This window comes from Heloderma suspectum, chromosome 4 (assembly GCF_057233095.1).
Source record: "Heloderma suspectum isolate Gila_16-S chromosome 4, 16-S_ref, whole genome shotgun sequence".
In the NCBI taxonomy this organism is placed as follows: Eukaryota; Metazoa; Chordata; class Lepidosauria; order Squamata; family Helodermatidae; genus Heloderma; species Heloderma suspectum.
In genome coordinates, this window is record NC_139461.1 from 92,013,607 (window position 1) to 92,085,695 (window position 72,089).

Consider the following 72,089-nt stretch of genomic DNA (forward strand, 5'->3'; position numbering starts at 1 on the left):
AACTAAAAAACCTGGGAAACAAACAGGTCTTTGCCTGGCACCAAAAACACCACAATGTGGGCACCACAACAGCCTTTCTGGGGTGAGCATTCCACAATTGGGGTGCCACCACTGAAAAGGCCCTCCTTATAGAACCAGCCCATTGACCCCAATGACTGGTTCTGCTTCCTCGACTTGGCCCTGCTGGCCTGTGGAAAGGTGTACAATGTGGCAGTGCTGGGTGACTGGACACACCTGAAGGGGAGGGGAGAAAGAAAGACATAAGGGCAGGGAAAGGGTGACATGAGCCTGTGTCAAAAATGCCCCTTAGAATCTGAGAATGTACAGAGTGACTTCCTTCCTTGCACCACTTTTGGAACTTGTGCACAGCATGGGTAGCATCATGCAAGCATGTACCCAAGCATGTGCAGAGTGCCCTTTTTGTGCCATTGAACTCCAGACAGTCTCCACCAACGGTGCAGATGTGATTTTAGAAAAGGCATGGAAATTGTTTTCCGGCTGAAGTGTAGGCAGATGAAATGGGATGTCTGGCTCTAAGTATGTGGAATGCAGATTTAAGGGGGGGGGGGTTGAGCCCTGGAACCCTTCCAGTGTTGTTGAGCAATGTGAAACGTGTCATCTGCTAGTACTGGATTGGGTAGGTGTGTGCAGAAATCTGAATGCACCATAGAAGACTTTCAATAATGAGTTTCTCTGAACGTAGAGGCCATTTTCCTGTGTCTCCATGTGGGATTAGGATAAGGGCAGTGGCGTGGGGGTATGCCAAAATTGTACTTCATCTGGGGCATCAAAATACCTTCAGATGGCCCTGGTTTAGGGTCTGGGCAGGTAAACTAGGGAGGACATCATCCTTCAGGCCCCAAGTCATTTAGGATTTTAAAGGTTAATATCAACACTTTGAATTGGAAGCCAGTGCAGATGACACCACACTAGCATAAAATGGTTGTATCTGCCAGGCCCAATTAACATCCTTGCTGCCTTATTTTAGACCAGCTGGTTTACAGAACATTTTCAAAAGCAGCTCCATGCACTTTGCAATAGTCCAACCGGGAGGTTAACAGAACATGCCTAAATGTAGCAAGGCTTCTAGCCATTGCAGAAACGTCTTCAGTTGCATGTAGAACAATCAGATGTCCTTAAGTACTCCTTACTCCTTAGCAATCAATGAAGTTAAACAAAAGATGATCACTTCTTCACCTGACATGATACAATACTGGCATCCTTTTAGGAATGACTTCCTGTCAAACATCATTTAGATTGGATTAAATTAACACCTTTTTAATAATAGAATTCCACATCACACAAGTGTAGCCTAGATGAGATAACTTAAAGGACAAACATTCAGTTTTGTCACAAGGGTCATGAATTCAAATATGGATTTTCAATCATGCTTGTATCTGCTGACCTTAACAAGATTTCTTGAATACACTTTACATATTCAGAACTTTAGTTGCTGCATAATTTTCTTCTTTGCCATAGAATTCTATCCTAGTAGTCATGCTAGGCATCTAGTATGACTGTCCAAACTATCCACATCTTCATAATGGATGACTTCAGTTGTAGCTTAACAGCATGATGCTACTAATATTTACTCAGATGTCCTATTTAGTGTGGTTTATTCCCTGCTAAGTGTGCTGAAGATTACAGCCAAGACATTTGTACAGCCTCACAGCCTGATGTTTTCAGTTGTCATTGTATTTGGGTCCCCATGAAGTACTCATATTACTTCCTATTCTATTTTTAAAATAATACTAATACTTTCCTGGGAGGGCTAAATACATTCTTAAGCATTTATTTGAACAAAATTTTCATTCTAAACAGAACTGGTTTCATCTGGGACCCACACTGTTGTAATAAAAAAATGAAGCCATGTTGTTGTTCTTTAATAAATTCACACTTAACCCAGTAATAAGAGGAAAAAACAATATGAACTTCTCCTTTCCTTTTGCTTATTATACACTAGTATTTTGCAATGATCTTTGGATTGAGCAATAAACACAACTTACTTATACACTAGTCTGAACAGTTTTCCTAGTGTGAAAGCAAGTGTGAATTACTTCTCCCTGGAGTGGTCTATTTGCACCTGCTGTCTTTGCTAGCTATGTTATGCACCAGTGTTTCTTCTGCTGTGAAAAGTGAGGAAATCGTGAAAGCTGGAATGAGACTAGGGAAAACCCTTTAAATTATTTGTTGTTGTTCAGACGTTCAGTCAAGTCCGACTCTTCATGACCCCATGGACCATAGCACGCCAGGCCTTCTTGTCCTGCGCTCTCTCCCAGAGTGTGCTCAAGTTCATATTCATTGCATCTGTGATGCTATCTAGTCATCTCATCCTCTGCCATCCCCTTCTCCTTTTGCCTTCAATCTTTCCCAGCATCAGAGTCTTTTCCAGTGATAGGGATGTACGAAAGTCCCTTACCTGATCCCGAAGCTTGATTTGTGGTGAGGGGGAGGCACCCCATCCTTCCCTCCGAAATTCTGGCCGGGGGGGAGGCGCCCCGTCCCTCCGGCCACGAATCCTCCTGTCCTGCCGGGACGCAAATGGCGGCAGCCGTAGCCGCCGCCGTTTGCGTCCCTGCAGCCAGCCATGATAGGCTATGTGAATGTTTACGTAGCCTATCACGGCTGAGTGAAAAAACAACAACAACAACCGTGCGTATGCAAATGGTGGCGCCCATGGGCGCCGCCATTTGCGTTCCTTATTTTGGCAAGTGTAGTCTACATAAACATTTAGTCAACAAAAATGTTATTTAACATTTAGTCAACAAAGTCAACAAAAGAGTGGGAAAAGCAGTACTGGGGTACAATCTTAAAAATGATAGAATGATCTCAGTACGAATCCAAGGCAAACCATTCAACATCACAGTAATTCAAGTCTATGCCCCAACCACTGATGCCGAAGAAGCTGAGGTTGATGGGTTCTATGAAGACCTACAACAACTTCTAGAACTGACACCAAAAAAAGATGTCCTCTTCATCATAGGGGATTGGAATGCTAAAGTAGGAAGTCACAAAATCATCGGGATAACAGGCAGGCATGGCCTTGGTGTACAAAATGAAGCAGGACAAAAGCTAATCGAGTTTTGCCAAGAGAACACACTGATCATAGCAAACACTCTTTTCCAACAGCACAAGAGACAACTCTACACATGGACATCACCAGATGGTCAATATCGAAATCAGATTGATTATGTCCTTTGCAGCCAAAGATGAAGAAGCTCTATACAATCAGTAAAAACAAGACCTGGAGCTGACTGTGGCTCAGATCATGAGCTTCTTGTTGCAAAATTTCGGCTTAAAATGAAGAACGTAGGGAAAACCACTAAGCCATTCAGGTATGACCTAAATCATATCCCTTATGAATATACAGTGGAGGTGAGGAATAGATTTCAGGGATTAGACCTGATAGACAGAGTGCCTGAGGAACTATGGACAGAGGTCCGTAACATTGTTCAGGAGGCAGCAACTCAATCCATCCCAAAGAAAAAGAAATGCAAGGAAGCCAAGTGGCTGTCTGCGGAGGCTTTACAAGTCGGGGTGGACGAAAGTCCCTTACCTGTCCTCGAAGGATGTTTGCGGTGGGGGGGAGGCGCTTTGTTGCTCCCCCCGCGAAGTTCAGGCCGGGGGGGAGGCTTCCCACCTCGCCCCAGCTGAAATTCAGGCCAGGGGAGAGGCTTCCTGCCTCGCCCCGGCCAAAATTCAGGCCGGGGAGGAGGCTTCCCGCCTTGCCCGGCCGCGAACGCGAAAGTTGCCCTTATTTTCGCCGAAAGTTGCTATTTGCGTTGCCCTTATTTTTGCCGTAGTCTACGTAAAGATTTACGTAGACTACAGCGACCAAATAAGGAACGCGAATGGCGGCTCCCTATGGGGGCCGCCATTAGCGTACATGCTTTTTTTTTTTTTAAGTCACCCGTGATAGGCTACGTGACGATTGACGTAGCCTATCACAGCTGACTTTGCAGATCTAGCCGTGATAGGCTACGTTAATCGTCACGTAGCCTATCAGGGGGCAATTTTTTTTTCTTTTATTGCAATGGCGGTGGCGGCGGCAGCCGGTCGAAAGACCGGCTGCCGCTCCCGCCCCACTCGAACACCCGCCGAACCGCCGGCCGGACCCGCCGCCGGGAGGGACATTCGGCGAAGGTAAGTCCCGTCCCGGGGGGGGTGTGGGGGGTGGGGGGGTTCGGAGGATTTCTCCCCGAAACTTGTTCGGGGGGCCGAACACGTTGGCGCTCGGCCCCTGAAGTTTCGGGGAGAAATTCTCCGCCATCCCTATTTACAAGTAGCTGAGGAAAGAAGGGAAGCGAAAAGCAAGGGAGAAAGGGGAAGATATATCCAACTGAATGCAGAGTTCCAGAGAATAGCAAGGAGAGACAAGAAGGCCTTCTTAAATGAACAATGTAAAGAAATCGAGGAAAACAACAGAATGGGAAAGACTAGAGATCTCTTCAAGAAAATTGGAGATCTCAAGGGAACGTTTTGTGCAAAGACGGGCATGATAAAGGACAAAGAAGGCAGGGACCTAACAGAAGCAGATGAGATTAAGAAGAGGTGGCAAGAATACACAGAAGAACTATACAGGAAAGATCTGAATGTCCCTGATAGCCATGATAGTATGGTCACTGAACTTGAGCCGGACATCCTCGAGAGTGAAGTCAAGTGGGCCTTAGGAAGCATTAGTAACAACAAAGCTAGCGGAGATGACAGTATTCCAGCTGAACTATTTAAAATCCTAAAAGATGATGCTGTTAAAGTGCTGCATTCAATATGTCAACAAATTTGGAACACTCAACAATGGCCGCAAGACTGGAAAAGGTCAGTTTACATTCCAATTCCAAAGAAGGGCAACGCCAAAGAGTGCTCAAACTAGCACACAATTGCGCTCATTTCACATGCCAGCAAGGTGATGCTCAAAATCCTACAAGCTAGGCTTCAGCAGTATGCAAACCGAGAACTACCGGAAGTACAAGCTGGGTTTCGAAGAGGCAGAGGAACTAGAGATCAAATCGCCAACATTCGCTGCATCATGGAGAAAGCTAGAGAATTCCAGAAAAACATCTATTTCTGCTTCATTAACTACGCTAAAGCATTTGATAGTGTGGATCACAACAAACTGTGGCAAATTCTTAAAGTGATGGGAGTACCAGACCACCTGACCTGTCTCCTGAGAAACCTGTACGAGGGTCAAGAAGCAACAGTAAGAACCAGACATGGAACAACTGAGTGGTTCAAAATTGGGAAAGGAGTACGACAAGGCTGCATATTGTCACCCTGCTTATTTAACTTATATGCAGAGTACATCATGAGAAACGCTGCTGGGTTGGATGAATCACAGGTCGGAATTAAGATTGCTGGAGAATTATCAACAACCTCCGATATGCAGACGATACCACCCTAATGGCAGAAAGCGAAGAGCCTCTTGTTGAGGGTGAAAGAGGAGAGTGCAAAAGCTGGTTTGAAACTCAACATTCAAAAAACGAAGATCATGGCATCTGGCCCCATCACTTCCTGGCATATAGAAGGGGAAGAAATGGAAGCAGTGACAGATTTTACTTTCTTGGGCTCCAAGATCACCGCAGACAGTGACTGTAGCCATGAAATTAAAAGACGCTTGCTCCTTGGGAGGAAAGCTATGGCAAACCTAGACAGCATAGTAAGAAGCAGAGACTAGGAGTGCACGAAAGCCACTTACCTGGTCTTGCAGCTTTTTGCGGTGGGGGGGAGGCGCTTCGCTGCTCTCCCCCCGAAATTCAGGCCGGCGGGGAGGCTTCCTGCCTCACCCGGCCGAAATTCAGGCCGGGGAGGAGGCGCCTCGCCTCGCCCGGCCGCGAAATAAAAAGTTAAAAAAAAAAAAACGCCCCCGTGATAGGCTACGTGACAATTAATGTAGCCTATCACAGCTAGATCTGCAAAGTCGGCCATGATAGGCTACGTTAATCATCACGTAGCCTATCATGGGGGCGTTGTTGTTTTTTTTACTTTTATTGGAATGGCGGTGGCGGCAGCCGGTCGAAAGACCGGCTGCCGCCCCCGCCTCTGACAAAGACCCGACGAACCGCCGCCGGGACCCACCGCCGGGAGGGACATTCGGGAAAGGTAAGTCCCGATCCGGGGGGGGTTCGGGGTGCGGGGGGTGCGGAGAATTTCTCCCCGAAACTTCTTCGGGGGGCCGAACACGTTGGCGCTCGGTCCCCCAAAGTTTCGGGGAGAAATTCTCCGCCATCCCTAGCAGAGACATCACCTTGCCGACAAAGGTCCGTCTAATCAAAGCTATTGTTTTCCCAGTAGTAATGTATGGCTGTGAGAGCTGGACTATAAGGAAGGCTGAGAGCCGAAGAATTGATGCTTTCGAACTGTGGTGCTGGAGAAGACTCTTACAAGTCCCCTGGACTGCAAGGAGGTCAAATCAGTTCATCCTAAAGGAAATCAACCCTGACTGCTCATTGGAAGGACAGACACTGAAGCTGAAGCTCAAATATTTTGGCCACCTAATGCGAAGAGAAAACTCTCTGAAAAAGACCCTGATGCTGGGAAAGACTGAAGGCAAAAGGAGAAGGGGACGGCAGAGGATGAGATGGCTAGATAGCATCACCGATGCAATGAATATGAACTTGAGCACGCTCCGGGAGAGAGCGCAGGACAGGAGGGCCTGGCGTGCTGTGGTCCATGGGGTCACGAAGAGTTGGACACAACTGAACGACTGAACAACAACAAATGGCGAAAATAAGGGGAACGCAAATAGCGTTCCCCTTACTTTCGCCATAGTCTACGTAAATGTTTACGTAGACTACACTTGCCAAAATAAGGAACGCAAATGGCGGCGCCCATGGGCGCCGCCATTTGCGTACGTGCGGGGGGGTTTTGTTTTTTTTCACTCAGCTGTGATAGGCTACGTAAACATTTACGTAGCCTATCACAGTGTTTTTTTAAAATCTAGCCGTGATAGGCTACGTAAATCTTTACGTAGCCTATCACGTTTGTTGTTGTTGTTGTTTTTTACCTTGGATATGGCAGCAGCTGCAGCCGGTTGGAAGACCGGCCGCCACAGCCGCTGCCGCCGAACCGTCACTGCCAGGGACACTGCCAGGGAATGGGCTGGCATTCGGCCTCCCCAATATTTGTGGAGAAATTCTCTGACATCCCTACCAGTGACTTTTCTCTTCGCATTAGGTGGCCAAAATATTTGAGCTTCAGCTTCAGTATCTGTCCTTCCAATGAGCAGTCAGGGTTGATTTCCTTTAGGATTGACAGATTTGACCTCCTTGCAGTCCAGGGGACTCGTAAGTAGGGATGTCAGAGAATTTCTCCACGAATCTCAGGGAGGCCGAATGCCAGCGCATTTGGCCCCCTGAAATTGGTGGAGAAATGGTCTGCCCCCCCCACCCAACCCGGGATGGGACTTACCTTGTGCGAATGTCCCTGGCGGCGGCGGCTCTGGCGGTGGTTCAGCGGCGGCAGCTGCGGTGGCCGGTCTTCCGACTGGCTGCCGCCGCCGCCATTTCCAAGGTAAAAAAACAAACGAACAATAAATGTGATAGGCTACGTAAAGATTTACGTAGCCTATCACGCCTAGATTTAAAAAAAAACACCGTGATAGGCTACGTAAATGTTTACATAGCCTATCACGGCTGAGTGAAAAAACAACAACAACTGAGCGTACGCAAATGGCGGCACCCATGGGCGCCACCATTTGCATTCCTTATTTTGGCACGTGTAGTCTACGTAAACATTCACGTAGACTATGGCGAAAATAAGGGGAACGCAAATAGCGTTCCCCTTATTTTTGCCGTTGTCTACGTAAATGTTCACGTAGACTACACTTGCCAAAATAAGGAACGCAAATGGCGGCGCCCATGGGCGCCGCCATTTGCGTACACATGTTTTTTTTTCCCCACTCAGCTGTGATAGGCTACGTAAACATTTACGTAGCCTATCACGGCTGACTGCAGGGATGCAAATGGCAGTGGCTATGGCTGCCGCCATTTGCGTACCGGCAGGACAGAAGGATTCGCGGCCGGAGGGATGGGGCGCCTCCCCCCCGGCCAGAATTTCGGGGGGGGGACGGGGCGCCTCCCCCCCCCACCGCGAATCAAGCTTCGGGATCAGGTAAGGGATTTTCGTACATCCCTACAGTCGTAAGAGTCTTGTCCAGGACCACAGTTCGAAAGCATCGATTCTTCGGCGCTCAACCTTCCTTATAGTCCAGCTGTCACAGACATACGTTGCTACTGGGAAAACCATAGCTTTGATTAGACGGACCTTTGTCGGCAAGGTGATGTCTCTGCTTCTTACTATGCTGTCTAGGTTGGCCATAGCTTTCCTCCCAAGGAGCAAGCGTCTTTTAATTTCATGGCTACAGTCACCGTCTGCAGTGATCTTGGAGCCCAAGAAAATAAAATCTGTCACTGCTTCCATTTCTTCCCCTTCTATATGCCAGGAAGTGATGGGGCCAAATGCCATGATGATTTTAGTTTTTTGAATGTTGAGTTTCAAACCAGCTTTTGCACTCTCCACTTTCACCCTCAACAAGAGGCTCTTTAGATCCTCTTCGCTTTCTGCCATTAGGGTGGTATCGTCTGTGCATCTGAGGTTGTTGATAATTCTCCCGGCAATCTTAACTCCGACCTGTGATTCATCCAACCTGGCGTTTCTCATGATGTACTCTGCATGTAAGTTAAATAAGCAGGATGACAATATGCAGCCTTGTCGTACTCCTTTCCCAATTTTGAACCAATTGCTTTTTCCATGTCCGGTTCTTACTGTTGCTTCTTGACCGTCGTACAGGTTTCTCAGGAGACAGGTAAGGTGGTCTGGTACTCCCATCTCTTTAAGAATTTGCCACAGTTTGTTGTGATCCACACAATCAAAGGCTTTAGTGTAGTCAATGAAGCAGAAATAGACGTTTTTCTGGAATTCTCTTGCTTTCTCCATGATCCAGCGAATGTTGGGCACCCCAAATATTGAAGTACTGTACACACGGTAGTCTGAACTACCTTCCAAGGTGAGGGGTGTGAGGCTGGGGACAGGGCCTTAACAGTGGCCCCCTGCTCATGGCACTCTCTCACAAAGCACACCAGACATTTGGGGGGTTGGTGCTAGGAAAAGACCTTTTGATTTACCCATGCCTTTTAATTTCTCACATGCTTTTAGCTGTTCCCAGTTTCTCCTTCTTGGTCTGCTGTGGGTTTTTTTTTTAGAAGTTTTGTACTGTAATTTGATTTTAAAAAATATTTTATGTTAGAAATGCAAGTTATGCTGAGAGTTCTAACTGACCGTGAATGGTGGGATACTACATTTTATAAAATAAAAATATTGGCATCTTTTTTACAGGAGATAGCAGAGAAACAGCAACTCTTATGTTCTCGGTGGAAAGAAAAAGGCCTCAATGTCCTCAGTCTTTTCTGCTCAGGGTTCATCCATTGTGACACAGCTGGTTGGCTACTGTGCGAACAGAAAACTGAACTAGATGGATCCTTGGTCTGATCTGGCATGGATCTTCTTATGTTCTTATTTGGAATTTGCACAGTGGTAGCAACTTTTAAGTTGCTACCACTGCATTAATATGAATGTCTAGTACCAGAAACAACTTGTTATGACTATTGGCCTATAACAGAACAGTGTAAGGTTAAGCCTGAGGTTAAGGTGAAGGGTGTAGACGTATATATATCACAGCATTCTCTTTTACTCACAGGCACAGACCTGACCTATGCGTTGTTGCCAGTGTTTACAACAGAAAAGCCATGTATTCTCCTATCTCTACTAGTACAAAATGTCTTCTGAAAAGTGGGTATTAGAAATCAAACTAGAGGAACCTGATGAAAGGGAGCTGGGTGCTCAGTACGAACCAGTCCAGTTGGATCAGTACATGTAAGGAAGTATTCTTACAACCTCTCCATCATGTGACAGATGGAAAATGCTGCATGGAAGCATACAGACACCTCCCCGCTCAACCTTTCTAGTTATTAACACTGTCACCCAATCTTTCTTGAAATAATATCTCTAGAACTGTAAAGTATGCTATTTTATTGGACAAATAAAAAGCTTTCCTTATAGAAGGCTGGAACACCTTTGATCTTATAATTGGATGGGGCAGGGTTAAAATTACTTTCAAGTTTACTTCTTTTTTAACGTTGGGGGATTGGATTTTTATTGGGGGGGGTCTGCACATGGGGAGGTGGGACTCTCTCCTCAGCCATGATTCCCAAATAATCTCCTCCCCAACACTCCCCTGCTCCACAGTGTTGCTGCAAGACTAAGGGGGGAAAGCCCCCCTGGAAACCAGTGGAGCCTTTTTTTCAAGCCCTGTCTGTAGCCACACAGCGGAAGTTATATCAGTAAAATCATAACTGGGGAGGGAAGGATTAAGCCTCCCCACACGGGATAGTGTCCCAATAAAAATTTAACCTCCACCACAAACAGCAAAAGAAAAAAGAACAGACATTGCTGCTAGCTATCTCTTTAAAGTAATGTGTGTCTGACCCTCAGATTAACATTAACTTGCAGGACCCCACAGGAATAGCACCTGGACCACAGGAAAACATACATTTTCAACTAGCAGTACAAGTTGGGTCAAATCAATTATATTCTGGCTGGCGCCTGGGGATCTCTATAGACACAATTAAGTTAGACTAGGGGGAATATAGCTTACTTTCTTGTTTACAAGAATAGAAGTCTCAGATTAACCACCAAAGGTCTTACACTTCAATGTGGCCACATATCAAAATATCTGACAATTGTTGTGTCAGTAGGCTTGCTTTTTTCTAGCTGGGGGTGACAGATGCTTTATGACCTATTGAAGGGGAGTACCATGATTTCTGCTTTGTACTGCAGGGGAAACTAATACAAAACACATTCCTACTTATACACAAACAAAACACTAGCAGTAGCACTGACAGCTTCGCTCTTGATGATCCTTAACAAAACATGCACCACTGCAAGAAATACACACTGGCCCACAGCATAGTAGCAGACATGATTACTGCATGTTACTCCCCCCCCCCCATTACATTTATTTATAAAACATAGAAATAGTTCTAATGATCAATCAACATATCTTTGCATATGGAAGGCTTATCAAGCTCACAGAAAATGTATTTGAATCACTGAATGAGACCTCTGCAGGTAGACCTAATGGGTTATCATGACCTCTTTTACAGCTGCTATACGTATTATTGTTGACTATATCCCTCATTGCTCAGTTCATAAAGTTACATTTTTCCATGTGCACTTGGATATAGGAATGGCAGTTTTCCATGAATCAACTCTTGGTCATATTATGTATGAAGTAGGCAGCTTTCCTTCATACAATTAGTGGGTGTGTATTTTCAGGTGGAGAACTTTAAATAGTGGATCCCATACCCAGGAGGGGAAAGATCATATACGGAGTGGGGGCGGGGCCATATCCAAGTCATCCCTTCAGTCTATCCACACGTATTTATTTATAATACCTATGTAATGCTGCTTAATAAAATGTTGAAGTAGTTTACATGAAAATACATACATAATACAATATGGAAACAATATAAAATCATAAATCAAACTTACCGCAGAAACAGTAAACAGTTGAAAAAGAGCACAGTCCATTACAAAGCAGGGAAAGTCTGCGCAAACAATTAAGTTTTCAAAAATTATTTGAAGCTTGCCATGAGTTCTCTTTCTTGAACTGCTGATGGATGCTGCACCACTAGAAACATTACCTCTCTATATATCTAGCATTTTACAAAATAGGTATTTGAGCTGGAACATACATGGAATGCCATGGCAAACATACTTGGCACCTCTGTGAACCATGCATTCATATAGGTATTTCTTTTTCATGTGTGTCAGTGTGAGAAAACCTTTCCACCATATTGCACAGACATGGACCACTTCTTTGGGGAATGGAAAATGTCTCTGTACATACAAAGTGCTACCCTGGCTAACTTTTTATTGCAGTTTGAATCTATGCACATACAAAAACCTGGCTGGTGTTTCATGACATTTTTAGACATATAGACAAGGAATCACTAAAATGGAAAATGTGATAAAACGAAGAGTTCCATTTCATGGCGGCAGGCTGCTTTGGATGGAGTACAGAACTAATGTTGGAATGATACTTCAAAAATAGTATTGTCCAAATGAAATGAAATTGCACTTCCTGCTGTCAATTTCATAGCACCGCATGCTCATGGCTCAGGCAAGAGCTGTCTGGAAACTTTCAAAACGAGAGAAACATCTGTCAGGAGCAGTAAGGAAGCTACATTTCCTGGTGTCCTTGGCACCATGTGGGCATGTGAGTCCATGCTGCTATTGCTTGGGCAGCAAGACAAACTGGCAGCTGGGAAGGGGGCTGGAGAGCGAGGTGGGGCAGCAACATGCTAACTCATTCTGAAGTCAGATTAAAACACAAAGCAGAGAACTGGAGTGGGGAAGCAAGCATTACAAGTCTGAGGTTTGTAATCCAGGTCAAGGAATGTGTGTTTGAGGTGATCTCTTTACTTTCCACACCACTGTACAATCTTCCTAAACATCAGTTCCAAGGATTTACAAAAACATATTTATTTTTTCCCCAGTTTCTCTCAAGTAAACCAGGTTGCTCCTCTTTTTTAATGATTCAAGTTGGAGGCCATCAGTGTCTCATTGGTTCTTGCCACAAGAGAATCTAATGGAGAAAGGCAGAGCACCCCTTCAAATTCACTGCTCTCGCAGGGGTCCATGTTACATCCCACTTCCAGATCTATTTTAAGATTTGCTTTGGCTTTAGCAACAGCCTCCTTGTGTAAGGATATTGTAAAAACCTGTACAGTTTATTATTTTATTGATGACATTTCAACAAATAAATGGTCCTGCTTAGAAGCCCAGCATCAAAGTCCATTAGACTGGCGCGCACAAGACATGGTCTTTTCAGTAGTGGCCCTATCTTTGTGGAACTCCCACATGATGTAAGCTTGGTTCTCTCTTTAGCTCTTCTTAAACAGACTTTAAAGAGCGTTTTCTTCCAAATGCACTTTTAATTAATGATGTGAGCCTGGATTTTTAACCTGCCACTATTTATTATTTTATATTATGTTTTTTGTGGATTGCTGATGTGGGTTTGAGTTGTTTCACACTACTGTTTTAATTTTAATGTTCTTTTTGTTTTATATATGTTATTGTTATATTTATGAGCTGCTTTGAGGGGGTATTTCTCTGAAAGCTGGGATAAAAATATTGGGGGGGGGACTAACACAGAGAGGTAAAACAGGCAGGCACTTGGACAAGAAAAAAAAGAGAACCTGAGAAAACGTCCATCTTCCACAACTATAACCAAACCACTGAAGGAACTGGCCCTGATAAACACCTTCATCATCATCATTTTACCATAAAAAGGATTTTAAAAATACAGTAATCAAGGAATGATTAATGCTAGATTAATAAACAAAATTGATCTTCCAAGATTACTAGTTGTCCAAGTGTTGTACAACATCCCATATTTAATGTCCTTGTTCCATAGCACAAATTGTTCAGTTGTTCCAGCTGATCAGCAATCTTTCCCTAATGAAAGGTTACCATATCTTAACACAGTGGCTGTAGAAACTCTTTGATATCACATTTTGATCTCATTTACAGATCAATCTTAGGGCAAGCAGAGAGGAGAATACAGGGCATATCTAATGCAGTTTCCAGTCCTCTGTAAGCTCACTATGGCCACCAGTGCATGAGCTGGGGTGGGGTGTGTGTGTGCCTTTTTTGCTTTTTCATTGCTACTGTTTGTTTCATTTTCCTTCCCATTGAAACCTATGGTGCAATGGTTGTGGTGGGAAATTAACTATGCCAGCTCCAGGGCTGATGTAGTTTCTGGGCTGCTTTAGGGGCATGTTGGAGGCAAAGGAGGCTTAAGACCCTGTGTACCCTCAGCCTCACCTGACACGCTCCATTCCAGAACTCACAATTGCACAGCCACATGCCAGTGGTGCAGTAACTGTGGAGAATCTTTCTGCAGCTGTCATACGGAAACCTCCAGTGGCAGACTGCCTTCTCCATCTGTCCACAGAGGCAAAGGCCCACAAAATCCTATGGCCTCTGGGACTTCCTCCCTAGGATTACATCCTTAAAATGTTAGTATCTTTATTTCTGTAATCAGTTCCCTGTGTTCTATATTTTCCACAGATTTCTAGTTCCATTGCCCCTAAGGCTATGGACCAGCAAGGTGAAATATAAACACAGAAGGGAATGGCTGTTGCCACTAACACCACTCATTGCACTGAAGAAAGCCACATTTCAAGATTAAAAGAGAGAAGACACACCAGGGTAATAGCTTTAGGTGGTTGTGGATTCTCAAAAAGTCATAACCTTTTACTAAAAAATATTTTAAAGACATCACAGAATATGAACATTGTGTTCAAAACACACCTGAATCTTTCTTTCCTTTTCAAAACTAAGCACATTATTCAAGGCACCTACAGGTTAGTTGTATATTTTGTATTATAGAAAAGATACCCAATCAAAGCTTTTATTCTGATCCCAAGTTGGGAGTTCCCCTTTGTCGCCATTAGCTGGACTTAAAAGCTGGACTACTTTAGGCATTGCATCGCCACTGTTGTTCCCCAGCTGCAGAGATTCAGAGGCACGATGCCTCTGAGCATGAAGTAGTGTATAGCCATTATGACGGCAGCCACTGATGGCTCTCTCGCTCACCTTTTTGAGTTCTTTGAGAGTGTATGTGGATAGGAGTGATGTAGCAGGCATTGTATACTTGAACATTCTAAAAGCTTATGGAAGTAAGAACAGTGATGCTGGATCTGTCTAAAGTAGGGATGTCAGAGAATTCCGTGATGGATCTCGGTGAGGCCGAATGCCAGTGCATTCGGCCCCCCGAAATCTGTCGCAGAACGAAGCCCCCACCCCCCCAACCCATGAAAGGCGTGCGGGACGAAGTCCCCACTGCCCCCACCCCACAAAAGGCGTGCGAAACAGAGCACTTACCTGCTCCTGTCCACGCTGCTTTGCGAATAGGGATGTCAGAGAATTTCTCCACGAATCTCGGGGGGGCCGAATGCCAGCGCATTCAGCCCCCCGAAATTGGTGGAGAAACGGTCTGACCCCCCTGCCCCCCCGGACGTGACTTACCTTGTTCGAATGTCCCTGGCGGCGTCAGCTCCGGCGGCGGTTCGGCAGCGGTTTGGTGGCAGCGGCGGCCAGTCCTCCGACCGGCTGCCGCTGCCGCCATTTCCAAGTAACAAAACAAAACAAAACAAACAAACATGATAGGCTACGTAAAGATTTACGTACCCTATCACGGCTAGTTTTTTAAAAAACACCATGATAGGCTACATAAATGTTTACATAGCCTATCGTGGCTGACTTAAAAAAAAAAAAAGCACGTACGCAAATGGCGGCGCCCATGGGCGCCACCATTTGCATTCCTTATTTTGGCACGTGCAGTCTACGTAAATATTTATGTAGACTACGGCAAAAATAAGGGGAACGCAAATAGCATTCCCCTTATTTTCGCCATAGTCTACGTAAATGTTTACGTAGACTACATGTGCCAAAATAAGGAACGCAAATGGCGGTGCCCATGGGCGCCGCCATTTGCGTACGCGCTTTTTTTTTTTAAGTCAGCCGTGATAGGCTACGTAAACATTTACGTAGCCTATCACGGCTGACTGCAGGGACGCAAACGGCAGCGGCTACAGCCGCTGCCATTTGCGTCCTGGCAGGAGAGGAGGTTTCGCGGCCGGAGGGACGAGGCGCTTCCCCCCCAGCCAGAATTTTGGGGGGGAGGGACGAGGCGCCTCCCCCCGGCCAGAATTTCGGGGGGACGGAGTTCCTCCCCCCCACCGCGAAGCAAGCTTCGGGATCAGGTAAGGGACTTCTGTCCATCCCTATTTGCGAATGGCAGCCGTCCTGCAGCCGCCATTCGCTTCCTCCTCTCAATAGCCATGATAGGCTACGTAAATATTTACGTAGCCTATCATGGCAGGGGGGGGGGAACCCCAGCGTATGCAAATGGTGGCGGCTACTGCCATTTGCGTACACTGGGTTTTTTTCCCCCCTGCCGTGATTGGCTACGTAAGTATTTACGTAGCCGATCACGGCAGGAGGAATTTTTTTTCTTTTTAAATACTTATGTAGCCTATCACGGCTCAATACAGGGACGCAAATGGCAGCGGCTACGACAGCCGCCATTTCCGTGCCTGCAGGGGTGCCCAGCAGCCGCATGTCTGGCTGCGGGCGGCCAGGCAGGATTCCGTGGGGAGAGACGGAGTGCCTCCCCCCCCGTTGAGGATTCCGTGGGGAGGGACAGAGCGCCTCCCCCCCACCGCGGATGCCCCTGCGCGGAGCCAGGTAAGGGATTCGTACATCCCTAGCCTAAAGGCCCGTCTAGTCCAGCATTCTGTTTCCAAGAGAATGGCCAACCAGATGCATATGTGAAGCCCACAAGCAGCACATGAGTGCGGTAGCACCCTCCCTCTTGACAAGGTGCCTCATCACAGGCTCCCAAATAAACTGAACATTCTTGGGTTAAGAGAACAAACCTTCTTATAGATCAGTAACTGGTTAAAGAATAGAACAAGAAAGCAGAGAGTAGGAATAAATGGACAGTTCTTGCAATGATAAAATGTAAGAACAGGTCCCTTGTGATATGTACTGAGACTAGTACTTTAACTTTTTAAATTATTATTGCATTTATATCCCACCTTTTTTTCTCTTGCAAGGAATCCAAGGTGGCTTACATTATCCTCCTCTTCCTCTCCATTTTATCCTCACAACAACAACCCTGTGAGGTAGGTTGGGCTGAGAGTCTGTGACTGGCCCAAAGTCACCCCGTGAGCTTCCATGGCTGAGTGGGGACTAGAATCCAGATCTCCTGACTCCCAGTCCAACACTCTAGCCACCACCCCACATTGGCACACTTGTTCATAAATGAATTAGGGATGAGCAGTGACGTGAGCAGATTTCCTAATGACACCAAATTATTCAAGATGGAAAAAATGGATTGTGAAAAGTTCAAAAAGGATCTCTCCAAACAGGATGAATAGGCCATAAAATAGTAAATGTATTTCAATGTAAATGTAAAATGACGCACACTGGGGCAAAATGAACCCTAGTTTCACATATACACTCACAGAGTCTGAGTGGCAGTGAGTGATCAGGGAAGGAATCTTGGTGGACAGCTCAATGAAAATGTTGAGCCAGAGTGTGACTACTGTGAAAGACGCAAATGCCATGCTAGGGATCAAAAATAAAACTGCCAATAGTGTAAGGCCCATAAATATTCCATGGTGCGACCACACTTTGAATACTGTGTACAGTTCTGGTCACTGCATCTCAAAAAGGATACCACAGAGTTGGAAAAAGTGGAGAAGTGGACAATAAAAATCAATTCTGGAGGGGAGGAATGGATTGCCTCCCCCCCCACAGATTCCCCACTGGAACAGACGGTGGAGAATCCGTACACCCCTACTCAGAATGAATCACCAAATTGGACGAGGTGCTTCATATACAAGCTGCTTCACTTCGGGGCACCTCGTTGCTATTCTACTCTGCCTTGTATCATGTGGAGGCACCTTCAAAGCAACTTGCTTCGACTCATTATTTGAGCTTCAGACCAAAGTGGTGCACAGCCCTAGAAAAGTTAGTGTTTGGGGAGTTTCGTTTTAAAAAAGCTAAATGGTGGGAGATTGAGGACAAATGAAAGGAAGTACTTCACAATTAAACTATGGCATTCATTCTCACAAGACCAACTTAGATGGCTTTAAAAAGTGGATTAGACTTGGGGTACGGCTACCCTTGAAAGACCAGGTCCGCAGCCTGGGGGTCATTTTAGACTCCCCATGGAAGCTCAGGTATCAGCCGTGAGCCGGACAGCATTGTACCAACTCCATCTGATACGGTGGCTGCACCCCTACCTTCCCGACCATCTGCTCCCATTGGTAGTACATGCCCTGGTCTCCTCTCGTCTAGACTATTGTAATGCGCTCTACGTGGGGTTACCCTTGAAGACGGTTCGGAAGCTTCAACTGGTGCAGAACGTGGCAGCTCACCTGATTAAAGGCAGCCGCCGGCGTGATCATATCACTCCGGTGCTGAAGGAGTTGCACTGGCTACCAGTTGTTTCCCAGGCCAAATTCAAGGTGTTGTTTTTGACCTTTAAAACCCGATACGGTTCCAGCCCAGCCTATCTCAAGGAGAGCCTCCAGCAACACCAGACAGGCCGCTCAACAAGAACAGCTTTGGATACCCTTCTCTCTGTCCCATCAGCCAGGACAGCTAGGCTGGTGAGAACGAGGGAGAGGGCCTTCTCTGTGGTGGCCCTCACTCTGTGGAACTAACTCCCTAGGGAACTCCGCCATGCCCCCTCTTTAATGAGCTTCTGCCACGCACTGAAAACATGGTTATTCAGGCAGGCATTTGGGGTGGGTTAGGGTATTTTTAAATGTTTAATGTGTAATTTTACTGTTTTAAATTGTACTGCTGTATGTTACCCAGAGTGGCCAGCCAGATGGGTGATTAAGAAATTTAATAAATAAATAAATATTAATGGAGGACAAAGGTATCAACGGCTACTAGTCATGAGGTATATGCATCCTCCAGGATGAGAGGGAACATATCAGTTGCTGTAGAAGAGCGGCAGGAGTGGGCTATTGCCCACATGTCCTGCTTCTGGGCTTCCCGTAGGCATCTGGTTGACCACTGTGATAAACAGGATGCTGCACTAGATGGGTACCTTGTTTGATCCAACGGGGCTATTCTTATGCCGTTAAATCTCCAAATTAGAAAGATTTGTGTCAAACCTCATGCAAAATGCAGCACCAAGGAGTGAAAAACCGTATTTTTAATGTTTTATTATTGTAGAAAAAAACACATTTACAGTTGATAAATCCAACAGGGTAAAATAAAGTTTAAGTTATTACAGCACTTCCAATTCAAGTTAAAATAGATATCACTCTGTGTGAAGCTCTTTACATGATCAAAAATAGTCATTTTGTTTTATGCCACAAACTCTTCATTCGGATTTAACTGCACTGTTATGAAGCTGGAATGAAACATTTCAGTTTGGTAAACATCAGGGAGTTTGACATTTCATAAGCAGAACGGTAAATACATACCTATTTTCAGTGTCACCATCTGAACTATTCAAAATCTGCTTAACATTATATAATGGGAATAGATGCTATCAGGATCCGTTCTTTTGGAAAGCAAACTCTCAGACCCAGCACTAGGAAAACTGCAGCATATTGTTATTATTTGTAGCTGAAGGAAAAAAGATAATTAAGAAGGCATGTGAAATGCACTGAACTCCAATTTCTTTAATTGACGTTCTTTAAAGCTACTTTTGTAAATGATATAGAATACCAACAAAAATGACCTGCTATTCCAGTACAGTCTGAGGGATCCTGCCTTCTTGTCCCAATAATTCAGGTTTGAGGCAAAACATGCTGAATGACTGATTTTATGCTTTGGAGTTTTCAGCAAGAGTTTTGCAGCTACTGGAAAAGACTTCCATTCTGTGAAAAACCAAGTATGTGTGACAAGACTGTTCAAGTCTACTGTCTCACTCTGGAAACAAAATACAGTTTATAATATAACCTCTCAATATGCATAACCTGCCTTAAATTTGAACAAAAAACAAAATCAAACTTTCTTCAAACTCCTGTAATGCAAGTATAGTGCACACAAATATTCTAAAATATACATGAAATACAGTCGTTTATTCTTTGGGTAGAGCAATTGCCAGTAAAAACACTAGACACTTCAGATTTCTCATAGTTTCCTATTTTGAAAAGCAGTATTCACTTTTATCAAGGAGATTCCTATTTTTAAAAATCTATGTGCATTTTCAAAACCACCATGTTAGTGCCAGCATAATTTCCTTCCAATTAACAAAATGTTGTAAGACAAAGAAGTAGTTCTCTTGGACTGTGTCAGAAAGTTGCTTTGCTTTACAGAGTTAAATTTCTCTCTACAGAGAACAAAATATTTGTATATAGTAGGAATAGTAGAAGTCAACCTTAGTTTTGATTCCTTAACCTTTTTTTCTTATTGAAGCTTAAAATTTCTTTGAATATTTTAAATATACATATACATATGTAGGTATATCTATTATACTTAACTATTGTACCATGATCACAGGCTTAGAATCTTTATTTTTCAGTTTTCAAACTGAATGTGACACAGCCTTAGTCCTGAAAATGAGCAGCATAGGCTTGGTTGCTATGGTAATCACCATGGTATCAATACTCCAAACATCATCTTATGGCTTATCCCTTGAGATCTCAACTCTGGAGAGAGCATAGTCACTTTCACTGTCATGGGGCGGTATTAGAGATGACTTATATGATTAAACAGCTAATGAAAATGGATTACACCAGCATATATCCCCCTTTTCTATAAATGCCCACAGTGCTACAGATAATTAACTTGCCCTCCCCAATCAACATGTAGTCAACAGAAACATTAAACGCAGGTGTCAATGTTTAACAAGCCAATAAAATATTTGTTCAAATAAGAATTTTCCACTTCTAGAAACCAAAGCTGTAGCAATAGTATTTAACCAGCTTAAATATTTTGGCATATTAAAGAAAGGCTTGTCATTAAGTGTGAAGTACACACATACACATAGCATTCTACTAATCTTGCCGTGAACAAATGGAGCCCTAAGATTTGTCAAGTACTTAAGATTTGAGGAAGTATCCCCTAAAAGGAAGGTATTTTTCTTGTACATTAAATAGAGAAGTGAATCTTTAATAGTGCAGATATTAGGCCAATATAATGCAGTATCAAATGAACCTAAAAAGCATATTACAGGTAAACAAATATTACTTTTAAAAGTACTTAACTTGTATTAAAAAAGTAATTCTGGGGGGAATGCAATACTTGTCTTTAGTGATGCCATGAGACTCCCATAACAGATAATTTAGACTTTACCTTTTTCCTTCAAAAAACCCACATTTAAAAAAGTATTGCTTTCCAGAAACTATAGCAACTAAAATAAAAATACATTTATTTAACATCCCAAAGGCGTGTTTCCTGTGAAGTGTTTCTAAAGCTCAGTAATATTTACAGATTTCACTCTAGGCTGAGAACATCCCTGCTTTCCATATTTAATTTTTTTTTAAGAGAAGAGTCTTATTTATTTTGGCCATGCTGTTAAAAACAATTTTAACCACAGGTTATCAGTAGACAGGAGAGAAAGAAACATTTTTTTTCACCCAACTGCAGTGTGCATCCATATAAAATAACCCATTGATTTGATTTCTTTTCAGCAGGAAAAAGGTTGCATGAGACTTCAAAATCCAGATTCCCACCCATTCCTCTTCACAGCCAAGCAATTTGAATGCATGCATGCAAATCAAACAAAAAGGTCCCCATCTCTGAAGTTCACAGGTAAATAACTGAATTCAATAAATAAGTCTCTATTTGGAAATTCTACAGAAAAACTTTTTAATAAGCAATTTAGTCTTTTTTCTTTTCCAATATAGTTTTCTGTTCTTGCTCTCCATCTGGAAGTTCTACAGGGCTTTCATTGTTTTCCTCCTCTTGTTCTTCTTCAGTGGCTTCATCAGTCAGATCCTTGCCTGTAATATCCTTCTTAGATGCCTCATCCGACCCTCCCTCAGTGTCAGCAGTGCAAATCCCATAACACATGATGCTGATGACACCCAGTGGTAGACCAAACAGAAAGCAGCCCAGAAGGGGGGAACTCTTGAAAACAGACTGTTGAGAAATAATTAACCATCAGTGATATTTTCACAACATTTAGGAGTATCTTGAGGAAGGTGCTTTCCCACACAATACATTTAGCTTATACAAATCCATGTTTAGCATTTCATATTTCAATTATATTACAAAACTCTGATCATTTAAGGTCTATACTGGTAAATTCCATTTAGCAGTTAACATATTTTTGAACCGAGTCAAACTGCTTCTCTAGAAAAGTTTAAAATCTCACATGTGGAAGTCAGAGAAAGATATTGAGAACAGAGTGTCATATAAAAGTTTTTATGGCACACATAGAAAACCACAAAAGCTGGGAAAGTCTCTCTCTCCTTTGTGATATCCTTACATTTTAATTCCTTCTGCTGCCCTACCTCTCCCCTGTCCCACATTTTCAAAATAAAGATATATTATGGCCAACTAATTTAAAAGACAGATCCCACACTAGAATCATGCGATCAAATGAAATCTCAATGGGTTCACTTGGATGCTTAGCACTTATTTTAAAATTGATGTAAATTTACTTACGCCTACTGTAGACTTGGCATCATAAATTATTCTCTTGATTCGTTGAAGAATTCCATCTCCACCCTGTGCCTGAAATTTTAAAGGTAAAAGCCGACATCAGCCGTATTCACTTACATTTCTGCTTTCGTTCACCTTTTGTCACCACATAGCCTTACCAGTAACTGCTTACCTAACTACCTTTTTTTTCACTGGAGAAATTACCCTCTGAAGATAGGGAGATCTGTACTTCATTTATATTTTGAATATTGTCAGAAGCATGTGTGTTCATTGCTTCCCAAGGAACACATCCCCATCCCATTTGCAAAATTATTTTGCCTAGATGTGATGCACTGCTACACCTCTTTTTGTGGTGTTTGTTTTTTCAGGGACTGTCGTTTTGAAAAATACATTCGTGGATGTAACTATGATGTAACTATCATATGCACAACAGGCTGCCATTTGCCAACATATCATTCTTGGCACAGAGCTTCTCCTGTTCATCTTCTTCACTCCTTCCAACTCTCCCATCATCTCAGTACAGTTCCTCTCTAACGCTATTAAAATCTCCCTATGGCTCAATGTATTATAGTTAACTACACTATAAATACACACCAAATGCCGAGTTGTTAGTAATGCTCTCCAGACTCTTTTAGTTTTCAAGAAGGTGAAGACACCTTCCAGCAAGACAATGCAAATGTAATAAGATAGCTAATGAATATGTTTAACCACCTTTGGACAATTCAAAAAGCTGTTAAGAGATTTTGAATATAGAGAGACTTACTTCTGCAATGCCTTCCAAGATCTCATTAATGAATTGGACCATATCTTCAATGCTCTCAACAGGTTTATGAGGTAGGAAATACTGTTGATTGGATGTGTTCAGTACAACAATAGTGGGAATTTTCACATCACTGAAATAGTAAAAAAAAAAAACAATTCAGGGATTTTTAAAGGTCTTATCAGCATTTAGTTCATTAATGAAGAGCACAGGAATTATATATTTATTTCTGTGCATTTCCAAGAAGGGTTAGGAGGAATTGCAACAGCATGATCATGTTTGTGCCTAGCAGACCCTGAATTCAGGATGACCATATTCATGGGATTGATGAAATGGTTCATTTCTTGTAAAAAGATCAAATAAGGTGGTGATGGGTATCTGCTCATAACAGTCCAAGAACTCTGAAGACTCCTACAGGTTTCTGCCTAATATTCCACCCTATTCAACATGCATAGTAGCCTGCTAGGTGAAATTATGTATTTTGTGCACTGATTCCCAGCTTTACTATCTTGCATCTGACACAGGTCTTGCAGTCTTGATACTTACCTAGTGGTTGACTAAGATGAGGAACTAGAGATACTACAACTGAATCCAGATGAGAGAACTAGTGGTCAGCAAGTCATGTGATTCAGGCTAGGCTGAAGGCAACAACAACAGATGGCAATAAAGCTCCATGGACTACTTTAGGCACATCTACAAGGCAACTACTAAACTAGTAGTTTAGGCACATCTACAGTGTGCCTAAAAGCATAGTTTGCTGCACTTGTCAGAAGTGTCTTCCCTTAACTATCCAGTAAACATGTCACACAAGCCACATGCCTGGAAGCATGTGGTCAGCTTTCTTTATATAATTGCAGTTTCTCAGGTAGAACAAGGCATGGAGAGCTAAGCTTGCCTTGCTATCGCCTATGGGAACAGCAGGGACCAGAACTGGATACAACAGCTCATTTCTAAGAGGCATATTGGTGACAGTTGAAAAGTCCCTTCATTAGAGCCTCCGGTAAAGGTGTGGGAGAAAGGGGATTCTACTGAAGGAACTCAAAACACAACACTACAGGTGTAGTTCTGGTTCCTCTCCAAGATATATTTGACAACTTCGTATCCCTTTCCTACTCCACAAATGTATGTATGACAGTGATTACAGCAGAAGAATTAAAGTTCCATCAAGCATGTAAAACAAAACAAAACAAAACCTTAACATACCAATATGATTATACAATTCTTATATTTTACAGTACAAATGAGTGTCAGCTTCATTTTCAGTTCCTATGTATAGCTCCCTGCGCCACATTGGCTATCCAGTACTGACATCTAGTGGGAAAGTGATATAGAAACTTTAAGTATTTTTTTCTAGTTGTTTAACTATAGTGTTCATGTTTCATTCTATATTGAACAGCCTTATACAAAATATTCAGAAACAAAGGAACCAACAAAACACACAAACCATAAATCTGTGAAAAGGGCGTATCTTTCGCACAGTCAATTCACATGACCCCGTTTCCAGGTACAAGATGACTTTACGGTTGTCTTGGGGAAACACGTGTGGAAGCCATTCTTATGAACACAATCACCATGCAGAACACTTCAACATACACTGTGCAAGACCAACTTGAGTCTTGATCATGTTTTATTTACCAGAGTTATACACTATCTTTCTATATCTGCTTGCAAACCTTTTTACAGCAGATAAGAGTAACAGGAATTATACTACACACACACACGTCATTAACTAGTAGCATGAAATCTCCTCAAAATGTTGTACTTACTCCATTAGTAAACTATTAATATACTCATTTCCATCCATATGGCCAAACTGGAAATTCCTGTTGACAGGGAATACATAAAATTGTCAATTAAACTTAAAATAAATAATGACAATTTGGTTGCATCCAAGGTTGTCCTTCCGCAAATGGAAGGAATCTCCTCCCCTTCCATTAGCGGAGCCTCCGCTAGATTAAGTAGATCAAGAAGACGTTTTAATGTAGAGAAGCCTCAAATAATGGAAAGGGAGGAGTCAATTTTCTCCAATTTCCTCCTCCCAGAGGGCCCCCCAGTCCTCTGGAGCAGATTTTCAGGGGCACAGGGAGTTGCCGGAAGGGCTAAAATCACCTCTCCCTTGCTTCCATTACTGTAGACCTCTGCTAAAGGACATTGCTGAATGCAAAGCATTATACGTCCTAACTAGAATATTTATGCTGAGTTCAGAACACACATTTCACAACACCCCTATGTCTAATTAAAGGCTGCAGAGGTTAACAAACTGAAGTATTCTGATACTTAGATAAGATGTAGGACCTGCAAGAAATTGTTGCATTTTCATCACACCTAACATGTGCTCCTTTTCAGAGTTCCAGTCAACGAGCCTCTCCTCCTGGATACTATGAGGGCCATTTCCACATGTTCCCATTTTCCAGCCAACACTCAACATTCATATTGCGCATACTTAGCCTTCATTGGGCACTTGGAGCAGGTGGCGGTGGAAGGATATGATCTATTAGATTTTTTAAATGTATTTCTGCAATCCTTGGGATTCCCCTGAGCATGCCAGCACTTCTTTCTTGTTTCTCTGTGGCCCCATAAATAACTGACCCTACCCAACAACTAACTGAAAATAGCAAGCATTTAAAGCCTCTAAAAGGCAAGGATCCCTACACTACCGCTTTGTGGCTTATCTTCTCATTCACTTATCCTACTAGACCATGCTTAGCCACCCAATTTTCTATCTGCTCAGCAAGTCTATTTTCACAATATTTTCATGGCAAAATGGAAAATTTGGACAAAAATTAAAAGTTCAACAGAAAAATATGGATTTTATTCATTTTAGTGACTTTATAAGCCACCCAACAGCACAAGTTTCCCACAACAGCACACAAGAGGGCATATGCTATTCTTCTATAGATAAATATTGTTCGAAACTGATTTTTGACATCTACTTAAAAACTCAGTTCAGGCTCAGACAAGTTTTATGGGCGCACTTGCATTTGGAGGAGGGCTTGCTAATATATAACTAGGAGAAAGCCAGAGATATGTACAGAAAGATACAGATTGTTGTACTGGGTGCAGAGTTAAGCATCATCCTCCCCTCCTCCACGTTTCTAGCATATATGGGGGTATGACGGTATGTTTGAAAGCATGTGGGTGATAGCTGCAGAAACCCCATTGAAAGCAACACTTAATGACAGCGGCAAGTTCATCGTTTAAAGTTAAATCACAAGTGGGGAGATGGTGGGCGGTCAAATCTTTAAACTCAAAAGTGAGGACGAGGGGACCTGAACTGGCCCTGTGCCTGCCATATACTTTTCAGGCAAGCCCTGCCCCGCACTCCCCAAGTGTTTTTCTCCTGGTCACTATTGGTATCAGAGCTCAGGTGAAGAGAAAACCACCTATGGGCTGTGAAAAAGTAAGCTGCTGGTAGGACATCGTTAGCACATGACCTGAATGACTAGAACTGAAAACTGAAAATAAAGTATACAAAACAGGATAATTGTGCAAATTTGGCTTTCTGTAGTATAGAATTTATATTGAGCAGGCAGAAAACTTTGGTGCTGAGGACACAGTACCTTAGATAGGAGGAAGTAGAATATGTTTAAGCTGTTTCTGTACTCCCCTAAACCCTTGATCATTTGCCTCACAAGTAATTTGCAGCATTCTGAGGAGCTGCCTTGGTTATATCAAACCCATGGGTGGCAACATTGTACTAGTGCTTTGCTGTCTCTTGCACCTAGGTCCCTCTGGACAAAAGAGCTCTTCTGAGAAGGGCAGGGCCAGAACAAACTTTTAACAACTGCAACTAAGGATTTGATAGTCAATTCATGTACCCAAAAGCTAAAAGAAGGAAAAGGATCTTAACCTCCATGATCTAATAGTTGCATTTTCAAATGGCTGATCATTGGAGCTAAAATTAGTAGTCAATGTGGTTAACCAATCTGTGTAGATATTGGAGATGTAATTAAACCAGGTTTTTCATCTCACTGTTACTAAAATCTATAGCTCCTTGGCATGTCTACCCCTCACTCAGGAGACCATTTTCTGTCCATTCTTGATATTGGAGGGAGATTCAAAGAAAAAATATGTAGCCCTATGGGCACAGTTAGGACATAAGACAATGAAAAACAAGATGCAGAGAAACGAATCACTCTTGGGTATACATTATTATTGTTGTTGTTGTTCAGTCGTGTCCGACTCTTCATGACCCCATGGACCATAGCACACCAGGCCTTCCTGTCCTGCGCTCTCTCCCGGAGCGTGCTCAAGTTCATATTCATTGCATCGGTGATGCTATCTAGCCATCTCATCCTCTGTCGTCCCCTTCTCCTTTGCCTTCAGTCTTTCCCAGCATCAGGGTCTTTCCAGAGAGTTTTCTCTTCGCATTAGGTGGCCAAATTATTTGAGCTTCAGCTTCAGTATCTGTCCTTAAAATGAGCACTCAGGGTTGATTTGCTTTAGGATGGACTGATTTGACCTCCTTGCAGTCCAGGGAACTCGTAAGAGTCTTCTCCAGCACCACAGTTCGAAAGCAACGATTCTTCGGCGCTCAGCCTTCCTTATAGTCCAGCTCTCACAGCCATACATTACTACTGGGAAAACTATAGCTTTGATTAGATGGACCTTTGTCAGCAAGGTGATGTCTCTGCTTCTTACTATGCTGTCTAGGTTTGCCATAGCTTTCCTCCCAAGGAGCAAGCGTCTTTTAATTTCATGGCTACAGTCACCGTCTGCAGTGATCTTGAAGCCCAAGAAAGTAAAATCTGTCACTGCTTCCATTTCTTCCCCTTCTATATGCCAGGAAGTGATGGGGCCAGATGCCATGATCTTCGTTTTTTAATGCTGAGTTTCAGACCAGCTTTTGCACTCTCCACTTTCACCCTCAACAAGAGGCTCTTTAGATCCTCTTCACTTTCTGCCATTAGGGTGGTATTGTCTGCATATCGGAGGTTGTTGATAATTCTCCCAGCAATCTTAACTCCGACCTGTGATTCATCCAACCCGGCATTTCTCATGATGTACTCTGCATATAAGTTAAATAAGCAGGGTGACAATATGCAGCCTTGTCGTACTCCTTTCCCAATTTTGAACCAATCGGTTGTTCCATGTCTGGTTCTTACTGTTGCTTCTTGACCCTCGTACAGGTTTCTCAGGAGACAGGTAAGGTGGTCTGGTACTCCCATCACTTTAAGAATTTGCCACAGTTTGTTGTGATCCACACAATCAAAGGCTTTAGCGTAGTCAGTGAAGCAGAAATAGACGTTTTTCTGGAATTCTCTAGCTTTCTCCATGATCCAGCAAACGTTGGCGATTTGATCTCTAGTTCCTCTGACTCTTCGAAACCCAGCTTGTACTTCCGGTAGTTCTCGGTTCGCATACTGCTGAAGCCTAGCTTGTAGGATTTTGAGCATCACCTTGCTGACATGTGAAATGAGCGCAATTGTGCAGTAGTTTGAACACTCTTTGGCATTGCCCTTCTTTGGAATTGGAATGTAAACTGACCTTTTCCAGTCTTGTGGCCACTGTTGAGTGTTCCAGATTTGTTGGCATATTGAGTGCAGCACTTTAACAGCATCATCTTTTAGGATTTTAAATAGCTCAGCTGGAAGACTGTCATCTCCGCTAGCTTTGTTGTTACTAATGCTTCCTAAGGCCCACTTGACTTCACTCTCTAGGATGTCCGGCTCAAGTTCAGTGACCGTACTAACATGGCTATCAGGGACATTGAGATCTCTCCTGTATAGTTCTTCTGTGTATTCTTTCCACCTCTTCTTAATCTCATCTGCTTCTGTTAGGTCCCTGCCTTCTTTGTCCTTTATCATGCCCGTCTTTGCACAAAATGTTCCCTTGAAATCTCCAATTTTCTTGAAGAGATCTCTAGTCTTTCCCATTCTGTTGTTTTCCTCGATTTCTTTACATTGTTCATTTAAGAAGGCCTTCTTGTCTCTCCTTGCTATTCTCTGGAACTCTGCATTCAGTTGGATATATCTTCCCCTTTCTCCCTTGCTTTTCACTTCCCTTCTTTCCTCAGCTACTTGTAAAGCCTCATCAGACAGCCACTTTGCTTTCTTGCATTTCTTTTTCTTTGGGATGGATTTCGTTGCTGCCTCCTGAACAATGTTACGGACCTCCGTCCATAGTTCCTCAGGCACTCTATCAGGTCTAATCCCTGAAATCTATTCCTCACCTCCACTGTATATTCATGTGGGATATGATTTAGGTCATACCTGAATGGTTTAGTGGTTTTCCCTACGTTCTTCAATTTAAGCTGAAATTTTGCAACAAGAAGCTCATGATCTGAGCCACAGTCAGCTCCAGGTCTTGTTTTTACTGACTGTATAGAGCTTCTCCATCTTTGACCGCAAAGGACATAATCAATCTGATTTCGATATTGACCATCTGGTGATGTCCATGTGTAGAGTCACCTCTTGTGCTGTTGGAAAAGAGTGTTTGCTATGATCAGCGTGTTCTCTTGGAAAAACTCTATTAGCTTTTGTCCTAATTCATTTTGTACACACAGGCCATGCCTGCCTGTTATCCCGGTGATTTCTTGATTTCCTACTTTAGCATTCCAATCCCCTATGATGAAGAGGACATCTTTTTTTGGTGTTAGTTCTAGAAGGTGTTGTAGGTCTTCATAGAACCCATCAACCTCAGCTTCTTCGGCATCAGTGGTTGGGGCATAGACTTGAATTACTGTGATGTTGAATGGTTTGCCTTGGATTCGTACTGAGATCGTTCTATCATTTTTAAGATTGTACCCCAGTACTGCTTTTCCCACCCTTTTGTTGACTATGAGTGCTACTCCATTTCTTCTAAGGGATTCTTGCCCACAGTAGTAGATATGATGGTCACCTGAATTAAATTCGCCCATGCCTGACCATTTTAGTTCACTGATTCCCAAGATGTCGATGTTCAATCTTGCCATCTCATGTTTGACCACCTCCAGCTTACCTTGATTCATTGATCTGACATTCCAGGATCCTAAACAACACTGTTCTTTACAGCATCGGATTTTCTTTTCACCACCAGACACATCCACAGCTGAGTGTCCTTTCGGCTTTGGCCCAGCCGCTTCACTCTTTCTGGCGCTACTTGGAAATACCCTCTGCTCTTCCCCAGTAGTATATTGGACACCTTCCGACTTGAGGGGCTCATCTTCCGGCGTCATATCTTTTAGCCTTATGATACGTTCCATGGGGTTTTCTTGGCAAGAATACTGGAGTGGGTTGCCATTTCCTTCTCCAGTGGACCACATTTTGTCAGAACTCTCTGCCATAACCTGTCCGTCTTGGGTGGCCCTGCACAGCATAGCTTATGGTATAATACATACATTATTTTAGTCAGAAATTTCTGGGAACATAAGGTTAATATACGGTGGTAAGGCAAGGCAAAGCATGTTCCACAACTGGAACAAAGGGGAACAAGCTCTACAAAGTGTGGGAGTTCCTTCATGAGATCAACTCCATTTCATTTTGTATTGTTTGATCACAAAAGCATCTTTTAAATTTGGGCAATATTTAAAAAGCACAATGTCTACTTAAAAGTAAGTCCCTTTGATTTGCATATGACTTACTCCCAATTAAGTGCGTACATGGTTGCAGCCTAAATTTGTCTACATGAAAAGATACACATATTCTGAAGTAGCGATGCCATAATTGATCAGAGGATTTTGATCCCATCAATCATGGTATTCTTCTGAACCGCTGGACTGTGATGGGAGTTAGATATCATTTGGCAGTTGTTCCAGTGCTTCCTGGAGGGGTGTTTCCAGAAACTGGTGCTCGGGGACTCCTGTTTAAAATCTTGGCCTTTGGCATATGGTGTCCCTTAGAGTTCCATCTTGTCCTCCATGCTATTTTATCCAACTTTATTTTTCCTTTCCATTTAAATCTAGGAAGTGTTTAAATACTGAATCAGTGTCTGGTGTCACTAATGGATTAGATAAATGTAAATAAATACAAGTTTAATCCAGCCAAGACAGAGGTGCACCTTGTCAGTAGAATGACAGATATGGGAATAAGGATTCAACCTGTCTTAGATGGTGTTGCGCTCCTTGAAAACTGAGGTACGCAATTTAAGGGTGCTCCTGGATTCAGCTTTTAACTTGGATGTCCTGGACTTGGTGGTGGCTAGAAGTGTTTTTACACAGCTGGTGCTAATGTGAGAATTCCTTTCATCCCTTCAGATGTAAAAACTTGTCATGGTGACACATACCTTAGTTACTTCATGTTAAGATTTGTGTTTGGAAACTTCAGCTGAGTAAGAATGCTGCAGGTTAAGAATGCTGCAGACAGGCTGTTGGTGGAGACTCTTCATAGTCAGCATGTCATTTCTTTGTTACAACAGCTTCAATGACTAGCAGCCCATTTCTGGGCACAATTCAAAGTGCTGGTTTTGACCTATGAAGCGCTAAATGGCTTGGGACCAGATTATCTGAAAGCTACCTTTTCTGATACAAACCTACCCAGGTCTTTAAGATCAGCAGAGGCCTTTCTTTTTGTGCTGCCAATCTCTGAAGTGCATTTAGAAATTCAGCTGTGCCCATATTGTGAAACTTCTTTCCTAGGGAGGCCCATTTAGCCCCTTCGTTAGTGGTCTTCAAGTGACAGGTAAAGATTGATTTTTCATCTCCTTTGCTTTTGACTGTTTTAATGATATAGTTTTTCATCTGCTTGTTTTATATACTATTGATTGTTTTATGTTTCACCTTATCGTATTTATTGTTACTTTGAACACCACTGTGTGGAAAGGCATGCTATAAACTTAAATAAATAGGAGTAACAATGAAAATACTGTGGGTGTGCACACACACACACACGTACACGAAAGCATAGAGAATGCCAAAAGATTTACACTGCAATCCTATACCTGCTTACCTGGAAGTAAGCCCCACTGAATTCAATAGGGCACTGTACTATTGCATTGTACTATTTCTTCTATTTCTCTCCTAAATTTAAAGAGTTTTTCCAAACAAAGATGCATTACTCAGGCAACACAAATGGATTCTTTATAAGTGTCACAACCAAACTACTAGAATTCAAAATATTTACTTAACACTCAAGTAGGGCATACAGTTATTTTACACTAAAAATAATACATTATAAAATATGAATATGTACCTATGGAAGTGGTCTCTATAATTTTTAGCAACATCCTGAACAATAGCCTTCAATCTGTAAAAGAAAGACTTAACAGGATTTCAACATATAAATAGTAATTCCTTAGTAACGAAATATAACGGCCTCACACACATGAAGGTAGCATGGGACTGCAGAAGAATGAAGCCTGTTAATGAAGGCAGAGCTATAGTCTGTCCTTTACATTTGAACTGTCCTAGAAATCTATCTTTTACTCAGTGTCCTGATGCTGCCTACTGTACAAATACGCTTATACTAAATTGGACAAATGTATTTTTCCTATACACAAAGCAAACAAAAAATCCAAGTTACAGCACACACATTGAGATAAGAGTCAGATTCTTCCACTCCTTCTGGGAGCCAGCACATATCTAAACAGTTGGGAATACGCTGATCTATGAATGCTAGTATTAATTAAAAAGCTGAAGAACAGGCTTCTAGCTGTGAACAAAAACAAAATAAAAGCATTACAACAGAACTATTAATGATACAGGAGGAATGCAAAAAAAGAAAGAAAGCATCACATCTTATTTCTCCAACTCCTCGTACTTCTAAGTCCACGTATTAAGGGTTTTCAGGCAATGGCTCAGATTTTTCACATTTGTGCATAATGACAATACAACCATAAACTGGAGAATGACACATTAACCAATAATAGTTATACATCCAACTGGGTGCTTCTGCCCTGCTGTTTGCATCGCGCAAGAAGCCCCCACACTGCTTGCACAAAGGCAATTTAGCTCTTCCATAAGGGAGCTCTGCTGATGTGCCTCTTTCAAGAAACAAGTGATTCCAAGCACTTCAGGACTTTCTCTAGAAAGTGCTAAATGTCCCTTGCATAAGCAGTGGGTCCTGCTTGCGCAATGCAATCAGCAGGACCCACCACCTGCAAAAGGAAATTGGCAGGGCAGAAAAGAATCAGTGGGGGCATAAGCACCCCATTGTATTCTGCCCCATATGTATACATACACACACACCAGATTAGTTATACAATAATTTATACGTAAAACAATATACAAGTTAACTATGATATTCTCACTCAGTTTCACTTTTGCGGCTTTCAGTACAGAAGTAGTTTCACACCTCTGACTTATACCCTGATCCTATGTATGTTAAGTGAGCTCAAGATACTTGCTTCCAAGTATGCATGCTTAGGATCACAGCCCCATTTCCTTTGTTCCTAATATCTGAGGAAGTCTATGTTGTTTTTATCTGTGTCTCCTTTCTCATCAATATCTAAAGTTCTTAATAGATCTTAATAGTATAAAGTTCAAGAGGTTTCACTTTTTCAATGCTGAGTCATGTTTTAACTTACAGAATAACCCCCAACTTACCTTGTATGTTCAGCAGAACCATTTTTATCATCAATAATGGCAATAGCCACTAGTTTTCCTAAAAGAAAACAAAGAACCAAATTTAGGTAAAACAAAGATTTATCTTAGATTTTTGTATCCTTCTATCCCCAAAGTCACAGGACACTTCATCATTTAATAAATATATGCTTTAAAATTGAAACTGCTACTAGAAACACCATTGAATACTAAAGGCCTACTCATTTCCAGCCACTAAACACTTTCTCAAACAAAAAGGTCTTGCAGCCACATAAGACCTCTGAAGGAAGCTTATTTGGAGCAGGATAGAGTCTTTAATTAGGAAACCCTACCACCATGATTAGCTTTCTTCTTAAGATGGCTTATTTGCATTCTATACAATGCCTATCATATTTTGGTGCCCAATATGGGCTGTTCTATATGTTCAGTAAAAGCATATGCTAAAGTTATCCTGGAACAGTAACATACAGGCAGGGGGATTACATTCTTGATATTGACTGTCTATGTAAAGATAACATGTCTGGGAGAAAAGGTTTTAGCTTAGTATCTAAGATTTCCACAGGAAAGGAATTTTGGAATGTGCTGATAAGTTCTTAGTATTAATAACAGTGTGGGTGCTTAGTATCATTACACCAGAATCCAAAGAAGCAAAGGTGCATGGGTGGAAAACGTGTTCACACAATCCCTCTAAGGATTCCAAAAATTGTGTTAAAAACAAACACACCCACCCACCCCAAGTTTTGTCTGACTTTAGATACAGAAATATGTTACAGAATATGTGATAAATTTGAAGGAAATACATACCTGTGTCTCCAAGTTCATAGAGTGTAAACCCATCTACATTAAGATACCCCTGAAATCTCTCTCTATTTATCCAGGATGACAAATCACCATCTTCATATTCTTTAAAAAAAAATCCAGAAAGTGTGCCGGGGGGGGGCGGGGGGAGAGCGAGAGAGAAAAAATGTTATCAGCATTTCATATTAACTGATGCCTTCTAGCCCCAACATCATATATACTAAGAGCAAACAATCTCCTGGTGCCAACCCGTATGTAGCTAAAGCAGCACCATCTACAAACAAAAGGGATGCGTCAGCAGATTTGAGGGAACTCCCCCCGCCCCCCAAAAAACCCTTCAGAAACAGAAAACGTTAAGGGGATGGTTGGCCCAAAAAAGCTTAATGAGGACCAAAAATGCCACGGAACACTGAATCAGTTGGAAGAGAAAACCAGAGGCAAGAAGTGGCTAGTAAAGTGGCAACCCAGAAGGCTTCAAAACTGCCACTATCAGCTGGCAGACAAGCATTACAAGCTAGCTGAGACAGGAGGCAAGGACCATAGAGGGGATGAGAAGGAGTCTGGGAGGCGGACAGTTATATCTGTGTCTCTTCTTCCACTGTCCTTTGCTCTATTTCTCTCCAGCTCCTTCTGCTTCTGAAATAAATAAGCAGCACGGGATGGAGAAAAAGACAGATCTAAAGAAGTCAAAAAGAAACATCTCACTGCCTGGATAGGTCATTTCCTGGTTCACACCGTTAAGTTATTTTGACATTTCCCTAGGAACAGGAGTGAAAGCTTCCCTTAAAAACCAATGAAGGAATCAAAGATTTTCATGTTGGCAGGACTAAAAAATCCCCCAGTGGGAATAAAGAGAAGAATTCCTGCTCTTTCAAACAGTTCTTATTAAGTATGAAACATTTGAAGAATACCCTGCTAATAAAAATTCCAAAGCAAATGCAGTTCATTGTGCTCATACTGCAGGTTGGAAGGGGCTGTGGCTGGGGCAGTGTGGCTTATGATAGCCCTGCGGTATAGTTCACATCGGACACTGCAGGTGAGACTGAGTAGACTATGACCATTCTACAATGCTGTCCGGAGGTAGTAGACCCTATTGCAGGTTAGGCTGAAGCTGAAAGTATACAACAACCCTGCCATATAGTTCACTGTTATACTCCTACTGCAAGTTGTATTAAGAGACAGTAGCTTACAGCAGTGCTGCAATATGGTCCGTTGCTAATATTGTAGGTCAGAGATGGATTCCCAGTCAAAAATCCCCCATACCTCTCAGGTTGCAGCAAAGGTCAGTTTACTTAAATCCCCCCCCCCCACACACACACACACACACCCCTTCTCCACAGCCAAATTCAGCACTCAACTGCATGGAGAACCTCTTGCTCTACTAACTCTACCTCTCTCTTGCTCTTGCTCTACTTGCATTCAGATTAGTTGCACTTTTAACAGCAGCAAATTTTTACACAGGAAGACTGATCCAACTCAGAGCAGGGAATCCTGTCTCTGATACAAACTTTTGCTTTTTCAGTTCCCCCAGCTACAGGCTCGGGTAACACACATGTACCACAGGATACACTGCAACATTTTTATAACAATAACATTGCAAGCTTCTATAAAAATGAGATCAGTGTGTATAAAATCATGCCCGCTCTACTCTTGTATTAAAAAGGTGTGCCACACTGCAGTTTTTAAAAATCATTTTCAGTACTAATTACCTCACATACCAGATTTTTTTTAAAACAGATAGTTGCTTGCTAGGCAAACAATAGATCAGATGGGAGTGGAAGGTGTAAAGACTAAGAACTTGTGATACTACGTCGTTCACTGCACTCTTACATGTAACCACTCTTCAAGCATATTAATCAATTATGGTGTAAGGGCTAGCTGGCTTAAACAAATAACTAAAGAATCAGGATATAACCTAGGCCTAGCAAAGAATGTTGCACAACTCACATTTCCAGAACACCTGTTTAGCCTAGTTTGAAGTACAATCTATTTATCATGCATGTGTGCCTCATGTGGCAATCAGAGTTTCAGCCAGGCTGCTACCACTTTTGAATTTCTAAGTATAAAAGGACAGTGCACTGACAAGAATACCTTTTGCTATTTTTTAAAAAGTAAATAAGGACAACATCAGGATTATGACTAGACTATGGTTATAATCCTTAAAATGCATAAACTAAATCCTATGCATGTTAGCGGCATATGACTGCACTCTTGATTTAATATACTCATGAACTTACCATCATACACAAAGTAAGCTCCATCTTTGAAGACCAGGACAGCTGGCATCTCAGGAAGTTTCACATGCTGAAAGTATGATAGAGAAAAAGATGACGCAAACACTTTAATGGCACACAAAATAAACAACCTGCAAAAATTTTGACTTTCCGATCTTCTATGAGAATGAAAATATGTATGTATTTTTTTACTCCTATGTCAGTTATGGCCCTGTGGTGTCTTCAAAACATTCAAATAATACAGTAAAGACACTGAATAAAACAAACACATGAAGGTGAAGAAAGGTGCTGTAGAACTCTCTCCCTACTGAGGCGCATTTCGTGTCTCTCTTGTCAGGTGAAGCCCTTTAAAAATGTATCTAGACAGGTTTTTGGCTGGTTGAGCGGACTTGACTTTTTAATTCATGACTTATTTTAATGTAACCTAAACCTGCGGAGAGGCGGTGCCAGTCACTGTCGATAAAACTGGGCTAGATGGACCAATGATCTGACTTGGTATAAGGGAGCTTTCTATGTTCCTAAGTAAAGGAACAAATTTGTGTTATTAAGCAATGGAACTAATTGGTGAAACACATAGATACTCCATAGCAGATATATTATACCTAAGTTTAATAAGGTGCTCTTGTGACATCTAGAGAAACAATTTTGTAAGAGTAAGGTGTACTTTTTTAAAAATTAGAGATAAGAATTTGGTTCTTTCTATAGAGATTTGGAAACCAGCAGTTTTATTCACTAGTTAGCCTAAAATTCCTTGTCCTGGTTTTCAGGCTTTCAATCTCTGAGTAGATCCAAGACAACACAGAGGAAGGATGATCCCTTGAGTAAATTAAAACAGCCTCATAGCTGCTACTGAGACATTAAACCCTAAAGGTATACTGGAGTCACTAAAAATATTTACAATAGAAATAATTAAGCTATGCTGTCAAAGAATAAAAATACAATGAACACCCTTGCCTGCTCAGACTTAAAGCCCCTTTTTAGTTAATATTAATAGAGAAAGTCTGCCACCATTGTGGGCATGTCCAAGCCACAGGATGGCCATAGGATGCAACTCTTATAATAAATCAGGTACACCAAGATACAAATAGTGAAGATACCAGTACAATTGGGGAAATTATGATATTACATCACAGGTGAATATTCCAGTTTAAGTATGTTTAAGATTAGATGGTTTAAAAGGAATATTTTGATCTTGTTGGTGAAATTCAGTTAACTGAATTAGTAAGGGTGTGTGTGTTTTTAAAAAAATCAGCTTATGTTGTTTTTCTGATGTATTTTTTTAAAATACTCAATTTTCTGGACTTGAAGATTCAAGTTCATGAAATTTTGAAGGATCAAATTGATCTCCAACTTAACTTGTTTGATTTATCAGCCATCAGCATGTGTGAATTTGACACCAAAATAATGACTGTCAAATATCTATTTTTAGGAGTTTGGGCTTTTTTAAAGTAATAAATGGAAACTGTTCTTTTTAAGACTTCAGTCAATTTGGGTTGGTAGGGCTCTGTCCTGAACCTACAAAGATTTTCAACTTTAAACCACCCCCACCCCCGATGCCCAAATAACTAGTACAGAAAGCATCTCTTAGTTCCTATTCAAACAGAAGTTTACGACCTGGAATTTGACAGATTTACCAATCTTAAATGCACCACAGCATAGCTTTATGAATGTAACTGTAAAGCAACATTGGGTGTCTTTATATAAGCAATAATACAAAATATTAGTGAACGATCTTATAATTTCTACCTGCAGCAGTATAAGGCCACTATTTTCTCCAATTCAGCCCTAGGTTCAGGGCAAGAATGATGGTGGCTAGGCCAGCAAAGAGAATGACTACTAACTCATTAGACATTAGCAGTTCTTGGAGGCAGTGCAGGCTAGTCCACTCCCATCCCCCCATAACCTCCAGTAAGTGAATACGTGTTTCCCCCTTCAGTTGAAAATAAGCAACAATGACTTGAAAGTATTATACCCCACCAGTTCCGTATCTATCCTGCACATAGTCAAATCAGTCCCTTGACCCTTTTCAAAGGGTTCCAAGAAAAAACAAACCCAAACCAAGCATGTCTCATTGGAGACAGCGCAGTAACAAAACCACTGAAGCAAGCTGATTTTAAAGATAAATGATGCCTTGCTTTGTCTGCTGTGGTTGCTTCACAAAGCCATCGCTGGATAAATTGCCCTGTGACACATAAATGGCTCTTTGAAGTCATGGAAAAAGACTTAAAATGGTTACTCTAACTTGCATTCATGTAAACTAATACCAACATAGTGCTAAGAGTTGTAGGGTATTCCTTAATATGAATCAGTGAATTACTTTAAATACATGTTAACTAAATTTACCTCAGGTAGTACCTCTTCTGAGGCAGAAAAAAAGTATGTATAAACAATTAGTTCGGAAGCAACTTCTATGTATTTTTCCTGTGGAAATACAAATACATATTTTAAAACAGTGTCTCAATCTTCATAAATATGTTTAGATAAAATAACACATTTTTATATAGTATTCACTGATAAATTTCAGAATTTATAGGAAAGAGTTCCTGGGTGGGTGGGATTAAAAGTGACATAAAGTTTGCCTTGGGGACTATACAAATGCCTAATATACAATCATGTAACTTCTGCAGAGTCAAGTGGCAGACCACACACATACTTTGCTCTTGCATATTTTGAAAAGATCTACTGTGTTGCTTCTTCTATCTTTTTCTATCTGTACTTAGTGTTGTGTCTCAACATTGTCATACTATACCAATAGATATCCCCACTGCCAGCTGTTCCCCACCCCAAATTGTTACAAATTCTCCAGGCAATCATAGCAGCACTCTTTTTCCTGTCCCTCGCCAACCCCTATCTCTACAACTTATATTGTGCTTCGAGTGTATCTAACCTTGACCATCCGCCAGGGGAATGGGAACTGCTGATGGAACAGTTTCCCCCAACTGCTGCAGCTCCTCACACATGCTTCCCAAATCTGACCCAGAGGGCTGGAGGACCCTCCAGAACAGGGTGGCTATTGCAGGGAGGAGAGCAAGAGGAAGTCCACTCTCACAATGTTGGATTTAAGACATTATCTCATACCACATTCTGCCAACTCGTTCCTTATCTTCCCAAGATATTGGCTGGGTTCAGACAACACGATAACCCACGATGGTTAAATAAGACACCATGGCTTATTTACTGAAGACAAAAAGGCTTCGTGCCAACAATGGCTGGGAGGGAGCCTTTTGCACAATTTCACTTTAGAGCTAAAGTGCTATAGCTTTAGCACTACAGCAAACAGAAGCGGCTCTGCCATCAATATTGGGGGGGGGAGGTTAAATGCACAACTCCACTTCATTGTCCTTGATTTTGGACAATGAAGGTGTCTATGTCAGCAATGGCTGGGGGTGGGGTGCACAATTGAGGCTTTTGTCCTGATCCTGCAGGGTTTATTTGTTGTTGTTGTTCAGTCGTTCAGTCGTGTCCGACTCTTCGTGACCCCATGGACCATAGCACGCCAGGCCTTCCTGTCCTGCGCTCTCTCCCGGAGCATGCTCAAGTTGGGTTTATTTGTGCCCTCCCCTTTTTTGTTGCACCAGAGATTTTCCCTCCTCTGGGGTAATTGCGCAGGGGTTTGATGGTGCATCGCGTACCTCCTGACTAGGAGAGGTTGCGTGTGAAGTGTGGTCCCGATCCTGCAAACTTCCAGAGCTTTACAGCCACCACGCCCTTGCTGGGGTGATGCTGGAAGGGCTGAAATAAGCCCCTGTACTTCACCCCACACCTCTCCCCTCTCACAGGGATACTGTGGAAGGTTAAACAGGCTGCTGTGATTTTGTCAACGGGTGAAACAGTGCCACTGCTGGGGCGGGAAAACTGCAGCAGGACAGAGGGCGGACCCAGCTTTCACACAGTAGCTTAATAAGCTACGCACAGCTTATTAGCCCAGTAATGTGGCAGGGTATTATGGACTATTTTAAAAAAATAAGCTACTGTGTGTAGCTTATTAAGCCACCATGGCTCAAAGTGATGTCCAAATGCAGCCATTAACTAACTTTGCAAAATACTTTTTTCTTTAATAGAGTATATAGTTATTTTATCATCTTCGTATTATAAAATATATCCTTCCCTACACTAAATGTTTTTGGAAACAGTCACTTTGAAGCTGTAATTTTAGTATACTTCCAGCACTTGGCAAAGTAGTTACGGCTGAGGTGCCAACTACTAGCACATACTTCTGTAATGAGTAAAAGAAAAAAAAATCTTGCGTTTTGTGAAGTTTCAAACCTTTAATGGAGATTCCCCACCAATGTACAGAAAAAGTACACGATGCCTCTTTTGCACATGTTCAAACATCTGCTGGCTAGGGAGGGGTCGGATTATAGGTCTGAAAAATAGAGGGGGAAAACTAGATCAATGTGAGGAAGAAAAAGAAGCAGAACAGTTTCTTTACTGCCTTTCCTGAGGTTGTAATCCCAGTACTGATCAATTGCTTGCACTGATAGGACTTTTTAATTACTCTGTGGTTTAGAGCATATATTTTTTTTCTTTTAAGCTGGACCAACAAGTACTCAGCACACTAGTGCTGGAACACACCAGCTAGTTACTCTAAACATGTAACCAAAGTGTAAGTTCCAAATCATATAGATATATGCATATAGTAAAAAATGTATAAACTAAGTTGTGCGAATTTCATATACTGGTTATTATCCATTGAAAGTTTTCATTTTTATTAAAATCAAAGGATGAGCTTTTAATTATCAGATGACAATGCTAAGAAATAATTTCAGAAGTACTTAAAAGTATCAGCAGACTATATCAAAAGCATTAGTATACTTTTGCTTTAAAAGAGCATAAAGACTTGTTTTAAATAGAAAAAGAAAAAAGCTTACTAAGAGTCATTAGCAAGTGTTACATCATCCTATCCTATCTTACCCATTCAGCAACTATGTTCTATAGTTGCATCATTAATGAAGTCAATATAGAAACATTTAAAGATTTAATTAGCTTTGCTAAATGGCAATTTCATCATGCACTTCGATGCATTTTCCCCAATATTTCCTACTAGGATAGCAGTATTTTAAGGAACGTAAAACCTCTGTATACCAGCTGCTGAAGAACACAAGTGGGAGGTGCTATTGCACTCATATCTTGCTTCTCGGGTTCTTACAGGCAGCTAGTTGGCCTCTGTGTCAACAAAATGCTGGACTAGATAGATCTTTGGTTTGATTCAGCATGACTCTTCTTATGCTTTTAACTTATAAAGACTTCTAGGAATTGATAGTAATTGACATTTGTTAAAGAAATAGCAGCTACAATAATCTAAATAGTTCTATATAAATACTGAATTAAGCTGCTTTATATAATTGTTCCACTGCTAACAGAAATGTAGTCGAAGGTACCTTACAGCTGTAAAATATTAATGTAAAAAACACAAACTGGTTTTTAAATAGTTTGCTGGGTAGCTAGGTGTTATATTTAAGTCTTTCAACCTGCAAGAGCTGCTTGTTATAAGTTTGAATAAACTATGGAAGGTAAGTCTGGGAGAAATGTTACTTTGTTACCAAGAAATTGATCAACAATTGTTAATTTGTGCACAGGTTTAACTGAAAACCACTGTAAATGATAATAGTAAATAAAGATCTCTCCCCTTCCTTTCTCAGAGGATAACAAGGGACTGACCTTGGAATGACAGGCACATATACTAATAACTTAATAATCAAGCTGCTTTGGCTGACAAATCCTTACATCTAATCATAGTTCCCATCATGCCCAGGGAATTAATGGCTCCAGCTATGCGAACACTTTGTAAGACAGCAATCTAAAGGTGATGTGGAGGAAACCATAAAGGCAAGGCTGAAATGAAGGTGGCAGGGAGAAGCAGAATCTTCTGTCTGCAACAGGTTCAAGAGTTCACATATATCTATGGCAGATTAAATACATTGTTTTGGTGAATTGTACATCACTTCACATAACCTCTTCCATTTTTACACATTATAGCAAAAGAGTATGAGCTACCTCAGCAAAGTGTGGTCTCTTGTCAGTTATGACATAGGGCCACCCTGATGGCAAGTAGACACCATGGGCTGACTTATCCACATTTCTCTGTTGCGCTATGTTTCCAGAACAGCGTCAACACCCACCCCATATGCTACACAGGATTGACCCCATTACATACTTACCCTGCTACTCTGTTTGCAAATTCAATAATATCATCTTTGGTCCTAGGTCCTCTATAGTTGTATGCCAAGTCACCCTTTAATCTGAATAAAATAATATTGGATGAATATTTGAGATACACTGCATAAGAGATAACCAGTGAAAAAAGCTACACATGGGGCTCACTTACATTTTATGAACACAGAGTAGCAATATATTTTAAAAGCCTTACTACAGAGGGAGGGTAGGCAGGAAGCAGAGGAGCAGTGAACCTTCCCACAGTACCAGTTAGCTTTTAAGTGAGACAGCAATGGGGAGAACAAAATACTGGTCTATGTTCAGTACACATCAACAGAAAAGGACATTTGGTGTAGGAGACACTAGTGATGCTACAAAGCACTGGCATTTTAAGATACAAGACACATAATTCAACTTACAACTTAATTGTTGGATAGCCTCGAACTCCAAACTCAGAGGCAATACCTACAAAAAACAGTAGTGTAACTAACAATTTAAAGTGTGCATTTTCTCTTATCACAATTCAAATGTTCCAAAATATTTTACTGGCATGTCTGTGGAAACAAACATAATACATAGCATCAAACATTCTATAACTTACAACTGCTGCTTATACATGGGAATTACCATAAGAACATGCTGTCAGATGAAGTACTTTTCATGTCGATATACATGCAGTGTATTTCCTATTGTCACAGGGTAAGAGGCCTTGCCCATTCACTTGTTGAACTCTTAATTTCAACCATGCCAATACCTCTATCAATACCTAAGGGCGCAATCCTATCCAGATAGGCGGCCGCCTCCAAACTCGGAGGCGACCGCCTATCCAAAGCAGGGCAGGAGACGCACGGAGGAGATTGTTCCCTCCGCGCTTCTCCTGCCCTGCATTTTCGGCTAGACAGCCAACTGTGGCTGTCTAGCTGCGGGAGGACGGAGCGGGGAAGGAGGCTTCTGTACAACACATTGGATGTGTCGTACAGGCATTTCCACCCTTCCCGCCTCAAAACGCCCCCAGGAACGCTCCTTTTCGGCCCCTCTGCGCTCCTCTTGTGAGCGCAGAGGATGGGGCTGTTATGTGCGGTCTTCCCGGATAACACAATATCCTATTGCCATCTAGCTGCTGTCTAGCAGCCATAGGATTGCTCCCTAATTTGCTTATATTGTTTGGTAACTTGTTAACTTTTCTATTAAAAACGTAAATTTTAATACAGAATAGAAGGCTTTAACAGTGTACTTACTAGAATAGGAAGTTGCATCCATCTTTCCAACTTTTACTGGAGAACCAATGCTTCCCATTTCTTTACCAACTTCATTCCAGACTGGCTCCAGTTTCTTGCAATGGCCACACCATGGTGCATAGAACTGAGAACAAGCCAAAATAAGCAGTCAGTAAAGTCTTTTGAGAATCTATCTCACATGCATTTGGAACGTCCGTATAAAATGCCCTCCACTTAGGCTTCTGCAAATTTGGGTCTCCTAGTTCAATTTAAGAATGCAATAAATAGCATAGATCCTAGTGTTTCAAGATGAGTGGGAGGCAAATTATGGTATTATTTTATTCTCTTGTCAGAAGTCAGACCAAAGTATTTGGGCCTTTTGTCCTGCATCTAACAGACTACTCCACCATCTGCTTACTTCTTCCTCCAGCAGATTAAGGAAGAAAAGTTGAATATTCACATAATAATGGTCTAGATCATTTACTACTTGTAGTTATTGCTTTCAGTGAGATTTCCAGAAAATAGCTGTGCACAAAAGTCTTGAATTTTTTATTTTTTTTTATTTTGCCTTTTTAAGCCTTCCAAATAAATTTCATAGCGTACCTTACCAAGGTAAAAAGCTTATCATGTTTTCCCTGGGTTTTCTAAAACACTAAATATGGAATAAATACATCTTAGCCACATTTTTGCAATCAACAGTCTTAACTATTCAATCAGCAGCTGGTTAGACACTGGTTCAATTCAATCAGCTGGTTGGCCACTGTGTGAACAGAGTGCTGGACTGGATGGACCCTTGGTCTGATTGGACCCTTGGTCTGATCCAGCATGGGTCTTATGTTCTTTTTCACAGTCCTGTTGATTTTTTATGCTTGATTATGCCTAAATTCCATCACATTTTTTAAGATGAGAAAACCAGAACAGCAAAAACATGTTATATATGTTTGTTGTGTGTGTGTGTGTATATATATATATATATACACACACAAACCCCAATTATATGTTTTTATATATAACAATGCATACTGTTTATATAAAATCCAAATATATTTTCTTAACATTCTGCTGCTTTAACAGCTACAGAGCTCTACAGTGCTGTTCCAGAGGATTACTCATGATTACTCCCTTGAGAGGCAATAAGTAATTCAGAAACCAATTTTATATATGGATAGTTGAGATATGTCCCACCTCTTTCATCTACTACGCATGGTGTATTCTCAGCATTCAGAACTGCTGAACCTTTTTCTATCATTGTTTGTTTGTAGTTAAGAAAATGGAACTGTGATAACCTGTGTTCTTGGACATGAGCTCACTGATCTGACAGATAAATTACTGCATTTTTCAAATGCATACTAAATGTGCTTTTTCAGCACTATCTGTTGAATTTTTTTATTGCTACATTTCTACTACAAAATGAGTTTTTCAAATCTATGCCTAAATCATAAATACTGATTCAGTTAAAGAGCACTTATTCTAAATATGCAAAACAAAATTTATTAAACAAATTCAAAAGCAAACAATTTTATATGCCAGCTTCTTTAAAAATGCTGCTTATGACAGTGACCTCCAGTGACTATTTCAGAGAGCAGTAGGGTACCTTATGATTCATTGTTTGTTCTTACATGCAAGACAATATATATGCAAAGTTGCAAGTAAGGTAATTCCTGGATCATTATCATCATCTCAGTACAGTTTATCCATCTGTCAATATCATTAACAATAATATGTGAGGTTTCTCTATCATACAAAGTCTGTTCCAATGGCTACACAGTAGTGAGTACCCACATTAAACCATCATGTATTATAAAAATAAACTCTCAATAAGAATAATTCATTGTGTTATATTTATAACTTCATTGTCTTCTTCTTCTGGAGATTATAATAAACATGGATAACTGGAGACTTTTTTTAAAGCAAGCCAATAAGGAGTAATAGGGTTTTAAATAAAGTTTTTATAATGTCATACTCACATCTACAAGCCAAATGTCATCTTTACGATTCTCTTTAAATCTAAGAAAGAAGCATAACTGGTAAAATACACATGCTAGACAGAGGTATGCATGGTAGACGTGGACTATATTTTAACAAAGTGATAAAATAACTGGAGAAGACAGAGTTTATCGACTTTTACTAAGCATTGGCTTGTTCATATACTTTACTGTTGAATAGAATTTTATGTTACTTCCATCCTTCATAATCATTGGAATAATATATACCTAGGATTAACTAGGCACTGTATAACAATAGTTAACACAAAACAAAGAGACCCTGCCCAAAGATGTTTTTCTTCCCTAGGCAGGTAAGCAATGAAATAAAGGTAGGAAAAAGAGTAAAAACATTGGAAATGAGCCCTCCAAAGTTACTATCGTATAAAAAAAATTGAATAACATGGTGGGAGCTAGCAGAGGACAGATGGGTAACTCCGGCCCTCCCGCAACAGTCCACTGTATTTCTGTGTAGGGCATAGAGGACTGGGCTTCCCTCTTCTAGCAGCCTGCTTTGTTTCTATGCTGTGCACAGATGGGGGATAGAGCACCCCATCCTCTCTCCACCAGGCTGCGCTCAGTCTCCTACAGGCAATTCCTTGTTGCCTGTGGCTACCAGGCAAGTGCTTAAACACAAGGCTGAATTAAGAGACCAATCTTTTAATTTCAGGCCTTGGAAAACAATTTCCACCAATTTGTTCAGGTATTTCCTCCCTCAAAGCCTTCATACATGGGAGGAAAGCTTCAAAATAACCAGATGGTTTCAGAATCTGAACCAGAATTTGGAAGACAGCCTTGTAGTGGCCTCCTCCCAGTCCCTCTTCAAGGGCTTTTCTGGCAACCAAGATCACTGCCAATATCACAGCCTGACTGAAGAGAACAGTACCTGAGTAAATAGCCTGCTGTGAAGGCTGAAACATACAATCAGGGCCAGAAATATTAGAACAAGGATAACTGTTTTGGCAGTTGGCCTCTGTACACCACCACATTGAAGTTGAAAGGAAACACACCCAGATGGGAGCCAAGTCAGGACTTTCAGCTGTAATTCAAGGGGCTGGACAAAAGTGGGGCACTAACCATTCAGGAAGGACAGCCAGTGGCATACACACACACCCATCATTGGTGGCTCATAAGTAATGGAACAAACCAACATTATTCCAAACTTAAGGGTCGCCTTTAATACCTGGATGAAAACCCTTTGCAGTCAATGGCTACCTGAAGTCTGGAACCCATGGACATGACCAAATGCTGAATTTCCTCCCTCGAGATGCTTTGCCAGGACTTCACTGCAGCTGCCTTCAGCTGCTGCTTGTTTGTGGGTCTTTCTGCCTTCAGTCTTGTCTTCAGGAAGAGAAAAGCATGCTCTATTGTGTTGAGATCAGGTGACTGAATTGGCCATTGAAGAATATCCCATTTCTTTGCCTTCAGAAACTCTTGGGTAGTTTTTGCTGTATGTTTTGGGTCATTATTCATCTGCAATATGAAGCAGCATCCTATCAGTTTGGCAGCATTTGGCCGAATCTGAGCAGAAAGTATAGCCCTATACACTTCAGAATTCATCCTGCTGCTTTTATCAGCAGTCAGGTCATCAATAAACATCAGTGACCTGGTTCCATTGGCAGCCATACATGCCCATGCCATAACACTGCCTTCACCATGTTTGACAGATGATGTGGTATGCTTTGGGTCATGAGCTGTTCCTTTCCTTCTCCATACTTTTCTCTTCCCATCATTCTGGTACAAGTTAATCTTGGTTTCATCAGTCCAAAGAATCTTATTCCAGAACTGGGCAGGCTTTTTTAGGTGTTTGCTGGCAAAGGCTAATCTGGCCTTTCTGTTCTTGAGCATTACCAGTGGTTTGCACCTTGTTGTGAAGCCTCTGTATTTACATTCATAAAGCCATCTCTTGACTGTAGATGTTGACAATGACATGCCTACCTCCACAGTTGCGTTCTTGACTGGCTAGATGTTGTGAAAGGGTTCCTCTTCACCCTGAGCAGAATTCTGCGGTCATCCACTTTAGTTGTCTTCCATGGTCTTCCAGGCCTTTTGCTGTTGCTGAGCTTGCCAGTTAATTCCTTCTTTTTCAGGATATTCCAAACTGTTGTATTGGCCACTCCCACTGTTTTTGCTAACTCTCTGATGGGTTTATTTTGTTTCCTCAGCCTAATGATGGCCTCCTTCACTCGCCTGGACACCTCTTTGGACCTTATGTTGGGAGTTCCAGTGAGCAGCTACCAAATGCAAATGTAACACTCAGAACCACCTCCAGGCCTTTTATCTGCTTGATTGGTCATGGGGTACCCAGGAAACAGGCCACACCTGGCCATGCAGCTCAGCCATTCCTTACATTACTTATGAGCCACCAACAATGGGTGTGTGTGTATGCCACTGGCTGTCCTTCCTGAATGGGTAGTGCCCCACTTTTGTCCAACCCTTTGAATTACAGCTGACAGTCCTGACTTCGCTCCCATCTGGGTGTGTTTCCTTTCAACTTCAATGTGGTGGTGTACAGAGGCCAACTGCCAAAACAGTTATCCTTGTTCCCATATTTCTGGCCCTGGCTGTATAATCACATCTGCTCAAGCCCTTAGACCTTTCCACATCATAAAGAATATTGGTCTCCTTTCAGGTCTCCAACTAGCACTTGGATCTCATTTATTCTTGATTTGCTCTTCTTCAATGCCATGTCAGTCCGTAATAAAACATCTGTCAGTCATAATACCATTAAAGAACTGATCTGGTGTATATTACAAACACAGCTGACTAGATCAAGCAGGGGACCTGCCTAGGTCCAGCTACTATTCCATACAGGAGCAATATAAGATTAGTCAGCTAGGATATTGCGCGTTACTGTAATCCAAAAGAATTACGTCTTTATTTTATTTTAAAAGCTTATATTCCACCTATTTCCCGGAAAGGGAACTCAAAGTGGTGAACAAAGTCAGCAATCTTAAAAACCCAATAAACAAACAAGTTTATAAAAACAGCAATAAACAATAATGCTGGTATTATTGGCCTAGTAAACATGTAACCAAATGCCTTTCCAAGTCCCTGGAAATCTGTGGGCAGGCATATGTTGAAATGATAGTCCATTTCAAGCCGTGTTTTCGGGAATTGGGAAATTGTGACAGAAAGGGAGTACCATCCATCCCACTACCCAACAGCATCCCTGACTGAAGCTGTTAGGTAGTACTGAGGATTCCCAGCTTATTCATGCTGGGGTTCTTCAACATGCTGAGTATGCTAGTAACATTTTTCTTCATCTTCCTTTGGCATCAGGTTGTTCCAGATATAACTGCCTGAGGTCAACAGTGAAATGGGTATGATCGAATCATCTGACGTTCTGCTTTAGGAGTCACAGCTATTAGCTATGAAGCTATAGTGTATTGAGATGTTTCAGCATTGGCCCAATTGGCACCAATATTATGGAACTGCTACTGAAGTGAGATTTGACAAGCTAGGTCTGTTGGAATTTTTAGATATCCCATTAAAGTGCTTTTTTCTGCAAAGTCTCAAACTCTGTTGATTGCAAAATTTTGATGCTATTATATTGTAATTTGTAGTTTAATAAATAAACTGTACAAGCCAAATAAGGGGTATTTTTTTCCTCCAAAGAAGGAGGATGAGTAGGAATGCCTTTGGGACTGTTTCCTTTGTTTCAACTGAAGGCAGGGACTGATGCAAAGAGGACTGACCACAACTTTTAAGAAGAACTAAAGGGAAGAACAGGAATGACTATATCTTAAAATGCCCTGACACTATGCAACAACCTTTAAACAGGGCCTGTGTTTTTAATTTTTGTACAGGGTACATTGTTTAGAAATATTAGGCAATATATTTATAGGAGTCGTGTAATCAAACTCACATTTCTGTTTCTTCTTGTTATGCTTAGTTACTCCTATTACTCATTTATGTTTCATACCTGCTACAGAAAAGGCCAAAAAGTGCTACCATGCAATAATGGCATGCTGTATTCGTGATCACCAACACACTCATGTGCAGGAAGAGCATGATGTATGAAGCAACCCATCACTGAATCAAGCTACAGAAAATGCACCTTCTCATAATATATAAATGCAAATCCCTAAAACCATAATTCACAAGAGAAACACCGTATACTTACGAGTCATCCAAATCTTCCACAAAAGTTGCATCTACAGCAAGTATAAGGCCAGCAACTACCAGAAGAAAAGGTGGCAGAAGAGAAAAAGAGAATATATCCTGGTCTATGCCATAGACTGATACATACAAATCCTAGTTCATATCCTATCCAGCACATTCTATATCACTCCTAAAATTAACTTCCACGTGAATGTGACTTCTAAGATGTGCCTTTTCCAGATCACTGATTTTTAATACAGCCCCAAAACCTAGTTTTACACTTCAGGAGAGACTTTGCTGACTTGGTGCCATCTCTGTTGGTATAGAAAGGCAGCCGGTCTGACCATTCTCCTAGCCCCACTATTCAGCCCAGTCCTTTTCACCACATGAGAACAAGCACAAGGGGACAGATGTAGTTCATGCATATTTTCTCACTGGGTGGCATTAGAAAGAGAAGATGGGCTCAAGCTGCTTCCTTTGACAGTTTGCCAGAGTTCTCTCTCTGAATGTGGCAGCAGTAAAGATTGAGCCCCTTGGGTCTAAATTTGAACATGGTGACCAGAGGGACACCACATCCGCTGGTAAGCGGACAAAGACAAATGGTTATGCAAGGAACACATACTTCAACCTTTCACTTCTTCAGCTGCTCTCCCACCCCTGGGAAACAGAGCAGTGGTGATTTTGTGCAGAAAACCCCAACCAGAGTGCCAGAGAGCAAACAAACAGAATCAGCAGTAGTTGCTCTTGACTCTTAAAGGCTCTACTATGTCCAATATTTCCTCCCGCCCACACACTGTCCAAAGACAGGGAAAGCAAGCAGGTAAGAGCCTCTCAGAGGGGCAAGGCAAGTGACTGGAACTATCACTTTCCCAATCCTCCTCTTTGCATGGCATCACTCTTGCACAATAACCAAGGCTTGCACAAAAAACAAGGAGGGAAAAGCCACGTGGGTAATCCATGGGTTCTGGGTGGTTTGTTCCCCACGGCAACAAGCCACCCTGGCCAGGAGGCAGTGGCTGCGCCTCTTGCTTGCCTGCATTCTTACATGGAAAGTGTGGCATTGTAGAGGAGCTGTTGTTTCTTTGTAATTGCACACTCCCCAGCCCATAGTGTCAGGGACTGGGCAAGTCTTGAATGGAAAGAGCAGCCACCATTACTTCTGATCATTTCTCTCTGGGAGGCTCTACCTACTCATTCACCCACTCTTTCTGGATGGCACAGCAGAGAGGATTAGGCCCAGCTGTGTTGCCCAGGGTGAGCAAGCAGAACCTGGGGCTGTTCCTTACAGAAGGGGCCAACTCCTCTGCTTATATGCTTACTCTATTTCACTCTCTCGGGGTGGTGGAGTAGGGAGGATGGGGTTCACTGGGCCCAAGCTTCTAGGCTGTGCTACCCAAAGGGAAAGCAGAATGATGAGCGAGCAAGTGAATGAGCCTGCTCTGTCTGCTTGCACATCGCTGCTCTCCTCATGGTGCCCTGATGACTGAGACTGGGGTCGGAGAGAGATGTGAAGTGAGGGCAGAGGGCTCTCTGAGCAGTGCCAGGGAGCTCAATTCCCCCCACATACTGCCCAAAGAGAGGATGCACAACCAAGAGGAAGACGGAACAGCTTCTACAAGGAGCAAGCTCCTCACTTTTCCTGGCTGCATGCTCTTTCTGGGCAGCCCTGCTGGCTCCAATTCCCCCTGCTGTGCCACCCAGAAGGAGGGGGCAAACAAGCAAAAGCAGGAGTAGCCAAAGCCTCTTCTTGCTTTACCCACTCGCTTACCCACACTCCTTACTTTTGCGCCTCCCCAAGCTAGAGGGCGGGCAGGCAAGCTCGCCGCGGGAGGCACTGGCAGCCCATCCTTGTAACCACCACTTGCTTGGCGGCCTTCACAGCCACACAGGAAGCTGCTGGCCTGTGGCCCCTGCCCTTGCGCCTGAATGGGTGGGCGAGGAGAGGCGGCTGGGTTTCTACCCTCGGCGAGGGAGGGACCCCCAGCTTTCGGTGGGGGCCCCACCGCACCTCAGCAGCACGCCGGCCAGTGGCCGAGCCGCTGGGCCCTTTGAGAGGGCGGGGCCCGAGCAGCTGCCCAAGGCCTGACCCTGAGGCCAGCCGCGGGGCGTCGCCGGCCTTCCCTCCCCCTCCAGCCCGCTTCCTGCAGCATCAGCCCACACGCGGTGCCATTTCCCCGTCACTTCCCGCCACGCACCCGCCCGCTCCGCGCATCCACGAGTCCCCGTCTCCTGTCACCCACTCCCGCAGCAAGGCAGCTTTCGACCCTCCCCCTCCCCGGTAAACTGCCGTTGCGCCGCGCCAACGAGGGACCGGCTCCCCGCTCGTCACACCTGCGGCCAAGAGCAGGCTCCGCAGCTCTTCCCCCGCTGCTCCCATCCTGACAGGAGCCGGCGGACCGAGCCAGGCGGAAGGGGAAGGGGAAGCGGCGCCTTCCCCCCCCTCCCCGCCTTCCGACGTTACGGAGCATGCGCCAGGCGGCTGTGGCGCCGGCCGTCGCCTCGCTGTTTGGAAGAGGGAGGGGTGGTTGCTAGGCAGCGCTGCCGCGCGGCTCGGCGCTGGGCTGCTGCTCCGCGAATCCCCTTGCCCGGGCGCTAGGCAGGCGGCGGGAAAAGAAGCGAGCAGGGCCGCAAGCGAAGGCCTCCGTCCTCCCCTCGCTAGGAAGGCGATTGCACAGCGCCAGTTCCAGCTAAGCTAAGTTCCAGCTTAGCCGCCGCCCGCAAACATATGGCGGTGACTTCCTGAGTTAATTCTCCATGGATGCAAAGCGTTCTGGAGGGTTTTCTGCCGTTATCGCCGTCTGCTCGTCTAGATGCAGACTCCGCGAGTTCTGGCTAATTAGCCGGAGGCAGCAATCCTACGCGCATTTACTCGGGAGCGAGACCCGTTGCATTCCGTGGGATTTCCTTCTGAGTAAACGCAGGTAAGATGGATTGTGCTGCAGCGTGCTTTAAAACGCTCTGCCGTTCGTACAAAGAGAGGGTAGTTGTTTCAACCCGTTTCGATGCATGCAAGAGGGGGAAGAAAGTAAAAGAAGGATCCATGACATCAAAAAGGGATCCCCTTGATTTCATACGATTTTTAAAGGGGAGCCCACCATCCAGTCACAGAGCACATCTGCCTCCATAGACTGAATCAGAACATTCTGTTTCCACAGCACAGAAACAGGGATCCTTGGCAGGATCCTCTTGATTTCATATGATTTTTACAGATCAAATCCCCCAAACCACCATTATATCACAGAGCACATCTACCTACATGGACTGAACCAGAAATATCATGGATCCACCACTCATGGGTACAGCCACGTTGCTAAAACAGGGATGTGAGGCACAGATTCTCAGGGATCCCCATGATTTTTACAAGAAACATAACCCAAACACCATCATAGCACAGAGCGCATCTGCCTCCATGGACTGAACCAGAAAAATCACGGATCTGCTAGGGATGTCAGAGAATTTCGCCAGAATCTTGGGGAGGCCGAATGCCAGCGCATTCGGCCCCCCGAAATCGGTGGTGAAACGGTCTGCCACCCCCCTGACCCCCCCGGGGCAGGACTTACCTTGGGCGAATCTCCCTGGCGGCGGCAGCTCCGGCGGTGGTGCGGCGGCGCTGCGGTGGCAGTGCGGCAGTGCGGCAGCTGGTCTTCCGACTGGCTGCCGCCCCACCATTTCCAGTAAAACAAAACCAACAACATGATAGGCTACGTAAAGATTTACGTAGCCTATCACAGCTAGATTTTTAAAAAATATCATGATAGGCTACGTAAATGTTTACGTTGCCTATCACAGCTGAGTAAAAAAAAAACCGTGCATGTGCAAGTGGCGGCGCCCATGGGTGCCACCATTTGCGTTCCTTATTTTGGCACGTGTAGTCTACGTAAACATATATGTAGACTACAGTGAAAATAAGGGGAACGCAAATAGTGTAGCATCTACGCTATTTGCGTTCCCCTTATTTTCGCTGTAGTCTATGTAAATGTTTACGTAGACTACACGTGCCAAAATAAGGAACGCAAATGGCGGCGCCCATGGGCGCCGCCATTTGCGTACGCGCGGGTTGTTGTTTTTTTACTCAGCCATGATAGGCTACGTAAACATTTACGTAGCCTATCACGGCTGACTGCAGGGACGCAAACATTTGCAGACCCGGCCTGCCAGGATTCGCAGCGGGAGGGACGGGGCGCCTCCCCCCCCAGCCAGAATTTCGGGGGGGAGGGACGGGGCGCCTCCCCAGCCAGAATTTCGGGGGGAGGGACGGGGCACCTCCCCCCCACCTCGAATCACATTTTGTCAAAAGGTAAGTGACTTTCGTATATCCCTAGGATCTGCTCCTCGTGGGTGCAGCCATGGGGCAAAAACATGGATCTGAGACAGGGATCCTCATGATTTTGGATGATTTTTACAGAGCAAACCACCCAAACCACCATCATATCACAGAGTACATCTGCCTCCACAGACTGAACCAGAAAAACTATGGATGCACCACTCGTGGGTGCAGCCATGGAGCAAAAACGGATCCAAGGCAGAGATCCTCATGATTTTTACAAGATACCCCAAAACACCATTATGCCATAGAGCACATTTGCCTCCGCAGACTGAACCAGAACAATTGCAGATCCGCCACTCGTGCTGATCTCCTGCTGTGAGTGAGAGCAGCTAAATAATCCAGGAATGTTTTGTCCTTGGGTTGTTTGTCGTGATGTGCAAACAGGGAAGTCTGGCTTGTGTCTTCCAGAACAAGCCTGAGAAATAACCTCAAACCAAATGGTTTGGTTTCATGTCACAACAAACTAGCAAGGGGGCAGAACTTCCCTGGGTTGTTTCGGTGTTCCCACTCACAGCTAGGGATGGGCGGATTCCCTACCTTCGCGTCAGGAGGATTCTGCAGAGCCACACACCGGCTCTGTATCGCTGTGAGGAATACAGCTGCAAATGGCGTAGTGGACGCCACTTGCAGCCGTAGAGCCCTTAGTTTAACCTAGGCTGGAACTACACTTACCACCTTTTTTCGCTTCCAATGAGGTTTCACTGCCCGCCTTTCACACTGCGCAGTACCTGCCCCAAATTGGAACCAGAATTTCCCACTTCCGTGCTCCCGCTTTCAAAACCCTAATATCCCGATATTTCCCCTTAATATGCTCTGATTTTCCGCCTTCGCTACCGTATCCGGTCGTAGTCCCCTCCCCCGCCTGTCCATATGCACCGGTGTTTGTATTTCCCTCCTCTCCAATCACAAGTTTTGACGGCCCCATGTCTTCTTCCGGCTAGTGATCGCATAGCTTCACAACTTCGAATCTTCAAAGATCATGCCTGAATTAGAAAAAAAAAAACATTGCGGAGAAGCCCCGATTCTGCGAGAATAACGCCTTAATTTTTTTTTTAAAAAAAAACAGGAGCGGGGGATGGGAGGGGGTAAAACTTAGTCTCATTTGAAGGGATAGAACAACCCCCTGCTCAGTGCAGGAAGCCTGATTCCCAGGCGGTCGCCCATCCAACTACTGACCGGGGCCGACCCCGCTTAGCATCCGAGATCAGACAAGCGCGCGCAGGAAAACAGCACAGCGCTCAAGTGTGAACCGAGCTCGCACATTCGATGAAGCACTGCAATGGGGAAAATGGGGGAGTGTGATTAATCACGTTTTAATGCGAGAGCATTTAACCCGATGGGACACTGAATTCATTGCGATGGCGGGCGCAATGTAGATCGGCCCCTAATTGCAGCCGTTTACAGCTGCAATTAGGTTAATGAGCAGTAATGCAAATCTCCCCCCAAAGTTAAAGAATGGTCTGGAAGTCCACAAAATCCATGCAGAAGAAGCCAGTTCGCAGCAGAATCCGCAGGTCAGATAGAGATCTATCTGAACTCACTTAAATCCATTGCAGATTTTGCCAACATCCCTAACTAAAAGTATTTATTTATTTATTTATTTATTTATTTAAAACATTTCTATCTCACCCAATATCATTAAGCTCTCAGGGCAGCATACAGATAAAATCAATTTAAAAAGTATAAAACAATAAATAATTTAAACACCTAACAACATATTAAACTATTAAACAAACTAATACCAGTTAAAATCTAAAACACTAAAACAGTTAAAACAATATGCTAGGGAATGCATTTAGCCCTCAAAGGCTTTGGTAAAAAGCCATATTTTTACTTGGCACCAAAACAAGACCAATGTCTGCGCCAATCGGGCCTCCAAGGGGAGGGCATTCCACAACCCGAGTGCCACAGCAGAGAAGGCCTTCTCCCATGTCCCACCATAGTGTATGTCTCGTACTAGTGGGACAGAGGAGGACCCCTTCAACAGATCTCAGTTCTCGGGCAGGCATAGGGAGAGGCGCTCCCTCAAATATTGAGGCCCCAAGCCATCATCTCCAAATGTCATCACCAAAACCTTGAATTCTGACCAGAAGCGTATTGGCAGCCAGTGCAATTCCTTTAAAACTGGTGTTATATGATTTTTATGAGGGGTTCTGGTCAGCAGTCTAGCTGTTGCATTTTGCACTAGCTGCAATTTCCGAGACATCTTTAAGGGCAGCCCCACGTAAAGTGCATTGCAGTAGTCTAATCAGGAAGTTACCAGAGCATGTACTACTGTGGCTAGGTTATCGCTGTCCAGGAAAGGCTGTAGCTGGCAGATTAGCTGAAGCTGGCCCTAAGTACTCCGGGTCACAGAGTCCACCTGGGGCTCCAGTGACAGGGATGGATCTAGGAGTACTCCCAAGCTATGCACCTGCTCCTTCAGGGGGAGTGCAACCCAGTCCAGGACAGGTTGCTTACCCAATTGCCGGACTTGGGAACCACCAATCCACAGAGCTTTCATCTTCTCAGGATTTAGCTTCAGTTTATTGGCCCTCAACCAGCCCATTATAGCCTCCAGGCACTGGTCCAGCACCTTTACCACCTCAGCCGACTCTGACAACGAGGAGAAATAGAGCTGAGTATCATCAGCATACTGATAACACCCCACCCCAAAACTCCTAATGACCTCTCCCAATGGCTATATAGACGTTGAACAGCATGGGGGATAGAATAGAACTCTGTGGCATTCCGCAGCTTAATAGCTATTAATAGCTTAATGTGATAGAACAGGAATCCCCCAATACCACTCTCTGGAATCGACCCTGCAGGTAGGGGTGGAACCACTGTAGCACAGTGCCCCCATCTCCCATCCTGCAGAGTCGATCCAATAAGACACCATGATCAATGGTGTCAAAAGCTGCTGGGAGATCCGGGAAGATCAACAGGGTAGCACTCCCCCTGTCTTTCACCCGGAGTGGGTCGTCAGTCAGAGCAACCAAGGCCGTTTCAGTGCCGTACCCTGGCCTGAAACCAGATGGAAATGGGTCCAGATAATCAGTTTCTTCCAAGAACGTCTGAAGCTGCCCAGCCACCACACGCTCAAGAGATTTCACCAACATCCTTAACTAAAAGTATGTTAAAAGGGCTGGATGCGCCTGATCTTGACTGATCTCGGAAGCTAAGCAGGGTCAGCCCTAGTTAGTACTTGGATGGGAGACCGCCTGGGAATCAGGCTTCCTGCATTGAGCAAGGGGTTGGACTCGATGGTCTTGTAGGGCCCTTCCAACCCTATGATTCTATGATATATCTATGATTTTATTTCTCTGCCCTTTTCCTGCTACAAGTGTCAAGTCAATTAGCAATACAACATACATTAGCAATATAACATCAACAATTACAAAATAAAATAATAATATACAAAACAGCAGCAATATAATATTGTATAATAATATACAAAACAGCACCAATGTCTGTGAAGAGAGCAAATATGCAGATTCAGGGGGATAAAACCGCAGTTTCAATTATCATTAAAAGCCTACTGAAGAAGGATGCTCTTCACCATTTCTCAGAAGGTGGAATGAGAGGAGGCCAGGCACATCTCCCACAGGAGACCGTTTCAAAGCTTTATTGCCAACAAAGAGAAGGTCCTGTCCGTTGTACCAATTAAACTAACCTCAGACCATGGCAGAATGTGAAGCAGAGTGCAGAACTCTCCCTCCAGATTTTAAACAGATGGGCTTGATCATGTGGAGGCACATGGTCCTTCACATAATATTGCTTGAGGCTGGTAATGCTTCAAAGATGAACACCAGCATTTTGAATTTGGCATGGAAACACACCAGGAGCCAATGCAGCTTAAAAAATATAGGAGCAATTTGCTCCAGAAAATTGGCCTGGGAGCTGTCCACCAATATAACTGGATGGCTACTTGTTCAACCACAATATGAGAGGAGGAAGAAAAAAAAATCATTCGACTGTTGGCATGCTGCATTTCTAACTTCATGACCAGAGGCAGAATCCAATGCAGCCCTTGTGCGTGCAGCCAGCCCTGCCAATTTTGTTCGACAAAACAAAACCTTTTTTGTTTTGCTACCAGTTTTGCTACCAGTGATTTAGCACTTCTGGGGTCAACCCAAAATGAGTGGAAATGCTCATTTCTGGAAGGGCAGACCAGTGGATCAGACCCAATGACCTTCTATGGTTCAGTCCCTGGACGCAAACATGATCTGTGATTTGATGGTGATTTTGGAGACATCAGACAGCTGGATGTGCCTGATCTCGTCTGATCTTGGAAGCTAAGCAGGGTCAGGGTTAGTACTTGGATGGGAGACCACCTGGGAATCAGGCTTCCTGCATTGAGCAGGGGGTTGGACTTGATGGTCTTGTAGGCCCCTTCCAACCCTATGGTTCTGTGATTCTATGTTCCTCATAAAAAGCCAAGGAAATCATGAGTATCCATGCCTCAGATCCATTTTTTGTGGCATGGTTGCACCACAAATCAGTGGATCCATGATCTTCATAATGCAGTCCATGGACACAGAAATGATCTGTGATTAGCTGGTTATTTTGGTGGCATCTTCTGTATATATTTAAAAAAATTCATAGGACCCATGCCCTAAATCCATGCTTTTATGCCATGTTGGTTCCGTGAAGCATGGAAGTGTGATTGTTATCGATTCATGTTTTTATGTCATGCTTGCTCCATGTAGTACAGGATCAATAATTTTAATACTTTAATCTACACACCTTGCAATAGTCCAACTGGGAGGTTAACCGAGCATGCATAAATGTAGCAAGGCTTCTAGCCACTGGAGAAACATCTTCAGCTGTGTCTAGAATAAGATATCCTTTAATACTCCTTACTTTTTAGCAAGCAATGGAGTTAAACAAATGATGGTCACTTGTTCACCTGACATGATACTAGGGCTGTGCACTGTCTCGTTACAAAGCCCGAATAACGAGGCGAAGCAGGCTGTTTCAGAGCAAAAGTCTCATGATACAAGGCAGGTCAGAGCAGTATCGAGGTGCCCCGGGGCGAAGTACCCCCCCACACGAAGCGCCTCTTCCGCCTCGTATATTTGGAGCTTCAGCAGTCCAGACAGGCTGTCTCCAAAATGTAACACCTTCTCAACGCTCACGTGGAGGAGGTGGAGGAGGAGGAGGAGGGATGGGGAAGGTGAGCAGACACAGGAAAGTGGGGGGAGGCAGGAAGGCGAGCACAGGAGGAGGAGGCGGGAGTGTGCTTTGGCAAATAGGAACCCTCAGCCAGAACTGACACTAGCAGTCTCCAGTCAGAACGAGCGGTGAAGAAGGGGGTATATATACTTCGCCAAAAAGGCTGTGTTTGGTCATTGCGCTAGCTGTGTCTTTGGGAGAGAGGGCTGGTATGGGTAGATAATCATTTGTGAATGTGTGTGCGCATGCATTTCTAGGAGTTGTTCCTTCAGTTTATTCAATTTTGATCATCACTAGGCTTTCCTCAAAATTTAAATTAAAAGGAAACAGCTTGGTTGTACTGGGAGCATTCCCTTCCCTCACTCCTTGATCGTCCGTCCCCATTGGGATGGTGTCTTTTGCAGCACCTCTTCCAGCTGCCTTCTCATATTTCTTTCTGCCTCTGACTCATTTGTTATTTGTATTTGATTGGATTCATCTCTCCTTTCCATATTTTTTCAAACTCACATAGCTTTTCCTTGCAAGTTGCTGCTATGCTCCCCCTCCCCCACCATTCCTGTGTTTATCTCTATTTTGGACTCCGGAAAAGGCTGTGTTTGTTGTGTAATGTCGATCCTTACTTCTGCTTTCTCCATTCTATGTTCTTGTCATTTTTGTCAGCCAACTGTGTCTCTGTTAAATTTTTACAAACCCAGTCTTATTTAGATTTCTAAAAACAAACATTTACTTCTGGGCATGTTCCTCCCCCACCCCCACCCTTAAGCCTTTCTTTCTTTCTTTCTTTCTTTCTTTCTTTCTTTCTTTCTAAATTCTTAAAGAAAGGCATATTATAGCAACCTATGTGTGTAGTGTTTGCCCCGCCCCACATGCTGAAGTGAACTATCTGTGCCTTCTCTGTTGATCCGCCAAAAAAAAAAAAAATTAAGTTTTTAAAATTATTGTTTGATTTCTCTTGGCTCTTATCTTATGTCCTGCACTGTTGTCCTGAATTTCTTGAAGCTACCCTGCCTTCCAGAAAAGAACCTGAAATATGAAACAATAAATTAAAGACACCCATCATTTGCTTAGGTAGTTCTGCTTTTCTTTAGCTCCTGAGTGTCAGTGTCCATGTGTGTGCATGCGCGTGTGCGTGCTAGGCTGTTGTTCCACCAACACTATATGTCCCAATTTCAAGGCAGTGTTGAAAAAGCATGAGACACATAGTATTATATTAATTACCTTCTTATTCCAATAACAGTCCACTGTGTGGCAGAGCAATCCAGCGCAATATGAGGTATCTTCGGGGTGTTGGCAGGGGCGGAGGTGGGTGAGGTGCTGCTGTCACCAGCAGCACCATTAGGCCCGCTGTCTGTCCCCTAGTCCAGATAGGGCATCCCGGGGCAGTAGGGCAGCAGTGTGCAGAGGCCAGTTGCAGTGCTCGGAGGTCACTGTTCGAGGGGGCTGGCGTGGGCGGGTGCAGTAGTCGCACTCCTACCCAAGGCAGAGCAGCATCTCCTTCTGTGGTGGAAGAGGGGGGCCTGCTGATGGACATTAGGTCAGAGGTATCTGACATCCTCAGCATGGTGGGGGGCGAAGAGGAGGAGATCCTCCCGGGTGTGTTGGAGGAGGAGCAGCAGGCAGAGGCTCCAGCACCCGACCCCTCCTCCACTGTTTCCCCCGCTCGTGTGCTGTGCCCCCCCAAGTCAAGGCAGGCAGTCTGCATCTCCTCCTCCCCCATCTTCAGGGCAGCATTGTGTGGGACCACTTTGAGTTGGGAGCGGATCCCAGCACTGCCATGTGCGGCCCCTGCAAGGCGTCTCTGAGCAGGTGGAAGCAGCCAGGGAACTACAGCACCAGCAGCCTGCTCCTGCACTTAAGGAGGCAGCACCAATCGGACTTGCTCTGGGAAGAAGCCCCCACATCCCAGCAGCCGGCAGCAGGGGCAAGCAGAAGGCTGGTTGTGCTGCCGGAACTCCTGCAAGCTCTCCATGTCTCACCCCTGCGAGGCTTAGGCAGACCACCATGGTGGAGATGGGGCGGGGGAAGTATGGGTCCACCAGGTTTCCAGCATTCAAAGATCAGTGGCCCTTCTGGGATAGGCGCTGACCGTGTTCATTCAAGGTACATTCAAAATACTCATTTAGTGAGCGCTAGAAATAAACAAAAGCAGATTAAAAAAAACCTCTTGCAGCCTGCCTGCCAGGTAATGTGTGTATTCAGCCATAGAGAGGCTGAGCCTGTGATTCTTCTGAATAAGGGTTGTTTCGCACTTCAAAGGAACCTGCAGCAGAGATTAGGGATAGTGATCTCTGCTTGAACACACTTTCCCTTCTGAGTTTGGTCTGAGTTTCTGGGAATATCAGATTCAACCTGCGCCTAGCACACAAGCCAGTGGGCCAAACTGCCTGGACTTTGAGGGGTGGGGTGCCCTTGAGGGGGGCTGGGAGGGGCCCGGGTGTCACGCACGTCCATGGAAACAGGGGGAAGATACAGCTCTTTGCTTTGGGAGTTTTGGTGCAAAAAGTAAATTTTCACCTGCGCCTAGCACACAAGCCAGTGGGCCAAACTGCCTGGGCTTTGGGGGGTGCAATGTCCTCGATGGGGGGCCGGGAGAGGCCAAGGTGTCACATGCATGTGTGGAAAGAGGGAGAAGTTACAGCTCTTTGCCTTGGGAGTTTCTGTGGAAAACCTCAGATTTTAACTCCGCCTAGCACAAAAAACACTGGGTCAAACTGTCTGAAATTTTGCTGGTGGCTTCCTCTCGGGGTGGGGGGGGAGGTCCCCAAATCTCATGTCTGTGTCCTAAAAACTAAAAAAAGTTATGACTGTTTGTGTTTTCTCATGCAAGTCAATGGGGAAACACCAAAAATGGGCTATCCGGATATCCAAATCTCGCTTTGGATTCGGATTTGAGTCAAAGCGGAGGGGGTCCAAATCTATCTGAGGTGGATAGGGGTCACTTCAGAGGATCAGAAGTGGCATCTGGAGCAGATCGGGGGGTCTGTGCACAACCCTACTTTTTATTCCAATCCACTTTTAATTGCTGGTATTGGTTTGGAATTTAAAACTGTTATTCTATGTTTTATCTTTGCTGGTCTGGACTGGGAAATTTTTTAATATTGCTTCCTGAAGTTTACTGTATTTCATATGCATTTTATATTTTCAATTGTCTTTGTGATATTTATGATATCGTTTTAATGTATTCTTGATTATGTGATTGTAGATGTCCGTTAGTTGGAGGCAGTTTCTCCCTTTCAGCGTGCTTGGGCATAAACAGGTTCCAGCAGAATTCCAAAGTCTTTCCGGGTGGTGTGTTAGACTTATGGAGTCTATATACAAGTCCAGAGCCTCACAAGGTCCCTGCTTCATGGTGGGGGGGGGGGGGCGATCTTGGTAGCTGCAGCCTCTGGAAGGAATGGGTTCCAGTCTACCACCATCCAACTTGCAGCCCCATTTCATACCCGGCAGGTTAATACCACACCACTACTATACATGACAGAAACCTCTGAAACTATGCTGCTTCACAAAATTCAACTGTTTTGAAGTTGAATTTTGCATGTAATGGTTGCCTAGCTATACTTCTTTTGTATATTTGGTACCTCTTCTCATCTATATTTTTCCCAGCTTCTGCTGCATACATGGACAGAAGTATTGTTTCCCCTGCTGTGGCCACCTCATCTGATGTTGAATTCAGGTTATTAAACATGTCTACACAGTTACAAAGGTCAACATTCCCCTCAAGCTGTTGAAAGGCTTGTATTTTGCTCTTCCTATAATTGTATTGCCCCTCCTGAAGTTGTATCACAATCTGTTGTGACATGGTGAAAGAGAACATGATACACTCATGTTCCACACCGAAGATCAGAACATACTGTAACTGCTGAGTACTGAACACTTTGTCATGGTGACCCTTTGAGCATGCAGATGACCAGGGTTTTGTCTGCAAAAGCAACAAGGAGAACTAAGAGGTCAGTGTCTTCCCCAACAATTTTCCTAATGTAGCAGATCGTATGGCTGTGTAAACAGTATCCATAGCAGAAGCCTGGATAACTTTCACATCTGTAGCATGTAGGTGCTATAACAGGAATGTAATGAAACTCACTTTGTTCCTCACATTTGACAGGAAAGACTGGGGTGTCATTGACTCTGTTGTATTGCTTACTGAAACATCTACTAATGATGCCTCACTGCACATTTCATGAGCTGATCTTTTTTGTGCTGACCATGTTGTCCCCATCAAATACTATGGTAACTTTCTCTCTGTTGTGATTTTTACATATTTGATGTAGGGCTGACATTGAAAATTGCAGAACAAAGCCATATGACATGGTACAATAGATAATCCCTAATATGAGGATTAACATTTCATGCACACGAAACTGCATACCAACCCATGCTCAGATTCGTAAATGTTTACTTCATTTGGTTAAAGCCACTAAACCTCTAAAGTGGACAAATAAATGTCAACCCATACATTTTTCTCTGAAGAATCAACACAACACATTTTACAGTAAAAACAACTTTAATATTCCATGTAACCATTCAATGTCATACCAGCCCTCACTAAATGGTTGTGGCTTGTAGGGCCCAGAATATTGTTCTACATAGTATAGGATCTCCCCTTCCCTCCTACAGTATTGTTCAACCCAGAAGTTTCTTTAGCCATCTATATTCTTAGCTTTCCAGTTTCTTTCCATTTATCCACACTGAGCCATGTTCATCAGTTAAACTGATGAAAGGGCATTACAATAGTCTAAACAACTGTAAACTAAGTAACTGCTTAAAATGGTTATGCTTTATTCATCTGGTCTTATTGCTGACTACTAGGTCCTCCATCCTCCTTCTGCTTTTTTATTCTTTATGTTAGAGCGACATCGTGTGGTAATAGCTGGATAGTGACAAAAATCGTCTCCATTTGCTTTTCTCTATTTCTTTTGTCACTGACAATCATGACTGTGGGACCTTCTGAATGTTTGATCTTGGGAATGCCTTCAGAAGTCAGCCATGTGGGAAGCATTTATTCAAGTGTCTACATTTGATATATAGCCATGTTGGCATATATTTTTGTACGTTACAAGTTTAGGGCACAGTCCTATGGCCGCTAGTCAGCAGCTAGATGGCCATAGGATAGGTCAGTTCCCTGAGAACCGACCTCCACTGCCTCCATCACTGCCTTGTTAGCAGCGCGGATCAGCCCCGCTCTCTGCGCTTGTAAGAGCAACATGGAGCAGCAAAAACGGGGTGTTCCTGACGGCGGGACGGGGAAGGCGGAAGTGCATTTCCGATGCTTCCTATGCTTCATCCAGCATCCCACACACACACACACACACACACACACACTGACTTCTCACGGCTAGACAGCTGAAATCAGCTGTCTAGCCACAAATGCAAGGCAGCTGAAGCGTGGAGGGGAAGTTCCCCTCTGTGCTGCTCCTGCCCTGCATTGGATAGGGGCTCACCTCCAAGTTCGGAGGCGGCCACCTATCGCGATAGGATTGCGCCCTCCATCAATTCAATCATTTTGACATTGTCCTTTATTCCTTTGAATGACTTGCAAGGTCAGTCCTTTTAATAAATAAAGGCTGGAAAATATTTCAAACTCCTGGGTGCTAAAATAATATTTTAGGAGCCTACCTGAAGTTTTTAGGTTACAATCCTTCAAACTAGATGCCTAAATGAGTATATCAGTTTCCTAGGTATCAGCATCAAATTTCTAGATCAGGACTGCAGAACTATAATTGGGGCGGGGGGAAGCAGATCACACTCACCCAGCCTTCTGCAGGTCTGATGATGATGTCAGGAGAGCAGAGCCATACCCCCTGATGGAGAAGTTTCATGTACAACAACATCTTGGTTTACGTTGCATATTGTAGAGCATTATACTTTTAAATAGTAGTTAAAAGACCACTCCAAAAAACTGCAGACTTTTTTTTAGCTTATGTTAGGGTTAAATCCTATGCATGTTTAGACAGAAAAGAAGTCCTACAACTCTGAGCATTCCCCAGCCAGCCATGCTGGACTTCTTTCTAAATATGCATAGGATTGCACCTAGTCTATTTTTCCATTCTACATGCATATCCCTCATGGCTTTCATGATACATTGAGGAGTGACTAATTTTATTTTCAGATATAGATACTTTGCATTTAAAAGTTATAGAATTTCAGCTTTAAAGTAGCTTTAGAAAAAGCGAGGTAGAATGTTTCACCCTTTATTTGCCAGAGTCAGTGGAATCAACCTGCTTGTTTAATTCTTTAGGGAGCAATCCCATGGCTGCTAGACATTGGCTAGACAGCCATAGCATATTCTATTTTCCGGGAACCGACCTCGGAGCTCATGTTCTGAGGTCGGTTCCCAGAAAACCAACCTCCCCCCATGTCCACGCTGCCTCCAAAGCAGCATGGAGAAGCCCTGCCCTCCACACTCCAAAGAGGAGTTCAGAGTGGCTGAAAAGGGGCGGGGCTGGGGGTGTTCTGGGGTGGGGGGAGTAGATCTGCCTGTATGACCCATGTTTTTCCTGCCTTGCTTTGGATAGGTGGTCGCCTCCGAGTCCAGAGGCAGCTGCCTATCTAGACAGGATTGCGCCCTTAGTCTAGCAAAGAAAACAGGCTTACTACAACTAAATTAGTCAAATCGTAGAATTCTAATAAGTTCTGATGGTTTCCTTTTTCACAGCAGAATAAGGACAGCAGTAAATATCATTCCAAATGTCAGAACCACAATGAGTAGAACTTAAGTTGACAACTGATGGAGAAAAGTAATATCCCTGGGTCTAAGGGCATTTTTTCATGAGGAATTTATCGTGTGCTTGTGACTGTTCACTCAGGGAAGTGGGTCCTTTTCATGATGTTGTCAACAACATCCGGTGCCTCTCCTGTCATTTTTTAGGTTTATTCCACCATTTTATAAACCACTAAAAATGCAGTAACAACCCCAGCCCCGCCAAAATCGCCATCAAAGAAGTGGTGTAATTCAAGAATTGCAAGATATTGTAGAAATCTTGCAGCACCATCTACTGGCTGTATAAATGAAACATATGGAACGTGTCCACAAAGGAACCAGGAAAAACGGGGGGTGGGGGTGCATGTATTGTACCTATCGTAATACCGCAAATACTCTGGAAGATGAAGTTCCAGTAAGGCTGTGGAATTTTTCCTTAATGTAGAGAAGCCCTAAATTATAGGACTGCCAATTAGAAAACAGCACAGGGCTCCTGCACCTTTAATAATTATGTAGAAGACAGATTTTCAGCAGGCGTAGCTTGCATGACAAGCTAGACCTTCTGAAATTCCCTCTTCAATACGACCATTAAGGTTGCAGGAACCCTGTCCTCATTTGCAACTGGCCACACTACTAAGTTCACACAAATAACATCTGAGGTGGTGAACATCTTCCTGGACTTCAGACTGTATGTATGATTGATTTCTTTCCTAGGTGAAAATCCGTACGCATGAAAACTAGCCCGTTAAATAAGTCAGCAAGAAAGTAGTCTGCCCTCCCATCTAGTTTTCTATAGTGTACAAAATTGCTCCTAAGCTGGTATTGTTAAAGCTGCAGGAGAAAATGTCAGCCTCCTCACCCATATTGCTACCAAGATAATTGGCTATATTAATATCATCTTGAACAAGTGATTAATGTGTTTTAAGAAAACAAACTAGTCCAATGGAAGCAAAGTTTCCATCTGATTAATTATAACTGACTTCTGAGGAATAGAGGTAAGTAATGATTTAACATTAACCAGATATCTTATGCCTCAGTCCTATGTACCAGATAGAAAAAAAACTCCTACAACTCCCAGTATTCCCCAGTAAGTAACTATGAGGTGCACATTCTGGAAAAAAAGATCCTTCTCATCTACAATGAAGGAGTCTGAGCTGGCAGTAACTAATCAGGAAAAAGATACCGGAGTCTAGCAGATACATTTGGCACATAATCCTATGCCTGTTTAGACAGAAAAAAGTCTTAAAACTTCCAGCATGCCCTAGCAAGCATAGGATTGCACCCTTGATGTATTTTACTTCTAAAAAAAAGTTCTATCTTGGCTATAAATAAATTTTGTGAGTTGAAGATCTGCTCCAAAGTTCTCTCTTGCTATTAATTCACTGATGATTGGAAAGCTTGAGAAGTATCCCTGAAATATTTTGCTTATTCCAATGAATCCCCCAAAGGACTATCAAATGTACGATTTGATAGAGAAAACTGAGGATTAATTGTTCTGCTGCTTAGAGCAGAATCCTCCTAAGACTCTTCCTATTGTCCTGGGGAAAAAATGGAGAGGGTGGAAAAAAAGAAAAGAATTTACAGCACAATTATGGGCATGTCTACTCAAAACTGTGTCCCACTGAGTATAATGGGGCTTCCTCGCGTTAAGTGGCTATAGAATTTCAGCCTAAGAGATATTTGTATGGGTTGTTTGTTGAGATAATTACTACAAAGGGACTAGTGGATCCTATTTTTCTGATTCTTACCTAGAGATATTACTGAAGACAGTTCTCTTAAATGAAAAAAAAAAGACCACCGCATGTTAAATAAAAAAGACAGAATTTATCTACAAGCAAATTACTACAATTAAAAGCAAGCAAAACAGAATTGACAACTTTCCCTCATGCACTACCAAAACACACCCAACCACAGATATGAGTCCAACAAGAGGCACGGTTAGAAAGGAAGAGGAACATAAATGCAATGGCATGGGGTCTCGACTTGTCACTTTCCTCTTCAGGATTACAGTTTTCTCTGGTACTGTTTGCTGTAATGTAATAGAACAGTGAATGGTATGAATGGAAAAGGGACTATGTGGAGAAGCTCTGAAGGTCTCTACTTCTGTACAGTCTTGGGTTGTAAGTGAAGCATGACTAATTTTTGACCAGTGTATGTGCCTTTAACAGCAGTGTGATGGGCAGATATGTGCAATGATAACATTTGTCTCTTTATTGTGAAATGCTTCACCTGCCAATTCTTGAACAACAACCTCCTGGCTAAAGGAAACTAGGCTGGTTCCCCCACCGCCTTTTTCAGTTGACAATTCTGTGCAAGTTTTTTATACTAACAATTGCATACTGAGATGGGCAAGGGACAGTGGTATGCTTATGCGTGCTTAAAGGTAATGGTGTGGTCTCCCACACTTTCCCTCCCCCATAAAACAGGCCTTTCTAGCTAATCCGCCCCCCAATATATTACACACACACACACACACACACCCTTGTATAAAAAAGAAAAAAGGAGAGTGGAGAAATCGTCCTAGAAATAATCTGAGTATATTGATTTATCCACCAAGATAAATCTCTACAAAGAAAATGCATGCTCAAGAATATCATCAAATTTTGTACTAATACCAAATAATGCAAATACTGTAAATATTCCAAATATTTAAGTTTTCCTGAAAGTTCTCTTCCGTCTCAGACACCAGAAAACACAATTCTGGCCATACTTTTAAAATTGTTGGTAGTTGTGCATCTTCACTTCACTTGAAATAACTTATTTAACTTTCATGATATGAGTTATCTAATAGCTCATAGCTAATACTTTGGAAGACAGAAACAAAATTCAAAGTGATCTGGATAGACTGGAGTGCTGGGCAGAAAACAACAGAATGGCATTTAATAGGGACAAATGCCAAGTTCTGCACCTAGGAAAAAGAAACCAAATGCACAGTTACAAGATGGGGGATACGTGGCTCAACCACACTACGAGCGAGAAGGATCTTGGAATTGTCGTCGATCACAAGCTGAATATGAGCCAACAATGTGATGTGGCTGCAAAAAAGGCAAATGCTATTTTGGGCTGCATTCATAGAAGCATCGCTTCCAAATCCCGGGAAGTACTAGTTCCCCTCTACTCAGCACTGGTTAGGCCTCATCTGGAGTACTGTGTCCAGTTCTGGGCACCACACTTTAAGAAGGATGCAGACAAGCTGGAGAGGGTTCAAAGGAGGGCAACAAAGATGATCAGGGGACTGGAAACAAAGCCCTATGAAGAGAGACTGAAAGAACTGGGCATGTTTAGCCTTGAGAAGAGAAGACTGAGGGGAGATATGATAGCACTCTTCAAGTACTTGAAAGGTTGTCACAGAGAAGAAGGCCAGGATCTCTTCTTGATCATCCCAGAGTGCAGGACACGGAATAATGGGCTCAAGTTACAGGAAGCCAGATTCCGGCTGAACATCAGGAAAAACTTCCTGAGTGTCAGAGCAATACGGCAATGGAACCAATTACCTGGGGAGGTGGTGGGCTCTCCCACACTGGAGGCCTTTAAGACGAGGCTGGACAGCCATTTGTCAGGGATGCTCTGACTTGGATTCCTGCATTGAGCAGGGGGTTGGACTCGATGGCCTTGTAGGCCCCTTCCAACCCTACTATTCTATGATTCTATGATTCTATGAGTTATTACATGACTTAGATTTTACTGTTCAGGGAGTTCAGTCAGTGGAGGCATCAAGGGCATTGGTTGGATAGCATTGGATGACTTTCTTCAGTGTTTAGGACACAAGGATGTATAAGGAGCTTTGTTGTTGTTGTTGTTGTTCAGTCGTTCAGTCGTGTCCGACTCTTCGTGACCCCATGGACCACAGCACGCCAGGCCCTCCTGTCCTGCGCTCTCTCCTGGAGCGTACTTGTTTACTCGCCCCTTGCTCCTCATGGCTTCTTACATCTAGTAGGGAGGGGACGATTGTCTGGGTCCTGGAGATTATACAGTTATGAGAAGGAATGATCCCAGCCTCTTTAAAGAAGGCAGTAGTGAGACCACATCTGAAAAAAATATTGTTGGACCCAGAGGGTCCGAATAATTATAGGTTGGTGGCTAAAATCCCCTTATTGGACAAGGTGCTCAAATGGGTGGTGGCCCATTAGATCCAGACACTCCTGGATAAAACAGAGACCCATTCTGAGGTCTATTTCAATTGGGGTTTAGGCCTTGGTTGTCCTGTGGGATTATCTTTGCCAGGAGACAGGGGGAATGTGACCCTGTTGATTCCCTTGGAAAGTGACTTTTGATACAATCAACCATGGTATCCTTCTGGAGAGGTTGTCTGAGTTGGGTGTGGGTTGTACACCTTTGCAGTTGTTCAGCTCATACTTGAATGGCCATTTCCAGAAGATGGTGTGGGGGGATTTCTGTTTGACCCTATGGCATTTATGTGTGTGAGTACTGCAAGGTTCTATCTTTTTTGTTTTAAATTATGTTGTTAGTTATGTTATTCCTTTTATTATTGGTTCTATTCTGTTTGTTTTTATCATATATGTTGCCTGAGAGATTCAGCTACAGGGGGACCCATAAACTGAATTAATAAAAACAACAGCAATAATATTAAAATATTTAAAACTTTTGAAAAATTCAAAACATTAGCAAGGGTGAAGGATCATTCACTCACTCACAAGTTTCTTTATACCTCCCCCCTCTCCACTCCTGTCATCTGGAATCATGGGGCAAAAGCTCCAATTCTGTCCCATGTTGCTGACTGAATGGCTAATAGTCTGCCTTTCCTGTTGCTCACTTCCACAATGCTCTCTCTTTTATTGTACTGGAAATGAGTCACTCACAGGAATGGAACAACATGATTGGCTGGGGGCCCTGTTCATGTATGCCCCATTAAGCTAATTAACAAACAAATTTGCTGTTTCCTGATTAGCTGGAGGGAGGAGGAACCAATCAGGGCAAAACTGATCTCCCCATCAGTGCATCCAGGAAGAATGCTCTGCTTGGCTTAAAGTCTATGGAGAATCTTAAATGTGCTTAATAGGAGAGAGACTAAAGGTCACGAGGCAAGCAAGCCAAACCATGGAGGAGAATGCTATAGCCAGGCAGGAATGTGTCTGCAGCTGCTGAGAAAAAAGAAACTGAGCATGAAGCTGAAGCTAGTGCTCAGTGCAAGTGAATTGCTGTGGGGAGGCTGGGTGCTGGAGATGGGAGCGAGAACGTGCTGGGCAGATGCTGGGTGCTGTCCTGCCCTTAATAAGAAACTACCCCTGAACACAACCAATTATATTCTAATGTTGTTTGTAAAACCTATATCTGGTTTTTCAAGTATGCTACATTTTGCATGCTGTTAAATCATTCTAGTTGAAGACAATGTGATACATGGGATATGTTTAAAGATGCATTAATGTGATTTATGTACTGCTAACAATCGCAGCACTTTAGCTGAGTGGATATGCTAATGTCTGAATCTCTGCTTAATAGAATGGTTACCAATGCACTGTATCTCCAAAGAGAGATGTCTTATTTTAAAAGAACAGATTCAAATATTATATAACTGTATTACAGTGTAATTTTCACCAGTATTCCAGTGGCAAGCAAAACTGCCCATTATTCTGGCCTTTAAAGCCACATCAAACTCATGGTGATATCCACGGAGATATATATCACAATACAGTTTTCCCTTTTTCTAATACAACCAAATGGGTCTGTAGTGGTACACAATGGCTTGCATCAATAGAGCTGCAAAGGCTTTTTTTTTAATGGAAGTTGAATAGGATCAATCAATCTTGCCCTCTTTAATCTCATTATATAACTTGCTAAAATGTATCAGGGATGTAAATGTGTGTTTAGTTAGATAGCTTTACTCTCCGGACTTACTGGTCTTACCAGCAGCAGGGCTCTTTAGATGGTAATGTATAGTACTTCACTTACTTCAAAATGTGGTCAGTCGGCCATGCTGCATTTGGGGACCCTTCTGCTTGTTCTGCTGAATGGGGCCCTGGACTCCCTCTCCAAA

At 43.1% G+C, this 72,089-nt stretch overlaps 1 protein-coding gene across 3 annotated transcripts; it reads right to left on the reverse strand.

Moving 5' to 3' along the window:
* Positions 1 to 18,780: 18,780 nt before the first annotated feature.
* Positions 18,781 to 52,316, reverse strand: TMX3 (thioredoxin related transmembrane protein 3). 3 transcript variants are annotated; one of them, XM_084849955.1, is made up of 16 exons: positions 52,245 to 52,316; positions 49,936 to 49,990; positions 45,795 to 45,834; positions 43,849 to 43,972; positions 43,030 to 43,075; positions 42,616 to 42,696; positions 40,721 to 40,820; positions 38,798 to 38,875; positions 36,458 to 36,524; positions 34,227 to 34,325; positions 33,426 to 33,483; positions 32,074 to 32,127; positions 24,733 to 24,789; positions 22,970 to 23,099; positions 22,210 to 22,278; positions 18,781 to 21,681 (listed from the first exon to the last, which is right to left on the reverse strand). In XM_084849955.1, exons 1-16 carry the CDS (start codon positions 52,288 to 52,290, stop codon positions 21,421 to 21,423), a joined length of 1,365 nt encoding a protein of 454 aa, XP_084706081.1. In that variant the 5' UTR covers positions 52,291 to 52,316; the 3' UTR covers positions 18,781 to 21,420. The 3 variants fall into 3 exon arrangements, with proteins under 3 accessions (XP_084706081.1, XP_084706083.1, XP_084706082.1); XM_084849957.1 differs by having other exon boundaries at positions 51,695 to 52,316; XM_084849956.1 differs by lacking the exon at positions 32,074 to 32,127.
* Between the last annotated feature and the right edge of the window lie 19,773 nt (positions 52,317 to 72,089).

Coding starts and splice junctions, on each gene's coding strand:
- TMX3 (XM_084849955.1), bottom strand. CDS start 52,290: ATGGGAGCAGCGGGGGAAGAGCTGCGGAGCCTGCTCTTGGCCGCAG. Junction 45,835..49,935: donor GTGGAAGATTTGGATGACTC/GTAAGTATACGG, acceptor CTTCTTTCTTAG/ATTTAAAGAGAATCGTAAAG. Junction 32,128..33,425: donor GGTTCTGCTGAACATACAAG/GTAAGTTGGGGG, acceptor TTTCTTTTACAG/ATTGAAGGCTATTGTTCAGG.